Source organism: Chiloscyllium plagiosum, unplaced genomic scaffold, assembly GCF_037043375.1.
Source record: "Chiloscyllium plagiosum isolate Xiang-an unplaced genomic scaffold, Cpla_swu_hap1 HiC_scaffold_34, whole genome shotgun sequence".
In the NCBI taxonomy this organism is placed as follows: Eukaryota; Metazoa; Chordata; class Chondrichthyes; order Orectolobiformes; family Hemiscylliidae; genus Chiloscyllium; species Chiloscyllium plagiosum.
In genome coordinates, this window is record NW_028270172.1 from 43,007,970 (window position 1) to 43,080,058 (window position 72,089).

General features: G+C 41.0%; 1 protein-coding gene across 1 annotated transcript; it reads left to right on the forward strand.

Annotated features, from left to right (window-relative positions):
• The first annotated feature begins 27,059 nt into the window (after positions 1-27,059).
• Positions 27,060-56,732, forward strand: LOC148141155 (uncharacterized). Its single transcript, XM_087978463.1, has 6 exons — positions 27,060-27,435; positions 30,455-30,626; positions 39,144-39,322; positions 41,415-41,511; positions 41,621-41,780; positions 56,287-56,732. Exons 1-5 carry the CDS (start codon positions 27,060-27,062, stop codon positions 41,775-41,777), a joined length of 981 nt encoding a protein of 326 aa, XP_087834589.1. The 3' UTR covers positions 41,778-41,780; positions 56,287-56,732.
• Positions 56,733-72,089: the final 15,357 nt, after the last annotated feature.

The window sequence follows — 72,089 nt, forward strand, 5'->3', positions numbered from 1 at the left end:
TTCCACAGATTAACCATTTTCACTTGGAAGAAATTCTTCCCATCTCAGTTCTAAAGGGTCATCCCTTCACCATGAGGCTGTGTCCCCAGGTCCTAGTCTGTCCTACTAGAGCAAACATCTTCACCACATCCATTCTATCCAGGCTTATTGGTAATCTATAAATTTCAATGAGATCACCAAACCCATGCTTGTAAACTCCCTCAGGTACAGACCCAGATGTTCAACCGCTCCTCATATGACAAACCTTTCATCTCTGGGATCGTTCATGTAAATTGTCTGTGGACCCCTCCAACGTCAGCATATCTTTCCTTTGATACAAGATCCAAAACTGCTCACACAATATTCCAAATGCAGTCTGACCACAGCCTAAGCGTCAGCACTACATTTCTGCTCTGGTATTCTAGACTTCATGAAATGAATCTAGGAGAAAGTGAGGACTGCAGATGCTGGAGATCAGAGCTGAAAATGTGTTGCTGGAAAAGTGCAGTAGGTCAGGCAGCATCCAAGGAGCAGGAGAATCGACGTTTCGGGCATGAGTCCTTCTTTAGGAAGGGCATGAAGAAGGGCTCATGCCCAAAACGTCGATTCGCCTGCTCCTTGGATGCTGCCTGACCTGCTGCGCTTTTCAAGCAACACATTTTCAGTTCTTGAAATGAATGCCAGCATTACATTTGCTTTCCTAACTACCAAATGGAACCTGCATGTTAACCTAAAGAGAATCTTGTACTCAGAGTCCCCAGTCTCTTTGTGCTTTTGATTTCCAAAGACTTTCCCCATCTAGAAAATGGTCAACACCTCTAATCTTCCTACTAAACTGTATTATCTCATTCTCGCAAGTTGTTCTCCATGTATCCCTTCTTTACACATTCTCCTGGCCTGTCCAAGACCTTGTGCAGTTTCCCTGCTTCCTCAACACTACCTGTCCCTCTCATCTACCTTTGTGCAAATTTATCTTCTTCTGCAAATTTATCAACAATACCCTCAGTTCCTTCATCCGGATTGCTATTGTGAATAATTGTGGTCCCAACACTGACCCCTGTAAAACTAGTCACCAGCTGCCATCTTGAAATTGACTCCTTTATCTCCTCTTTGCACCTTCTCCCAGTTGATCAGTCCTCTGTCCATGCCAGTATCTTGGCCTCAGTGTCATTGACTCATGTCTTATTTAGCAGCTTCCTATGTGGAACCTAGCCTTCCTGTAAACCGAATAGACCGCATCCGCTGGATCTTCTGTGTCTAACTTGCTAGTTACCTCCTCAAAAGAATTCTAACAGATATGTCAGGTGTGACCTGTACTTAGTGAAGCTGTGCTGACTCTGCCCTAAATCTAAAATGAAAACAATGGAAGTGTCCAGGATCACCAGAGTGTGAGAAAAACATCTCACTGCAAATTTTTGCTATAAATTCTGTGTTACGATCGAGCCCTCCACAATCACCTAATGAAGGAGCGTCGCTCCGAAAGCTAGTGTGCTTTCAATTAAACCTGTTGGACTCTCACCTGGTGTTGTGTGATTTTTAACTATGTTTTGGATCAGTCATCATTCAGTAAACCAGGAATGACGTGAAAAGACTTTAAGCAGAAAGTGGGGGAGGAGAGGATGGAACAAATGGGGAGGCTTGTGATAGGTCAAAGACAGGATTGATTTTATTTTTCCTGAAAACTATGGAGCAAAGAGAAAAACAGCAGCAATGGGAAAAGAAAATTATATGAAAAAGGTCGGGAGGAGGTGTAAATAGGAGAATAAATCATCATCCTCTATTCTTGCCTGGACATAAAGTGGTTATAATCTCAAACTGGAAGATGAGGTGCTTTTCCTCAAGCTTGTGTGAGCATTCGTTGTCAAGCAGATAATATTAGTTCTGAAATAAAAAATAAACCTTTAACTGATTGTAGAGTCACCATGCTATATAGCACAGGAACTTGAACCTATCCACCAGACAGTTCACGAGAAACTGACAGGTAGCATAAGAAAGTGTCCAGAGATCCTGCTCACCAATTGGTTTTCCATTCTTGATCATGGTGAGGGCAATGGATCCTTGGAGGAATGCAGCATAACAGCGCCTGGGTTCTGGGTTCAATTCTAGCCTTGGGCAACTGTCTGTGTGGGTTTTCTCTAGGTGCTCCAGTTTCCTCCCACAGTCCAAAGATGTGCAGGTCAGGTGAATCGGCCATGCTAAATTGCCCATAGTATTTGGTGCATTAGTCAGACGGAAATGGGTCTGGGTGGGTTACTCTTCAGAGGGTCGGTGTGGACTTGTTGGGCCGAAGGGCCTGTTTCCACACTGTAGGAAATCTAATCTAATCTAAAAGCTAAGCTGAAAAGGAGTGGAGGAAGAACACTACTATTATTCCAGGATTCTTTAGTTCCCGAAATAGATACTTGTTTCTGTGGCTATCAGTGTGATTCCAGAATGGTTTGATGCCTTCCTGATGATAGAGTTCGGGATGTCATGGAACAGCCGCAAGATATTCTTCTAAGGGAGGGTGAACAGCCAGAGGCCATTGTATGAACATACATTGGTTCTAAATGACTAGGTGGGAAGGGTGAGGTGATCTTGCAATTGAATTTAGAAAATGAGACAGTAGGACCTGTAGAATTAGTACTCTCCAGATTACTCCCAGTATCACCTATAAGTGAGTTCAGAACGAGGAAGATAAGGCAGGTGAATGTATGGCTGGAAAGGTAGTGCAAGATGGAGGGCTTTAGATTCCTGGGACACAGGACCTAGCTCTGGGAAAGATGGCACTTTTGAAGCTGGACAGGTCGAACAGAGCCGGGACTGAGTTATTTACACACACACACACACACACACAGCGAGAGAGAGAGAGAATGTTTTGCTGTACATTTGGAAGATTTAAGTCCACTCAGCAGGAACATGGAAACCAGACGAGAATAATAGGAGAGGCAGATAACATTAAAAAGAGAGATCAGTAAATTAATAGGTGGAGTCAGAGTAATGGAGAAAATAATGAAGTCTAAAAATTGTGGATAGATTTCGGTATATGTGAATGCATGAACTCCCCAGTTCATAAAACTGGGGAGTTACAGACACATATTTCTTTCTGAGATTATAATGTTGAGGTAGTAACAAAGACTTGGCCAAACGGAAGGCAGCTTGGATTTTTAAATTATTTCTGTTCCTAAGGTGTTCGGAAACGTTACGAAAGGAAGAGAAACAGAAAAGGTGATGATTGTGGTACATGAATATTAGAGTACTGGAGAAAGAGGATGTCTGAAAGGGTTCAAGGACAGGACTAGAGCTAAGGAATTAAAAAAAGGTGTAACTATATTGCTCATTGTAATATATAGACTGATAGCTGGTGGGAAAGATATAGTGAAAAAATGTACAAGGAAATTACAGTGAGGTGCAAATAGCATAGTTATAATGGGAACTTTAAATACTTGGATATCACCTCAACAGTGGTGGCTTAAACAGACTGTGAAGGACAAGCATTCCTTGGTTGTGTTCAGGCCAGTTGCCGACAGGAGTATTTATTCAGCCCAATAAGAGGTCACTGCTAGTCTGATTTCTTGGCAATTAGGTCAGATAAGTAGATCATGTGACAATTGGGGAGTATTTAGGGACCCATGATTGTTGTAGTATGAGGTTTAGGATGAAGGAAAATTTGTTTTGGTTAATGACAAGTAGGGACGTTGGATGAAAATGGAGTTAATGTTGAATAGACTGAAACTAAGAGTTGGAAGGAAAATAGTGGTTCAACAATGGGTGACCTTCAAAGAGGAAATGGTTGGGCACAGTCAGGGTACATACCCTCAAAAAAGGGAAGGAGTGACAATAATCCAGTTCTCCCTGGATGATAGTGGGATAGAAATTCAGTTAAAGAAACAAAGTGCCAAATGGTAAGTGTCAGGTAGTAAATACAGTTGAGAACCAAGCTGAATATGGAAGGTGTAGAAAGGAGGCAAGACAGCGAATGAGAAGCAAGGAGGGATTATAAAAAAATGACTGGCTGTGAATGTAAAGAGGAATCCCAATATCTTTTATAAGCACATCTATAGTAAAAGAAGTGTTTTAAAAAAAATACGGCTAATTAGGCACTAAGAGAGAAGATTTATACTTCGAGGCAGAAGGTATGGTTAAAGGTGTTGAAATTAATACTGTGCATCTGTCTTTATCTGTGAGGCTGATGTTTAACAAGCCTTAGTAACAGTGGAGGAAACTCAGTCACAAGCAAGTTAAAATTGATAAGGAGGCAGTATCAGACAAGTTGTCTGTACTTCAGTTATTAAGACAAGGGGACCAGGTGAGATGCAAAGGATACTAAAGGAAGAGAGAGTGTGTGGTAATTACAAAGGCATTGGCAATCATCTTTCAATTTTCTCTAGATTGGGGACTTGGGGCTGGAGGACTGTAGAATCGCCACTATTGATCCCTTGTTCAAATAGGCTATAAAGATCAACTCAGCAGTTAGAATTCCAAAAGTTAACAACCCTCTCAGTAAAAATAAAAATTCTCTTCTCAGTGGCATTTCCCTTAATTTTAAACTTGTGTCCGCTGGTTCTAGATATCAAACCAGAGGAAACATTTTACCTGCAATTACCCTGTCTATCCCTTGAAGCATTTTGTAAGTTGCAATGAGATCATGTCTCATTCTTTCAAACTCGAGAGAATACAGCCAGGTTTGCCCAATGTCTCTCCATTGAGTACTCCCACCATCCTAGGAACAAGTCAGGTGAACCTTAGTTGCACTCCCTCTATTGCAATATGTTTCCAGAGGTGAGATCAAAACTGCATCATTGTACTCCAGGTGTAGTGTGGCTAAGCTTCTGTACAACTGAAGTAAAACTTCACTCTTCCTGTACTCAAATCCTTTTGCAATAAAATGCTAATATGCCATTTGCCTTCCTCATAGCTCAATGAACCTGCATGTTAGGCTTCAGTAACAAATTGACAACAACACCGAGACCTCTTTGTACACCTAAACTTTCCAACTGCTTACCATTTAAAATAAACATTCTGTTCACCTGTTTGCCCTACCAAAATGGACAACCTAACATTTTTTTACATTATCTTCCATTTGCCACTGCCCATTCACTAACCTTGTCCAAATCCTCTGCTTTACATCTTCCTTGCAATTCCCAATCTACTAAAATATTGGACTTTGCACCTCGAGGTATATCTCAAACTGCACACAAACAACCTTCCTAATCTTTCACTGAGCTTTTGCTGTAAAAATGCCAACAATTAATCACCATAGATCCCATCTCCCCACCATCTAAATTACAATACTTCAAAATACAATGCAAAAATGCGGGCTTTAAAAAGTGCTTAATTAAGCTTTTAAGAATATTTAGAATAGCAATTTGATTACTTCACTAATATAGAGAGTGATGGCACACCAAATAAAATCAAGGATAAAGGATGAATTTATTTCCCAAAAGTATACTTTAAGCCATAAAAAGCTTGTCAAGAAGGACATTACATAACAGCTCAAATTTGACAAATAATCCACAAATTCTAGTACATTCCAACAGCACTGCTGATAATGTGTTCAAAGATTATATGTTAATAGCACACTAACATAATAAACTCAAATCACATCCAGTATAAATCATTGGTGAAATTGTTAAAGGTACAGTATTTCAGAACAGGCAACCCTGAGACTAAGACCATATTAGATTTTGGATTTGATGGCTTTTAAGAGAGGAAAGAAAGGGTGGCTCAGTGGTTAGCACTGCTGCCTTACAGCACCAGGGTCCTCGGTTTGATTCCAGCCTCAGGTGACTGTCTGTGTGGAGTTTACACATTCTCCTGGTGTGGGTTTTCTCTGGGTGCTCTGGTTTCCTCCTACAGTCACAACGATGTGCAGTTCATGTGAATTGGCCATGCTAAGTTGCCCATAGTGTTAGGTACATTAGTCAGAGGTCTGGATGGGTTACTCTTTAGAGGGTTGGTGTGGGCTAAAGGGCTTGTTTCCACACTGTAGGAAATCTAATCAACTGGAGATGTACAACAGAAAGTTGTAAAGGTTTATTGTATGAAAATTTGAGAATATGCAAGTAACATTTGAAAAATATTTAGGGAAGGCAACTGCCATCCTTACCTGGTCTGGCCTGCATGTGACTCCAGACCCACAGCAATGTGGTTGACTCTTAACTGCCCTCTGGGCAATTAGGGATGAGCAATAAATGCTGCCTGGCTAGCAATGCTAAAATCCTGTGCAAATTCCACACAGTCACCCAAGGCTGGAATCAAACGTGGATTCCTGGTGTTGAAAGGTAGCAGCACTAACCACTGAGCCACCATGCTGCCCCTGTTGTGATGATACTATGGCTTTAAGAGCTGTATTTTGTTCAGCTTTTTTATTAAATGAAGAAAGGTTGAGACAGAGGTGATAATCAGTCTGCTTGAAAGCTCATAAAGGAAACAGTTTCTGAGGCTTTGGGTGTTTTTTTTTCAAAGTTGGAACAGGAGAAGCAGCCTGATTGGATGGGGTGAACCCCCTTAGAGCCCAGAGTTTGAGTTTTAGTTTTTCAGTAGCAATTGCTGGGTCGTGAAACTGGGTTTGGGAGCTGCAGTACATCTCTCCCCACTACTCACTCTCACACAGTGTTTTCTCGATGTTTTTTTTCCCTCCTGGACTGGACATTTGCCCATGAGACAATCTATTTTACTAAATTTGACTTTACAAGGGTGTGTTTATAGAATTATACTATATTGGCACAGCTGCTCTTTAGTAGTTAAATACTTGATCTTAAAAGTTAAAGTTCTAAATTGAAGTAAGGGCAATTTTGACGATATTAGGCAAGAACTTCCAAAGGTTTATTAGGAGAGCGTATTCAGAGGTAAAGGTATGGTTGAAAAATGGGAGGCCTTCAAAATGAGAGAATGAGAGTCTGGAGAAAGGATGTTCCTGTTAGTGTGAAGGCAAGGCTGGTAGGTGTAGGGAATGTTGGATGACTAGAGAAATACAGTTATTATGTTTCACCAGTAAAAGATTTTTGTTTATTTAGTTTCTTTAACATTAAAACAAACAAGAAGAGTTTTTTTTTCAAATGGACCTTTGTTGAAAAACAAGCCTTTCAAAGAGCTGTAGTGAATGGCTGAAGGTTTCTTTATTCTAATTTTAGAAGCTTTAAAAAACCATATACATTTTAAGCAGTTTTTTAACATTGTAAAAGGATTTTTTGAGTGGCTGAACAGTATTTTTTAGACAGAGTCGCGTCTTCATTTTGGGCAGTCCTACGCATGATTGGCTCTGGAGAAGATTTTTTTTTAATCAGAGAAATTTGTTGAAGATGAGTTGTTTAGATTCATAGGGTCATAGAGATGCACAGCATGGAAACAGACCCTTTGGTCCAACCTGTCCGCGCTAACCACATATCCCAACCCAATCTAGTCCCACCTACCAGCACCTGGCCTATATCCCTCCAAACCCTTTAAATGTTGCAATTGTACCAGCGTCCACCACGTTCTCTGGCAGCTCATTCCATACATGTACCACCCTCTGAGTGAAAATGTTGCCCCAAGGGTCTCTTTTATTTCTTTCCCCTCTCACCTTAAGTTAATTAGCATGGTTGATTTTATTTAAAAATTATATTTTTGATTTTTTAAAAAATGTTTTTGCATTTTAACATTACTTTCTGTATGTAATGGAAGGTAGTTTAAACATAGAATTATTATTGAAAGTTGCTTCTTTTACGGCTTAATGTTAATGAGGACATATAAGAGGCACACTGTGAGATGGCTAGTAGATTTAGAAAAGTGATAATATGACAGTTCAATAGAAAGTTGACTGTCAGGAAAGGTAAGACATTAGTTCAAAAATCTCTGTGGCTATTCCTCTATCAAATAAATATTCAGCTCTGGGCATTGTTCTAACAAAATTAGAAGGTGTAGTCAGTTATTGAATATCAGGAATGATTTCTATGTAGGCTGCTGTCAGAGAAATTTGTCCAATAAAGTAGAGACCACACAAACCAGATCGGGTGAAATTGATATGCTGTTTCTTACAAGCGATATGGCTGGAAGATAAATTGACTAAGCTGACACTGAACTGACAGTCTGTACAGGTAGATCAGAATTTCTCTTCCTTGAGCTGAGAAAGAAGCCAGTTTTTATAATAATCCTGTACAATTAGGCTAATTAGAAATGGGGAAATCACAACGTATCTGGAAATGGAGTAATCTAGTTACAGTGATGCTAATCTGAAAACGGTTATCAGAGGAATGTCTTGATTCTCTACACAAAGCAATATCCTGACAGTATCGATGGGTTTGGAGCTTCCATTCCTCTTCACAGGTAGTTGCTAATGTCTCCTCTGAAGTGGTGAGGTGCTTCCATTGTCTTGTTTTGGGAGCAATGCCCTTGGTGGTGCTTCTCTGTCTGACCTGTTCCTTGTGTGGCTTTGGTATTGCTGAGTTGTGAAACTGCCCTTGGGGCTTTGGCTTAGCTGTGGAGACAAAGGAATACACTTCAAGCACCCGCTAATAATGACAGAGCACCACAGTAGTAGATTTCCTTGTTTCATTAAGGGAGATTTAATCCTGCTTTTTTTGGGTGGGGTGAGGGGGTTATGGAGGAATTCTAAGCAGCAGTGAAAATACACAGATTGATGGGAAAGGTTCTCAATTTGAAAAGACCAAGTCAATTAGAAAAGAAAACACGAGAAAGTCAGAGAATGTAGTTACTGCAAAGAACTAAATTGCAATCATTTCAATGCAAGAGGTCTTACAGGTTAGAATGCTGTGGGAAGTAATGGAGGGAATTGAAAGCCCCTTGTAGAAATATTTGCATCATCTATAACTACGGGTGAGGTGCCTGATGACTGGAGGATGGCTAATGTTGTGCCTTTGTGTGAGAGGAGTTGTAAAGAAAAACCTGTGAACCTGAATTCGGTTTGGGTAAATTGTAGGAGGTGATTCTAAAAGATAGGATGTCTTAACATTTAGAGAAGCAAAAATTGATCTGACAACCATACGGCATCAACACTGACTTCACCAGTTTCAAAGTCTGCCTCCCCCACCTCATCCCAGATCCAACCTTCCACCTCATCACCACCCTCTTGACCTGTCTTAGCTGTACATCTTCTTTTCCACCTAACTGCTCCACCCTCCCCATTGATCTATTCCAATTATCTCTCACCTGCATCCACCTAGTGCCTTCCCGCCTATCTTCCCCCCAGCCCCACCTGCCTATTTATCCCTCAGTGCCCTTTGCCCTCCCGGTAACTGACGAAGGGCTTGTGCCCGAAACATCTCCTGCTCCTCAGATGCTGCCTGACCTGCTGTGCTTTTCCAGCGCCACACTTTTCAGCTCCAACACTTAGGAATAGTCAACATGGTTATGTGCAAGGAATATCATGACTCACAAACTCAAGTGAGTTTTTTTGAGGAAATTACCAAAAAGATGGATGAGGTAAGAGCAATATACATTGTTTACTTGGATCGTAGTACAGCCTTTGACAAGGTTTCGCATGGTAGACTAATTAGTAAATTTAAGTCAGATGAGATTCAGGGTGAGCTTGTCAATTGGATATATAATTTACTTAATGGTAGGTGACAGAGTGACGGTGGAGGGTTACTTTTTGAACTGGAGGTGTGTCACCTGCGATTTCCACAGGGATTGGTTCTGGGTCCTCTTTTGTTTGTCATTAATACAAAGGATTTGGATGAGAAAATAGAAGGCATGGTTAGTAAGTTTGTGGATGACTCCAAAATTGGTGGAATAATAGCGGGAAAAACAGTTTAAGATTACAAAGGGATCTTGGTCAAATGAGTCAATGGGCTTAAAAATGGCAGGTGGAGTTCAATCTGGATAAATGTGAGGTACAACAAAATTTTGGTACAACAAATAGAGCAGGACTTTATATTAATAGTAGGACCTTGGGTAGTTTGTAGAACAGAGGGATGTAGGCGTTCATGTACACAATTCTTTGAGTTTGCATCACCTTTAGAAAGGGAAATAAAAAGGTGTTTAGCATGTTTGTCTTCATTGCTCGGTCCTTTGAATATAGGAGATGGGAAGTCACATTGAGCTTGTACAGGACGTTGGTGAGGCCTTATCTGGAGCACTATGTGCAGTTCAGGTTGTCTTGTTATAGAAGGGCATTATTAAACTGGAGAGGGTTCAGAAAAGATTTACAAAGATGTTGCCAGGAGGGAGGGTTTGAGTTGTAAAGAAAGGCTGGATAGGCTGAGACTTGTTTCACTAGACCGTGTAAGATTGAGAGTGACCTTATAGAGGTTTATAAAATCATGAGGGGTAAATACTAGGTGGCCCTTCCATAGGATGGGAGGCTTCAAGACTCGAAGACATATTCTTAAGTTGAGTGGTATTTTAAAAGGGCATGAGGGACAATTTCTATTTTACAGAGGGTGGTTTGTGCATGGAATGAACTTCCTGAGGAAGTGGTGGATGTGGGCATGGTTAGAGTATTTAAATGACACTTAGATAAGCGCATGAACAGGAAAGGTTTTGAGGGATATGGGCAAGAAGCATGCAGGTGAGGAGTAGTTTAGTTTGGGATAATGTTCTGCATGGACTGGTTGGACCGAAATGTCAGCTTCCATGATGTATGACTGTATGTGTTATAGTGTGATAAATGTTAGACTCATTGTTCAGTAGAAAACCAAACTGAATACAAATAACAGAGGAACTGAAATATGAAACACACAGGACAAAGTGTGGATCAGAACTAATGTTCTGATGTCTTAGAGGAAACACAAGAGCGCTCTTAGTAATTTGCGGGTCGGAAGAATTTATTCAAAGGGATTTTTCACCAATTAAGGACCAAAAAGATGGTGGAGGATATGGCTGAGCTTCGAAATGAGAGGGAGGTTCGTATTTGGAATGAACTTCCTGAGTAAGTGGTGAATATGGGCACCTTACAACATTTGAAAGTCACTTAGATAAATACATGAAGAGGCAAGGTTTGGAGTGATATGGAATAGCAGCAGGCAGGTGGGACTAGTTTCATTTGGGATTATGTTCAGCATGGACTGGTTGGACCGAAGGATCTATTTCTGTGCTGTATGACACTACAAATTGAGGTTCTGGTCAAGGAAAAGGGGGCAGATAACAGATATAGACAGTTATAACGGCAGAAGTATAAAGGCAGAAGGAATATAGTCAAGAGGGAAATCAGGACAGCAGAAAGGGGACATGGGATAGACTTGGCACACAGCGTTAAGAAGAATTCAAAGAGATTCCATAAATGTAGTAAGGGCAAAAGAGTAAAGAAGGAGAGTGCAGGGCCTCTTAAAGATCAAAAAGGCAATCTATGTGTGGAACTGCAGGAAATGGCTGAGATACTAAACATGCATTTCATAACAGTATTTACTGTGGAGAAGAATATGGAAGCTAAAGAACTTGGAGAAATAAATATTTTGAAAAGTATCCATATTACAGATAATGGATGTTTTACAACACATAAAATGAATAAATCCCCAGACCTTTGAGGGAAACTAGGGAAGTGATTGCTGGGCCCCTTGCTGAGATATTTTCATCATGAATAGCCATGGGTGAGGTGCTGTAAAACTGGAGGTTAGCTATTGTGGTGCCATTATTCAAGAAAGGTCAGAAGGAAAAGCCAGGAACCGTAGACCACTTAGCCTGATGTTAGTAATGGGTCAGATTACGTAGGGTATTCTGAAGGACAGGATTTACATGTATTTAGAAAGGCAAGGACTGATTAGGAATAGTCAACATGGTTTTGTGCGTGTGGAATGGCATCTCATTAACTTGATTGAGTTTCCTGAAGAAGTGAGAAAGAAGATTGGTGAAGGCAGAGTGGTGGACGTTGTCAATATGGACTTCAACAAGGCACTCAACAAGGTTTGACATGGTAGACAGGTTGGCAAGGTTAGATTACATGGAATCTAGAGAGGGCTAGCTATTTGCATACAAAATTGGCTTGAAGGTAGGAGATAGACGTTGATGGTGGAGAATTTGTTTTGGACCAGAGGCAAGTGACTAGTGGTGAGCCACAAGGATTGATGCTTTTTGTCATTTATATAATGATTTGAATACACTGGAACCTTGATCAGACGGGGCCAAGGAGTGGCAGATGGAGTTTAAATTAATAAATGTGAAATGTTGCATTTTGGTAAGGCAAATCTGGGCAGGGTCCTGGGGAGTGTTCTTGAACAAAGAAAGCTTGAGGTGCAGGTAAGCAGGCTAGTGGAGAAAGCATTTGGTATGCTCGCCTTTATTGGTCAGTGTATTTAGTATAGGAGTTGGGATGACAAGTTGCGGCTATACAGGTATTGGTGAGGCCACTTTTTGAATACTGTGTCTCTGCCATAGGAATGATGTTGTGAAACTTGAAAGGGTTCAGAAAAGATTTACAAAGATGTTGCCAGGGTTGGAGGGCTTGAGCTATAGGGAGAGGCTGAACAGGCTGTGCTATTTTAGTTGGAGTATCAGAGGCTGAGGGGTGACCTGACAGAGGTTTATAAAATCATGAGTGGTATGGATAGGTCGAATAGCCAAGATCTTTTTTCCCCAGAGTAGGGGAGTCCAAAGTAGAGGATATAGGTTTAAAGTCAGAGGCGAAAGATTTAAAAAGGATCAAAGGGGCAACTTTTTCTTGCAGTGAGTGGTGTGTATATGGAAGCGGTGGATGCTGTTACAATTACAGCATTTTGGATGGGTACATGAATTGGGACTAGATTAATTTGGGATATCTGGTCAGCTGGATGAGTTGGACTGAAGGGTCTGTTACTATGCTCTACAACTCTATGACTCTATAAATAATCCACTATTCTGTTACATTTTCCATTGGAGTTATTATTCCAATTTATTCTTTCTTTTGTTGTACTTTTACTATTAAGTATGCATAAATTGCATTTTGCTTCAAATCTGGTAGTCTGACTAATCAAACAGAATTTGGAAAACAATGCCCAGCATTTGCCTATAAAAGAAAAAAAAAGTTAGGGCTTAAGCTATCTTCTTAATATATTTTGAGAAAGTTTGGTCTGGTCCATAACAAATTGGAGGTTCTGTTGCGATCAAAATCTCCAATTCCAGCTTGGGTTTAGGATTGTTGAACTTAAAGGCAGTGAGTGTTTTTTTTATTTTAGGTATTGCATTTGGTTGGTTTAAACTGGGTGTGCCTTGTGTAATAATGCCTCCTTCCGTCACTAAGAATTTCCTGGAGGTGGATGAAATCACTTCGGGAATTTTACAAAAATTAAGTAAGGCATAGCATTTTGAATTGCCAAACAACTGGAGTTAGGATTGCTTGTGTCTGTAAGGAAAGGGGAGATAATTGTGGCAATCTTGCACTATTTATATATATATATATTTCTTTGGAAATGGCTAAAATTCTATTGCAGAAGAAGCAGCTTGAATTAGAGGCAATGGCAAGGGCCAAAGAAAAGGCAAAAACACCTTTGGTAGAACATAAAGAAAGAAAAGAGGAAATGATAAGTTTGAATTCCAATTAAAAGCAGAAGCAAGGGAGAAAAAGAGGTTTTGAACTTCTGAGGTTGGAACTGAAAACTCAAAAGTGATTTAAAATGACAGAAACTGAGGTGAAAAATAGGAGCAGTGAGGAGGCCAATCATAGCCAAAGGCCTAGTGGGGATCTGTTTAAATATATCCAAGCGTTGCATAATCATTCAATGAGAAGGATGGAGAAGGCTTTTTCATTTAATTAGAGAAAATGGCCGAAGACATGAAATGGCTGGTGGTCATGTCAGTATTGTTGATCTAAACAAAGTTGGTAGGAGGTAGAGAAATGTTCGGTTCCAGGCATACACTTTATCCCTGGTAATATTACAGCCAGATCACAGATGGGAATGATCCCGACTGTGGTTGAAAAATCAATGGAAAATCTGGCAATTGAGATGTTACAAGGAATATACCCTGGGATTTTTCTTGACTGTGTGGTAACAAGGTCACAAAGCCTTAGTTTGAAACAGGAGGAGAAATCAAAGAATAAAAATAAAGAAATTGAAGATCAATTATCAGAGATTAAGAAAAAAGCAAGAACAGATGGCAGACAAAGTGGATATTTTTAGTTCTGAGGAATTAGCTGATTTACAAAAGAAAGATGAAAAACTAAAGCAGTTGTATCAAAAATTATAAACATAAGAAAAATCTGAGTGTATCCCAGAATGTTACTAACTTCAAAATGACACCTTGATCGCAGACGAGAAATGGGCAGAAGCTCATCACGCTGTCCTACTGGTGGGTTTTGGAAGGAGGTGGAGCACATGAATTACCAGGAGAAGGTCATTTAGGAGCAAGGAAAACTCAGGCCAAAACACAAAAACATTTTTATCAGCCTGGATTGCATAAGAATGTGGTGGAATTTTGTTGGACATGTCATATGTGTCAGGTAATTGGAAACGCCCTCAAGCAGTGATAAAACCAGTACCCCTAATATCCATTCTTACATTTGAGGAACCTTTTACAAGGGTCTCAATTGATTTGGTAGGGCCCCTTCCTAAACCAAAATAATGGGAATAAATATTTGTTGACCACAATGGGTGTGTCGACTAGATTTCCAAAGACTATTTCATTATGCCTATCATAGTTAAAAGAACTGTGGATGCATTACTCAATCTTTATTTAACTAGGTATGGGCTAACCATAGAGATACAATCAGACCTAAGGTCAAATTTTACATGAAAATTATACCAGGAAGTTACGGATAGCTTGAAAATAAAACAACTGAAGTCCACTACATACCATCCATAATTGCAGGGAACATTCAAATGGTAGCATCAAACTTTAAAAACCATGTTGAGGGCTTATAGTTAAGGTTATCCACAGGATTGGGATACAGAAATTCTGTATGTACTTTTTGTAATTATGGATGCACCTAATGAATCAACTAAATTTAGTCCATTTGAATTAGTCTTTTGGGCATGAGGTGAAAGGACCACTGAAATTAATTAAGGGGAAAATTGATGAGTTAGAGTTCAGAAACCACTCATTTGGATTATGTGTCAAATTTTAGAGAGAGTTTACATCAAATGGGTGAGTTGGCTAGGCAGGTGATGAAACAGGAAACAGATAAGAAATTAAAAAGTTGTAATTTTACTAACAGAGATAACACTTCCAGTGTTAGTTTAACCTTTAAAAGCAAAGTTTAGTGAGCTTATCAAATTGAAAGGAAATTGAGTGAGGTGGACTATTTGATAAGAAGGCCAGAGAGAAAGAAATCTCAGAGTGTGACATGTGACTATGCTCAAAAAATATTTTGATAGGGAAGAAAAGCAAAAAATGAATACGTTACTAAATACAATACAGAGTAAAGAATCAAGCTCAGGTGATTCTGAATTTAACATTCCTCAAATTAAATTGGACAATGTTGAAGTTCTCCAAAATTGAGATAAATTACTGAGTCACTTTTCAAAGTAAAAACAAAATGGCCTGAAAGAATGATTATAATCAGAGGTGGGAATAAGCTGGGAAGTATGAACTTGATTACACATGACGTAGATATGCTGATCCAGTTAAGTAACATCTTTAAAGGTTTAACCTTCTAAAGTTGGCACAGGTTCACAAAGAGATTGAACACATGCCCAAAGGCAATATAATGAAAGTGAGTTGCAGCAAATGAAGCTCATTCATACTTATAGTGCCAAAACCAGGTGATCCCCAACAATTATGTGTGGACGATCACAAAGTCCAGTTACAAAATTTGATTCATACCAAATTCCACATTTGGAAGACTGTATTGAGAAGATGGGAAAAACAACTTACATTTCAATATTAGACCAACTAAGAAAAATCAAAGGAAAGTTTGGCTTTTGTGACACAAAATGGTCTGTACCAGTTTAAAGTCATGCCATTTGATGTGAAAAAATGCACCAGCCACATTTCAAAGACTAACTCATAAAGTGATTTCAAGATTACCCAATCCTGTGGAGTACATTTGACAATCTGGTGATTTTTAGTCACACATTGGAATAGCGTACCATCGAAGAGGAAAGCACTATGAGTCCTCGGACTGAGTGGTTTTTAATTGGATGTTTGGACCAAATTGCAGTAGTGTGGTTGCTTCACTGACTGACTTGAAGAAGTGCAGAAAACTTTGATGGATGGAGGACTGTCAAAAGGCATTGACAATCTGAAAGCAGTGTTAACCACTGCCCTAGTATTAGCCACAACTAATTACGTAAATCCATTCACGGTGGCTATCGATGCGAGTGATGTGGGTGTCAGTGCTGTATTCTTGCAAGAAGACAACAAGAAGATAGAAAGACTTATTGGGTATTTTTCCAGAAAATTGAAAATCATGAACTCAAAAACATTCCATGATTCGGAAAGAGACCTTGAGCTTGGTGTTAGCATTGGAACATTTTAACATTTATATTGCCAGTGATATGACTGACACAATTGTATATACTGATTGTAACACATTAAAAGTTTTTGGAAAATTTAAGGATAAAATTTCCAGACTATTCGAGTGGAACTTATTATTGCAGCAGTTCAATTTGAAAATTATACGCATGGCAGGATGAGAGAATGTAATTACTGACACATTGTCACGACTTTGATGAAAGAAGATGGAGGCGTTTGGTGGTGGGAAAAAAACACATGGACTATAATTGTGGAAAGTGATTACAGTCAACATGACATATGTATTGTACTGTCTAATAATGTAAGACTAAAGGTTTTTAAAAATGAAGCCATCTTTGCAAATTGATGGTTCATCTTTTAAGTGGGGGTAAAGAAGTCATAGTGTCCTAAAGCACAGAGACAGTTCCTTTGGCCCAACCTAGTCCATGCTGGGTAAAATGTCCATCCACGCTAACCCCATTTCCCTGCACTTGGCCCATGTTTTTCTAAACATTTCCTATCCATGTATTTGTCTAAACACCTTTTAAATATTGTTCATGTACCCACCTTAACCACATCTGCTGGCATTTGATTGCCATCCTCTGTGCATAAAAGTTGTCCCTCAGATTCCCATTTATTCTTTCCCCTCTGACCTTAAACCAATGTCCGCTCATCGATTCCCCAACTCTGGGAAAAAGACTGAGTGCATTCACCCAATCCATGCCTCTCATGATCTTATAGACTTCTAAAAGATCCCTCCTCAGTTTCCTACACTGCAAAGAAAAATTCCTAGTTTGTACAACCTCTTCCTTTCACTCAGTCCCATCAGTCCCAATATCCTTGTAAATTTCCTCTGCATTCTTTCCAGTTTAATAGCATCCTTCTGATAGTAAGGTGACCAAAATTGAATACGGTACTCCAAGTACGGCTTCACCAAAGTCCTGTGTGACTGCAACATAACCTCTCAACTTCTATACCCAGTTCCTGAGCTGATGAAGGTCATTGTGGCCAAAAACCTCCTTCACTGCTCTGTGTACCTGTGACTCCACTTTCAGAGAACCATACACCTGTACTCCACGATCCCTCTGTTGCACTACACTCCTTAAGGCCCGATCATTTACCATGAAACTCCTACCTTGATTTTACTTTCCAAAATGCAACACCTCACAGTTATCTATATTGAACTCTATTTGTCATTTCTCAGCCGACTTCCCCAGATGATCAAATTCCTGTTGCAATTTCTGATAACTTTCCTCACTGTCCATGATACCGCCTATTTTGGTATCATCTGCAAACTCACTAATCATGCCTTGTAATTTCTCATCCAAATCATTGACGTAGATAACCAGCAGCAATGGGCCCAGCATCAAACCCTGAGGCACTCCTCTAGTCACAGGCCTGCACTCCACCAAGCATCCTTCTGTTCTCTGGAAGCATTATTCAAGCTGTAGATGCATTTGTTTAGTATTTTTATTTTCCTTCTGAACCTATTGCCTCTTCAGGCAGTGTCAGTCATATCTTTCTCTGCAAGTCCTCTAACTGCCACATCCATCTATTTATTGGTCCCTCTGGAAAATGTATGTCACCTGAATTAATTTACAAATGCCACTTCCATGAACCTTGAATATATATGACCAAAAGAACACAATTTCAATAGATTCCCTTCCAGCTGTGGGTGAATCCACTAACATCCATCTCATCCAGTCATCCTTGAAAACCCTAACAATTCATTCCCCTCCAACCTGAAAGAACATTTTCAGTACAAATACCCTAACATGACAAAGTTGGTGGCCATAATAATGCCTCAGAATAAAGGGCAAACTCTGTCCGAATATCAAATTTTCTGTATTCTCAAACTTGTTGGCAGCCATCAAACTCTCATAATTGTGAGGAATTCTGATTTTAGTTCTGTTTCTTGACTGTTCTGTGGCCTTTATTTCTTATCTAATTGATTTAAGTTGCAGCTTATACTAGCATTTCCAGACCTGCTGAAGTTCCTCCATATCTCAATCTTATAGTATTGAAGTTTATTTCTCAAGTTTGTGATCATTTTCTAATGCAAGGTCATTTCCAGATTTACTTTCGTCATCTTCACTCAGCTTTCTTATTCCCACTGTTTCATCCCATTTTACTAATCCATTGGCCTCATTTCTTGTCCATCATTCTGAACACTCAACGAATATTTCAATTTGTTCATAGGTTCTTCTGCAAGTCCTCTGCCATATCCATCTCTTTATTGGATCCCTCTGGAATATCTATGTCACCTGAATTAATTTACAGTTGCAGAATCTTTTACATGTCATTTCTTGTCTGTTTACAAATCTAATAGATGCTTAAAGGATCAGGATTTTCTTTTCTCAAGGTTTATTTTGGTCCCACATCAATGGTAGTGAGTTTGAATTCATGGTTTTCAGAGATTGTTAGAGGTTTGTAGTTTTAAAGTAACTGTTATTACTATCACATATCTCCTAAGAATGGCGCATGATGCAGAGATTCTTGAAAACTGCACAGACTAGGCAGGTGGCTTTGGAGGAAACATGGGCATAGAGGTGGCATGAGATGGAAAAGAAAATATGAGGTGGTAAGGAACCCTCAAGTCAGTTGAGAACTATTTAGACGAACAATTGAAATAGCATAGTATAGAAGATTATGGGCCAAGTTCTGGAAAATGTGATTAGAATGGATGGATTGTTCATGACGTGGACCTGATGGGCCAAGGGGCTCCTTCTGTAAAAAAAAACAGTGTGACACTATTACATGGGGACAGAGGTGGCATGGGGGAATAGCAGGGGACATGGGTTTCCTGGGGAAATGTGGCAGGGCTAGACGTGGCATTGAGGCATAGAGGGGTTGCACGGAAATTGGACCGAGGGGTGAAGGGGCATGAAGTGAGGCTAAGGTAGCCTTTAAACAATATTAGGAGCTGCAATATTATATAGACAAACAAAACCCGGTCTCTAACTGGCCCACCTACCAAGCAACATTCTTCGTCCACTCCATCATAATCCACAAAATACACTACAAACAAATACACCCCTGAGCAAAAAGACACAAAAGTGAGTTGGTTGAGTTTTCCCAAATTCGGGCAAAAGTTTGCTCCAGTGCGTCAATGTAATTACAATGTCTCTGATTCTTTAAGGCAAGTTCCCTTAAAGTAAAATTAGGAACTTCGAAATAGTACATCAACATGCCCCAAGCATCACATTCCAAACATTACACAACTTCGAGATGAAAACTCTTGTAAAAAGGGGAAATTCCATTTATTAATTGCTAGGTATACTTTGCCCAGAGCCAAAATTAGATTACATTACAGTGTGGAAACAGGCCCTTCGTCCCAACAAGTCCACACCGACCCGCCGAAGCACAACCCACCCATTCCCCTACATTTACCCCTTTACCTAACACTACGGGCAATTTAGCATGGCCAATTCACCTGACCTGCAGGTCTTTGGACTGTGGGAGGAAACCGGAGCACCCGGAGGAAACCCACGCAGACACGGGGAGAATGTGCAAACTCCACACAGCCAGTCGCCTGAGGCGGGAATTGAACCCCGGTGTCCGGCGCTGTGAGGCAGCAGTGCTAACCACTGTGCCACTGTGCCGCCCATAATTGTTATGCACTTCACAATTTTTAAAGATCCCAGGGGAAAAAAAATCATAATGTTCTCTGAATAACTAAATAACTTGACGTAATTGCCTCAGAGGTACAGAATTCCACTTCAGCAGAATAAACTGCACCATCGTACAAAATAATGCAACAATATTTTTGAGACATAGTAGAAGAGGTGGAAAAGTATTCCAAAAGAATTAGGGATTTTTAAGGCCCAAAAAAGGTGAGTATTTGGAATAGTGAAGGAACTGGTTTTATTTGAGCAAGGGATCTACACATTATTTGTTACACTACATTCACTCAGCAAATATTCAGCCAGTAACACTCTCAAGACCAACCTGCCGATGTTCAGTCTCTTTTCCATTAAGGCCTTGTTAGTATCTGAATTCTGTTTAAGAAGGTACTTGGAGAAAGAAATTCCTCCTGTCCAAATGTTTTATCTCAAGCATCATTCTAGACAATGGCAGCCCACATGGACTAAATAATGAGACTGAGCTCAGCAGAGGGAGGATTATGTTCTTTTTCTAGCTTTGCTGAGCAGGACAGAGATGGACTTCAAAGTTTCATATAAAAATGCAAGCTACTTACCTCACAAAGCAGACAAATTACTAGGATTCCTGCCAATGAGTTTTAGCATCTTTTCCCCAGGATAGCAGAGTCCAAACCTAGATGGGATAGGTTTAAGGTGCGAGAGGGGAAAGATTTAAAAGGGTCCGAAGGAGCAACTTTTTCATGCAGAGGGTGGTGCACGTCTGGAATGAGCTGCCTGAGGAAGTGACGAAGACTGGTACAATTACAAGATTTAAAAGGCATCGGAATGGGTATAAGAATAGGAAAGATTAAGAGGGATACAGCCAAATGCTCTCAAATGAGACTAATTTAGGCTATATGGTTGGCATCGACAATTTCGAACGAAGGATTGGTTTCATGCTGCATAGCTCTAGGACTCTAAGTAGTGCTGAAAGACCCTAATGAATTAAACATGAACCCTTTCAGACGCTTTACAATATCTCCCTTCAAGCTTCTCCTCACCCAATATCATAAAAATATTATACATACAAAATGTATAATCACATTTCCCCCCCCATGCCTCATATTTGAAAACAGTCTTGTAGTATCTCTATTTCTCAGAAACAGTTCTGTTTCAATTTGGAAGATTGGTAGGTCTCAGTGTTGAAGTTTGTTGACTTTGATTCTGTTTATGACAGAACAAAGTCCAAGCCCTTTAAACTAAATGTCTTTTCTCTCTTTGAACTTTCTTCGCCAAAAGTAGTTCCTGCTGAAAACAAGCGTTGGTCTGTTGGAGACCATTAATCACATGCATTTGCTTCAGAGGTCAGATATCCTTTTGAAGGTGGTACTAATGTGTTTTAAAAAAAAATAGGATCTTAATTCTTTAGAACGGGGATTTTTCTTTTGTTCTTAATAGTATCCTTGATCTCTGAGTTAGGAAATTTCTTCCTGAAAAGCTGTCCTGAATTGTTGGATATTGTTTGTCCCATTAGGTGGAGTTGTATGTACTACATCCTCAAATTGTGTGAGAACATTTTAATTGTCAGCGTGCCAGTGTTGAAGTGTGTAGATTCTTTACTTCGACTTGTTCGTAGAACACACACACGCTTTTGACATCTGTTCAGAAAGCATGTTTCTTACTGAAAACTTAACTCTAGGCAATTCTAGAAGTCTATACAAATTCAGCATTGCCCAGTTTAAAGACAAATACAGAATTAGAAATGTGTAGATTTTTTGCAATCTTACATATATTCCATGAAATCCCATTATGCATTCCAATTTAGAATATCTTGCTTTCCTAAGTTCAGAATCTGGTTTAGCTTCATATTGCTTTCGTGTCATTTTTCTTATAAATTAATAGAAGTTTCAAGCCATCCACCCATGTCTAATTGAAAATATATTACACCTGATCGTGCTTGTAGCAGTAAACAACAATACCAGGACCAGACTTTGTTGTCTTCTTCATAAAGAAACAACCCCTTCCACATATACATTTGATTTTCCCATCGATCATAAGGTTCAGCTTCAACAGGAAGTCACATATTAATTCTTTGCATTTCGATTCAGCCATTCTTCTCCAAAGCAACTCTAAAAACAAGTTTCTGTATGAAAAGAAAACTTTTCATTTGCAAGTCATTCCCTACTACCAAGAGCAATGTTAGTCCAAGCCAGCTGATGAACCAAAAACCAAGAGACTGTTCCACCTGTCGCCCTTTAATATTTAACCAGTCAATTAACCCTCAAACACTTGCTTAACTACTTGCTCTATTAACATTTGTCTAAGGGCTGAAGTGTCCCTATCTCTGAGCTCGGAGATCAAGTTCACTATAAAATACCTATTAATATTAATATTTAGCAGAAGACCAACAAAAATGTTCAAAATATGCATGCAGGGTCAAAATGATGGGAAAGAGATTGGACATAGGAGTTGATTGGTTAATAGGGCACGGTGAGCCTGAAGCATAGTGACCATGGGTGAAGTACAGATAGTATTTTAGGTGACCAAACAACTGTTTTGATTTTGTTGCAGGTAGAGGGGGATGAGTGAATTGTTAATAACCAATGACTTGGCATGAATGGAAGAAACTACTGAGTGGTGAAGCTCAGATGCTGTGGTTGCTCCACATTCTGGAACATGAGGATTGGAGTTCAGTCAGAAATGTGTTTTTGCTTGTGGGTCTGTGCTGTAGGAGATGACAAAGTCTGATTGTGTAAGTACCACTGAATAACAAATGCATACAGTAGGTAGTGTTACTGTTGATTCACAATTAACTAATTAACCACAGTGGTGGCTGTGGACGAATAAAGGAAGGATCCTGCACAGTACATCGTCCTGGCTTTCATGACCACTGCAGAAATGGGTATATGAATAGGTAGGATTTACAGGGATGTGGGCCAATTGCTGGCAAATAGGACTAGATCAGATTGGGATCTCTGGGCAGCTCAGGCAAATTGGACTGATGGGTCTATTTCTATTCTGTCTGACTCTATAAACACTCAATAAATATTTTTCTCACCTCACTTGTTTCATTTGCACCTCACTTTAAATCTATGTCCTCTTTTTATTTTGCAACACTATCTAGTTGGGCGCGCAGATAGACGTTTCTGTGGCCAACAACATGATAACAGAATAATGTGTTGCCTGCCTGGTGCCAGGATCAAAGATGTCTTGGAGAGGGTATAAAATATTCTCAAAAGGGAGCATGACCAGCAGAAGGTCATTGTACACAGTGGAATCAACATGGGAAGTGACTAGGTTCTTAAGGGAGAATTTGTGAAACTAGGCAGGAGCTTAAAAAGATCCTCAAAGATAATAACATCTGGATTTCTCGCAGTGACTTGCTAGTGAGAGTAGGACAAGGAGAATAGACCAGATGAAGGTGTAGCTGAGGAACTGGTGCAAAGGGCAGGCTTTCACATGTTTAGATCATTGAAATCTCTTCTGGAATAGAAGTGACCTGTTTCAGAAGGACAGTTTGCATCTGGATTGGAAGAGGACCAATATCCTGGTGAGAGATTTAGCACTACTCCGGAGGCTTTAACCATTAAGAGGCTGGGACCAAAAGAGATAGTCAGAAAAAAGGTGAGCCTGAGACTGGTTCAGTTGAGAGGACGAGCAAATCAAGTAGTCAAGGTAGCAAGAGCAAGGCAGAAAATGAGGTAAAACTGATAAGCTAAAATGCAAGAGGCCTGACAGGTAAGGCAGATGAACTCAGGGCATAGTAGGGAACATGGGACTGGGATATCATAGCAATTACAGAAATGTGGCTCAGGGAACGGCAGTCTGGCAGCTTAATGTTCCAGGAAGGATAGAAAGACGGCAAGAGAAGAAGGGAGTGGTTTTGATTTGAGATAACATTACAGCTGTACTAGAGGGAGCATATTCCCGAGAGTATATCCAATAAAATTATTTGGGTAGAACTGAGAAATAAGAAAGGGATGATCGCTTACTAGGATGTACTGAAGGCCCCCAGTAGTCAGCGGGAAATTGAGAAACACATTATCTGTGAGAATAATATGGTTGTAATGGTAGGGAATTTTAACTTTCCAAACATAGACTGGGTCAGCCATAGTGTTAAGGACTTGGATGGCAAGGAATTTGTTAAATGTGTACAAGAGAATTTTATTATTCATTATGCAGATGTTGGTTAGGCCACATTTGGAAAACTGTGTTCAGTTCTGGTCTCCCTACTATGAAAGAGATACTATTAAGCTTGAAAAGGTGCAGTAAAGATTTACAAGCATATTGCTGGGGTTGGAGAGTTCCAGTTAAGGATGGATAGTGTACCAGAGAGATGAACCATCCATAAAGGTCCAGTTCAGCTTCATTGTTTGCAACTACAAATTTAAGCACAATCTTTACTTCACGCTTCCTAAGCATCCCTCTGAGTGCCAATTAAATAGACGACCTTGACAGAAACTATGAAAGCAAATAAATGCTTTGATTTTCCACCATTTATTTCCCCTTTCAAAGACCATAAACTTGGCAGCTGATTGCAGCAAGGCAGAAATTAGTTGCAACAATTCAGCAGTTTCTCCTTCACACCAGAATATGTCCTCTCCCTGTGGCGAATATAGTTGGGATGCAATTAAAACCTAGATCACTGTCAGCTCACAATGTGGCCTTCTTAATTTCACACATTACTGACTTTATTTGAGATTTGATGGTTTCATTATTGCTGTTGCCAGATAGATTGTAAATCCATTAACAGCAAAGAACAACCAACAAAGCGACAAAACAACATAAATCAAACTGTTGCAGTAACAGGAAGTGACTTGCACCATGGATCAGGTGTGCTATTTATAGATAGAGTCATAGTCATAGAGATGTACAGCATGGAAACAGACCCTTCGGTCCAACCCGTCCATGCCGACCAGATATCCCAAACCAATCTAGTCCCACCTGCCAGCACCCAGCCCTCCAAACTCTTCCTATTCATATACCCATCCAAATGCCTCTTAAATGTTGCAATTGTACCAGCCTCCACCACTTCCTCTGGCAGCTCATTCCATACACATACCACCCTCTGTATGAAAACGTTGCCCCTTAGGTCTCTTTTATATCTTTCGCCTCTCACCCTAAACCTATGTTCTCTAGTTCTGGACTCCCCGACCCCAGGGAAAAGACTTTGCCTGTTTACCCTATCCATGCCCCTCATAATTCTGTAAACCTCGATATGGTCACCCCTCAGCATCCGACGCTCCAGGGAAACCAGCCTCAGCCTGTTTAGCCTCTCCCCATAGCTCAAATCGTCCAACCCTGGCAACATTCTTGTAAATCTTTTCTGAACCCTTTCAAGTTTCACAACATCTTTCCAATAGGAAGGAGACCAGAATTGCACACAATATTTCAACAGTGGCCGAACCAATGTCCTGTACAGCTGTAACACAACCTCCCAACTCCTGTACTCAGTACTCTGACCAATAAAGGAAAGCATACCAAATGCCTTCTTCACTCGACCTTCAACTTTTCACCATGGCCACTTAAAACATTACATGGAGGTGAAATTGGAAATTTTAATCCTTCTCATGACAGGGAAGAAAGTATGGGAGGAGGAAAAAGAAGGTTAAAGTAAACAATGGTGTAACCCAACCCTCAGCATACACACTATTTTGCATCATTGTGCAGTGCAGCAAACCTGTAAAATGGAATACTCCACTATAATAACTAAATTATGCTTCCTCAATGAGACGGAAAACCTGACTTCATGGCTGCAAGTGCGCTTTCCTAATTCTTGATAAATCCAATAGCAAAGCAGAGATAGTAGCAGCCTGCTCGAGCGGAAAAATGCACCCTGGCGAGTCAGAGGATCAGGACTGTTGTCCATGTTTCCTCGAGTAGGTTTCTTTGGTTATCAAACAAACCCTCCCTCAAACCTATAACTCCGAAACCTGTCCACCCAACTGCAAATCTGAAGACGTATTGTCTGTCCTGTTCTCTTCCAATTACCAGAATGAGCCACTCTCTTTGACCTTTCCGCATAATGGCTGGTCAACCAATTAATCTTGCTAGCTGACAGACACCAAGACGATCTTACAATAATACAATGGAATACCATGTTATCCTATCATGCATCTCCAACAAGCATGACTCAGAGGGGTAAGCACTTAGTTTTCGATAATATTTCCTTTCATTTTTCTAGATTTTCACTTTAAAAATCCAAATTTGTGCAGAACATCAATCCTCCAGCATTGCCCTGGAACTCAAAATGATTCTCCTAAAAGAATTGAAACAATCCTGGAGAAAAATCATGGAGATTTTAAAAAAATTGGTTTTCATTTTTCTTTGAATTTTCAACCTGTGGTTCTGTTCAAAAGTTACTTCTTTACTCCTTTGCCCTGTATAGAGTTAAGAGAGCGAAAAATGTAAGTACACTAAATAGAAGTAGAAATAAACTGAATGAACAAAGCAGTGAAATTAAAATGGTAGTAAAACTAATTTACTCTGCAGGATTAGTCAGTTAAATGCAGATGCTTGTTTAGCCGTGTATTGTGGGAAATACTCTTTCCATCAAAAAGAAGGATTTTCCCTTAGTTGACTCACTCCATGTGTCATGAATTCAGCAAATTGGTCACCAAATCACACGTTGGATGGGATCAACTGCCTTTTGGAAAGTTTTATGAATCAAATCTATTTCTGGGCCCCCAAACCCAGTCCAAGTCAGAGGTACCTGACAGTTGCAATCTTCCAGGAAGTAGCTAATGAATAGGCTACCTTCAAATTCACTATATAGTTAAGGACGATGGGTGGGCTCCCAAGACAGGAAAGCCTTTAGGGAGGCTTGCAGCAGGGGAAAATAGAAGTACCACCAGCTGAGGTGGAGTTGTTGAGGTAGATGGGAGAGTGTGAGGTTGGCTCAAGATGCAGGCGCTCTCAGAATATGTCTAATATTTTTTAAAATGGAAGACCTCTGTGACAATAGTGCTCCCTCTGGCAAGAATGCTTGAGGGTAGAATTGTGCCAACCAGAGTTGCAAATTTCCAATTCTGCCCTTTGACTTGTCTCCAAACCTGTGTGTGTGTGACCAGGAGGTTTCCACATGTTGGTGGCTCAATCCATCTTAACTCTCTCCCTGGTGTTGCCTACATGATGCATCAGAAGTGAAGGATTATGAGAAGAAAATGTAGCAACAAATTTACAGAATAATGCTTTTTCATTTCTGCTCTTCCACAGACAATGAACAATCAGCCTCACGTTTTAGCTTATGCGCTTCATGAAACTGAAGGTATTCCAGAAAGGTTTGTAGAACTCATCAAGAAACATTTCAACATCATCTACTATGAAGAAGTCCTGAAAAATGAAAAAGAACTTGCTGAGAAAATCCAGTTTATTTTTGGTTGGAAACACTATCCCATAATAGATGAAAAGCTTCTGAAATCTCTACCTCATTTGAAGGCCATTATAAATTATGGAGTTGGTGTGGACCATCTCGACTTACCTCTGATCAACAGTTTTGGGGTGAAGGTGGCCAACACTCCTCATGTGGTGGACAATGCTACTGCTGAAATGGGCATGGCTTTGATGTTGGCATCTGCCAGGAATATATTGGAAGGTAAAATGTAAACTATTTTGGCAAACAGACAGATGATGACTTGGAATCTATAACTTTGAACTTTAAAACCAAGGAAGGAGTAGAGCATGTGGCAATAAACATTCAAATTAACATATAATAATCAGAGAAAACAGAGGTTCAAATCTTAAAATTATGCACAACAGAAACACGCTCTCAGATAGACTAACTGCATTTACTGGCTGTTAGTACAACTAGCTCAGTGTGCTGGAGTTGGTGAGTTGAGGGTATTTTTATCTCTTTCTTAAAATCTAGACTTGCTTATATCTAACAGTTAGCTAAAAGTTAATGCATAAATTTATGAACCAGGGCCTAAGCAGAGGTATGCAAATTATCACTGTAGGATAGCTAGGTTAGTAAATTAAGGAAGCTAGTTTGAACTTTCTTTCTGTAACTGGAGTTCAGTTTCAGAGTTATTACACATAGCACCTCAGTGCAACTTGAACGAAATGCTGGGAGTTTAGGGAATTGATGGAGTTAGATGAAGGAGGTGCTTCTTTGGCTTTTTTTCACATTTTCACCCTGTAGGAATTACTTACTTTCACTCATCCCTTGTGTATCCGATTTATAGGCAAAGGAAAAAGCTAGAAGGATCAAAACGAGAGGGCACAAATTTAATTTTAAGGCAAAAGACAGAAAATTACAGACCGATTAGCCTAGCCTTGGTCATGGAGTCCATTGTGAAGGATGAGATTTCTGAAAACTAGGGAAAGCATGGTAAAATAGGGCAAAGTCAGCATGGTTTCATCAAGGGGAAGTCATGCCTGACAAATCTGTTTGAATACTTTGAGGAAGGAACAAGCATGTTAGACCAAGAAGAGCAAATGGATATATCTATTTGGACTTCAAGAAGGCCTTTGACAAGGTGCCGCACAGCAGGCTGAGTAAGACAAGGGCTCATGGTGTTAGAGGCAAGGTGCTAACAGAAATAGAAACCTGGCTGTCTGGCAGGAAGCAGAGAGTGGGGATAAAAGCATCTTTCTCAGGATGGCAGCCGGTGACAAGTGGTGTTCCACAAGGCTCAGTGTTGGGACTACAACTTTCATTTTATGCATTAATGATCTAGATGAAGGAACTGAGGGCATTCTGGTTAAGTTTGCAGACAATACAAAGATAGGTAGAGGGACAGGCTGCATGGAGGAGGCGTGGAGGCTGCAGAAGATTTGGACAAGTTAAGAGAGTGGACAAAGAAGTGGCATATAGAGTACAGGAGAAAGTGAGGTCTGCAGACGCTGGAGATCAAAGCTGAAACTTTATTGCTGGAACAGCACAGCAGGTCAGGCAGCATCTAGGGAACAGAAGATTCGACGTTTCGGGCACATGCCTGAAGAAGGGCATGTGCCCGAAACGTCGAATCTTCTGTTCCCTAGATGCTGCCTGACCTGCTGTGCTGTTCCAGCAATAAAGTTTCAGCATATAGAGTACAACCTGGGAAAATGTGAGGTCATGCGTGTTGGTAGGAAGAATAGAGGCATGGACTATTTTCTAAATGGGGAGAAAATTCAGAAGTCTGAAGTGCAAAGAGAATTGGGATTCGAGTCTAGGATTCTCTCAAGTAAACTTGCAGGTTGAGTCAGTAGATAGGAAGGCAAATGCAATGATGGCACTTCTTTTGAGAGGACTTGACTAGAAAGACAGGGATGTACTTCTGAGGCTCACTAAGGCTCTGGTCAGGCTACATTTGGAGTATTGTGTGCAGTTTTGGGCTCCATATCTCAGGAAGATGTACTGGCCCTGGAGCATGTTCAGGGGAGGTTGAGGAGAATGGTTCCAGGAAAGAAAACCTAAACATATGAGGAATGTTTGAGGACTCTGGCTCTATATGCAATGGAGTTTGGAAGGATGAGGGGGTATCGAACTGAAACTTATAAAATACTGAATGGCTGGACAAAGTGGATATTGGGAAGATGTTTCTATTGGTAGGAGAGATTTGGACCCGAGGGCACAGCCTTTTACAATGGAGATAAGGAGAAACTTCTTTAGCCAGAGAGTGTGAATCTACGGAATTCACTGCCACAGAAGGCTGTGAAGGTCAGATCATTGAGTATATTTAAGACAGAGATAGATAGGTTTTTGATTGTCAAGGGGGTCAAGGGTTATGGGGAGAAAGCCGGAGAATGGGGTTGAGAAACCTATCAGTTATGATTGAGTAGCAGAGCAAACGTGATGGGCTGAATGACCTAATTTCTGCTCCTATGTCTTATGGACAGGAAAAAGAATGTACCTTGTAAAAATATATAAACCATGAAAAGATTGGGTTGCTTCATGTGATTAAAATTTTTAACTTCTGAGTGTTCTAGTCTTCATAAAAATAATATCTGAAAACTGAATTAAACAGAATTGATCTGAATTTAGATATGCAGTTCACTCAGGGACTCCACGTCTTACCATATAGGGATACTACATTTAACAGTATGAATTGTTTCTCTTGTGGATGTGGTATTTTACATAAACAGTAGGCATTTATGATGTATGGGTTATAAAAGGAAAGTCTTTACATAAGCCCCCCACCAAAATTACTGAAAATTGATTGTCAATTTAGCACATGAGCCTCCTATAGGTTATCAATTGGTAATATCAGATTTGTGCACACTTCTTCCCTGGTTTTCATATGAAACCAACTATTTTGTTGGTGCTACAGTGCTGAAGATGTGCACGAGGCTTCTAAGTTTAATTGTTGCAGGTATAAAAGTTAATTAACCCAAATAGCACTGTAGTGACATCTCAAGATAATCTGCTAATCTGCAAGCAGTACTGCAACAGATTGTTGACCTATTTATTGCCAGACAATGAGGATATTGGACAACATTGGCCTTCAATTTTCACCTTCTTCCAGCTTCTGAAAAACATTCTGTTTGAACGTCATCGCCCTGAAATGATAACTCTGTTTCTCTCTCCACAGATGCTGCCCGACCTGCTGAATATTTCCAGCAGTTTTATATTTTTATTTCTGAAAGCATTTATTAGTCTGCTCTTGACTAGTTTGATTTTAAAATTTTAGGTCAGAAGATTACAACTTGTCCAGACACTAAAATGTACCCTTTGAGTTGGTACGGAGTCGAAGTGACTGGAGCCACTCTTGGGATCATTGGAATGGGACGGATCGGATACAAAGTCGCTCAAAGAGCCAAAGGATTTGAGATGAAAATTCTGTATCACAACAGGAACAGGAGGTAGGATTTATTGGAGGTTCCAAATAAAGATCATTTTGTAACAGTGCATAGATATTATCTGTTAATAGTATATTGAAGTGCACATTATTAAAAAAACACATCACACCAGGTTATAGTTCTTAAACAAATTTAGATTAAGTCTTTCATCTTTTAGATTGGGATATGGTGGTTTAGGTTCTTTAGTATGTAAATCCCAGAATTACATTCTCAAGGTGACGTCAGCTTATTTAATAATAGGTGTCATCTCAGCTCAGACAGTTACGGGGAGAGTGTGGATAGATGCCCATCAGCCATGATTCAATGGTGGAGTGGACTCGATGGGCTGAATGGCCTTACTTCCACTTCTATTTCTTATGGTCTTATGGTGTGATTTTTAACTGAAGTTGTTTAATATATCATTACAACTCCATGACACTGTAACCTTTTTGCTATAATTTCTGCGTTATATGATCATGTTCCACAACACCTGATAAAGAGGCAGCGCCTTGAAAGCTAGTGCTTCCAAATAAACTTGTTGGACTATAACCTGGTGTTGTGTGAGTTTTGACTTTGTCCACCCCAGTCCACACCGACTCTTCTAAATCATGAGGTCCACATTGACATACTAGCACATTAGTCCCCAAACACAGTATTTCACCTGCTTCTTGGATAGCCAGGTCAGGGTTGAATGAGAAATTAAAATCACAAAAAATTGATATTCCGTATTACAACTGCCTTGCTGCCATATTCACAGTGATAATTCAAATCCTGGTGGAAATTGCGCCCCCCCCCCCCCTCCAAAAGAATACATAGAGGCTGACTAAAAATTCAAAAGGTGCAGCCCGATTATGTCCCCAAACCCCTCAGGAATCCAAAGGTCTACCCAGGTTATTGAGACAGCAGCCAAAATAGAATTGTAAATAGCAGCAAAGATGCAGAGTTTGTGGTGGGGTTTGAAGAAACTGAGTTTAATCTTCTTAACGTTTATGTGCCAAATGTAGCACACATATCTCTGAGTCAGAACATTTTGGATTCAGGTCCCACTCCAGCAAAATGGAGGTTGCTATATCAATGTAGAACTGAGAGAGGACTGCATTTCAGAGATGCTGTGTTTTCTATGGGATATTTAAAATCCTATGGTGCTATTCCTAAAAAGAGTTAATAACTTCTTCACAGTGTCCTAGTTAATGTTCACCCTTCAAGCAACATACAAAAACAATTAATTGCTTGTTACCACACTTGTTTGTGAAGCTTGCTATGTACAAGTTGGCAGCCATGGTTCCTATGTTACAATCGTGACCACATTTCAAAGACCGCTTGATTGTCTGTTGAGTACTTGGGTTGTCCTGAAGTTGCAGTGGCAATAATGTAAGGACAAGCTCTTTCTTTCTAACTGGTGAAGATCATGGATTGTCCAAGACTGGATGTTGGATAAGCAGTCCGACAATACGGAAGCAGTGAATGGGTCAAGATGGGGTGATAGAGTTTTAAAGTTGTGTACCATTGTTCACATGGAAGCTGGCTCAATGCCGTCAGATGTTGTTAGTAAAGGAAGTGTATACATGAGGAGAGGGAGCAGCAAGAAGAGAAGCAGGAAGCACACCCAAAACATAGAATGTTGTCCTCTGCCTCAGATCTAATTGTTCACCGTGGCAAGTTTCCTTAAATTGCTCTTTTTATGGAGTCATAGAGTCCCATAGTATGGAGAAAGGCCCTTCAGCCCAAACTGGTCCATGCCAACTAAAATGTCCATCCACGCTAATCCCATTTCCCTGCACTTGGCCCATATTCTTTTGAACCTTTCCTATCCATGTATTTGTCCAAATGTCTTTTAAATGTCATTAATGTACTTCCATCAACCACTTCCACCTGCAGCTCATTCCATTTGTGTACCACCCTCTGTGTATAAAAGTTGTCCTTCAGGTTCCCGTTTATTCTTTCCCCTTTTACCTTAAACTGATGTCCTCTCGTCCTCGATTCCCCAACCCTGGTAAAAAGACAGAATACATTCACCCTATCCACACTTTCATGATCTTACACACTTCTCTCAGATCCCCTCTCAGTCCCCTAAGCTCTGAAGAAAAATGTCCTAGCTTGTCCAACCTCTCGCTATAACTCAGTCTCTTGTGTTCTGGCAACATCCTTGCAAATTTCTCTGTACCTCTTTCCAGTTTAATAACATCCTTCCTATAACAAGGTGACCAAAACTGAACACAATACTCCAAGTGCGCCTCATCAAAGTCCTGTACAACTGCAACATAACTTCCCAACTTCTATAATGATTTTAAAAATATCTGAGTCACTTGTTTGGTTTCCCCCTCTGAATTACAGATAATGATTATTTTATTTATTATTTTTAATAATCAATTGTATTTGCCCTGAATCACAAAATCAGAATTAATTGGCAGGATTGCTTGGTTTTATTCCTTTACACATTGTCAGTGACTTGTCTCATTGCCTGACAGTAACTATCAAATAAAGCAGTATCATGTATTGATTGATAATTGTCTGAATGTACTAGGTGATCATGGCCTGTATCTTTCCTTAAGAAAAGTATAAAAATGTCTTTATTTTAACCATGTGTGCAGCTCTTCTGAGGAACACGGAAGTGTATAACCTCTGTGTTTCCGGATGCTGTGTACCTGGCCGTATTAAGAAAGAAAGAATGAAGCCTTAAAGAACCAGACTGATTGTGAGTGATTATTGACCGATCACGGAACAGAGAGGTACCACCCCACCCACCACCCCCCTACTCCAGGGGGTCCAGATATTCAGTAACACCGGGAGTAATCCAGATAATACTACCCTAGAAGACCTAACTTTTATATTACAGCCTAACTTTCTAAATTGTTCCTTCAGAATCTCATCCTTTTCCCTTTCTATGTTGTTAGTTCCAATGTGTGCAATGACCTCCTGCTGGTTCCTCTCCCCTTTGAGAACATTCTGCACCATCTCTGAGACATTCTTGATCCTGGTACCAGGGAGGCAACACACCATTCTGATTTTTTGCTGCTGGCCACAGAAACATCTATCTGTGCCTCTGATTGGAGAGTCCCCTATCACAATCGATTGCTTGGGACTTGACATACCCCTCGTTACATTACAGCCATTCCAGATCCAGAAACTTGGCTGTTCATGCTACATTCCCCTGAGAGTCCACTACATTTTCCAAAACAGCATACTTGTTTGAGATGGGGATAGCCACAGGAGACTCCTGCATTACCTATCTATCCCTCCTACCTTTCCTGGAGTTGGCTCATCATCCTGGCTCTAACTGTGGCTTTTCTCCCTTCCTATAACTGTCATTGATCACACTCCTTAGCTCCTGAAAATTCCTTATTGCCTCTAACTGCTGCTCCAACCGACCCATACGATCGGATAGGATTTGCAACCAAAGACTCTTCCCGTGGACGTAATCATCAGTAACATGGCAACTCTCCCTCAACTCCCACACCTGACAGGAAGAGCACCTCACTCTACTAAAGGCCATCTTTGCTCCTTCACAATCTACTAGCCCAAAAAAATAGCACTGTCTTATTGTTCTTAAATAAAAACACTGGGAGAAACTGAGGGCTGCAGATGCTAGAGATTAGCATCAAGATTAGAGTGGAAAAAGTACAGGCAGCATCCAAGGAGCAGGAAAATCAGGAATGATGAAGGGCTCCTGCCCGAAACATCAATTTTGCTGCTCCTCAGATGCTGCATGACCTGCTGTGCTTTTCCAGTACCACTCTAATAAAAACACTGCTCCAGGCTAACTTAATACTTATAGCTTATATTTTTAAAATTTAATCAGGAGACAGATCGGAATTAAAAATATAATCAAGAAATAACCCACTGTACTCACTGTTGTTGATTTACAGTAAGGCTACACTTAAAAACTAAGCACCTATCCGTTCCTGTGCTGTGAACACTCCCACAGAGGTTCCTCCAGGTTCAGCTGTGAATTTCGCTGTTTGTTAATTTTTCATGGACACACTCTGATGTCCAGAGATACTTGAAATCAACAGCAAAGGTCGTAACTGTGCAGATTCACTGCTGTGTCAGACAGCAGTATAAGTTTCTTTCTTTAACCATGTGGTCAATGCTTTTCTCTGTCTTCCTCCTTTTTAAAGTGCTGTTGTTTTGATCTGTTGTTCCCCCCTAATTTCCAAATCAACATAACAGTATATAGAACAGTAATTGCTGCTCCTGGAATTCAAGGAAATCACCTCCAACATCTAAAACATTTCAAATAAGGAGCAGCTCTTACATCCACAATGTTTTCCTATCTTCCATCTTGGATTACGCAGAATCAATGACATAGGAAGAGTAAAGGACTTGATTCTGAGGAGACAATATAGGAAATTAGGCAGGAATTTGAAAAGTAGTTCCTCAAAGGTAGTAAAATCTGGATTGACTCTCTACCATGAGCGAGTGAGAGTTGGAATATGAGGATAGAACAGATGAATGCGTGGCTGAGGAGCTGGTGTGGGGGAGAAGGATGCACATTTTTGGATCATTGTAATCTCTTCTGGGTAAAAAAGTGACCTGTATAAGAAGGACGATAGCACCTGAATTGGAAGGGGACTAATACATTGTTGGGGAGATTTGCGAGGAATGCTCGGGAGGATTTACACCAGTAAGGGATGGACCCAGGGAGATAATGAGAAAAGAGATCAGTCTGAGACTGCTGCAACTGGAAAATAGAGTATCTCAGTTCAGGCAGGCAGGAATAAAGCAGAGAACAGGTTGGACTGATGAATTAAAATACATTTATTTCAATGCAAGATGCCCAACAGGTAAGGCAGATGAACTCAGGGCATATTTGGGAACATAGGACGAGGATATCATAGCAATTACAGAAACATGGCTCGGGGATGGACAGGACTGGCAGCTTAATGTTCCAGGGTATAGATGCGATAGGAAGGATAGAAAGAAGGGCATGAAAGGAAGGCGAGTGGTGCTTTTGATTACGAATATCATAACAGCTGTACTTCGGGAGGATATTCCGGGGAGTCCATCCAGGAAACTTATTTGGGTGGAACTCAGAAATAAGAAAGAGATGATCACCTTACTGGGATTGTACTACAGACTCCTCAGTAGTCAGTAGGAAATTGAGAAGCAAATTTGTAAAGAGATCTCAGTTATCGGTAAGAATTATAGGGTGGTAATGTTAGGGAATTTGAACATTCCAAACAGACTGACACTGCCATAGTGTTAAGAGCTTGGATGGACAGGAATTTGTTACACATGTACAAGAAAATTTTCTGATTCAGTATGTGAATGTACCTATGAGAAAAGGAGCAAAACTTGACCTACTCTTGGGAAATAAGGCAGTGCAGGTGACTGAGGTGTCAGTGGGGGAGCACTTTGGGGCTAGCGATCATAATTCTCTTGCTTTCAAAATAGTGATAGAAAAATGATGGACCAGATCTAAATTTCAAGTTCTAAACTGGAGGTAGAACAATTTTGATGGAATTAGGCAAAAACTTTCAAATGTAGATTGGGGGTGGGTATCTGCAGGTAAAGGGACCACTGGAAAGTTGAAAGCCATCAAAAATGATTTAATGAGAGTTCACAGAGAGTATGTTCCTGTGAGGGTGAAGGGTACGCTTATTAGGTACAGGGAATGCTGGATGACAAGAGAAATTGACGTATTCTTCAAGATAAAGGAGGCATATGGCAGATATAGACAGCAGAAATTGAATGATTCCCTCGAAGAATATAAAGGCCATAGAAGTGTACTTAAAGAAGGGAAATCAGGATGGCAAAAAGGGGCTTTAGCAAATAGGGTTAAGGAGAATCCAAAAGGACTTTATAAATAAATGAAGGACAAAAGGGTAACTAGGGAGAGAACAGGACCCCTTAAAGATCAGCAAGACTGCCTACATATGGAACCGCAGGAGATGGGGGTAATATACTAAACGAGTATTTTACGTCAGTGAATCCTGTGGAGAATGATATGGAAGCTAGAGAACATGAGGAAATAAATGGCTTCATTTTGAAAAATGTCCCTATTACAGAAGATGATGTGCTGAATGTCTTAAAATGACTGAAGCTGGATAAATCAAGTGTACCCTAACATTTTGGAAGGGAGAGGGATGATTGTTGGGCCCTTTGCTCAGATATTTGAATCATCAATAGCCACAGGTGAGGTGCTGGAAGACGGGGGAAGCCAGGGAACTACAGACCAGTGAGTCTGACATCAGTGGTCGGCAAGCTTTTGGATGCGATCCTCAGGGACAGGATTTCCATGTATTTGGAAAGGAAAGGACTGATTTGGGATAGTCAACATGACTTTGACCATGGGAAATCGTGTCTCATGAACTTAATTGATTTTTTTTGAAGAAGTAACAAAGAGGATTGATGAAGAGAGAGCAATGGACGTGATCTATACCGACTTCAGTAAGGCGTTAAAAAAAGTTTTCTCATGGTATACTGGTTAGCAAGGTTGGAAATTAGGGAGAACTAGCCAATTGGATACAGAACTGGCTCAAAAGGTAGAAGACAGAGGGTGGTGGTGGAGGGTTGCTTTTCAGAGTGGAGACCTATGACCAGAAGTTGCCACAAGGATTGGTGGTGGGTTCAGTGCTTTTTGTCATTTATGTAAATGATTTGGATATGAAAATAGAAGGTATAGTTAGTAAATTCGCAGATGACACCAAAATTGTTGATATAGTGGATAGCCAAGAAGGTTACCTCAGAGGACAACAGGAGCTTGATCAGATGGGTCGATGGGCTGAGGAGTGGCAGATAGAGTTTAATTTAGATAAATGTGAGGTGCTGCATTTTGGAAAGGCAAATCAGGGCAGGATTTATACACCTAATGGCAAGGTCCTGAGGAGTATTGCTGAACAAAGAGACCTTGGAGTGCAGGTTGATATTTTCTGAAAACTAGAGCCACAGATAGATAGGATAGTGAAGAATGCATTTGGTATGCTTACCTTTATTGGTCAGTGCATTGAGTATAGGAGTTGGGAGGTCATGTTGCTGCCAGACCATAGTGGCTGCTCTCTTCATTAGTGATTTAACCTGAGGGTCACCAGACCTCAGGCCAGGGAAGAGGTTGAGAAGGAGAGTCCATCATGGTAACCTCAAACCAGTAATGGGAATTGAACCCACACTGTTGGCATCACACTTTCAAGTCACACTTAGTTTTGCACCTTCTCCACTAGTACTTCCACATACTGAATCAGAAAATTTTCTTGTACACACTGAATAAATTCCTCTCCTTCTAAACCCTTAATGCTACGGCAACCCAATCTACATTTGGAAAGTTAAAATCCCCAACCATAACCACCCTATTAGTTTTACACATAACTGAAATCTCCTTTCAAATGTGTTTCTCAATTTCCCACTGACTATTATGGGGTCTACAATACAATCCCAATAAGGTGATCATTCCTTTCTTATTTCTCAGTTCCACTCAAATAACTTCCCTGGGTGTATTCCCAGGAAAATGCTCCCTAAATACAGCAGTAATGCTATCCCTTATCAAAAACGCCACTCCACTTCCTCTCTTGCCCCACCTCCCCCTTTCTATCCTTCCTATAGCATCTGTTTCCAGGAACATTAAGCTGCCAGTCCTGTCCATTCCTGAGCCACATCTCTATAATTGCCATGATATCCCAGTCCCATGTTCCTAACCATGCTCTGAGTTCATCTGCCTTCCCTTCTAGGCTTTTTACATTGAAATAAATGCAGTTTAATTTATCAGTCCTACCTTCATCTCTGCTTTGGTCCTGCCTGCCCTGACTGTTTGACTCACTCATTTTCCCAACTGTACCAGTCTCAGATTGATCTCTTTCCTCACTATTTCCCTGGGTCCAACCCCCCCAACCCATTGTCCCAACTTACCAGTTTAAAATATTCCCAAGTAGCTTGAGTAAATTTCCCTGCCAATATATTAGCCCCCTTCTAATTCAGGTGCAATCTGTCCTTCTTGTACAGGTAACTTCTACCCCAGAAGAGATTCCAACGATCCACAAACGTGAACCCTTCTCCCCTGCACCAGCTCCTCAATCACACATTCATCAGATCTATCCTCCTATTCCTATCCTCAGTAGCTCATACCACTGGGAGTAATCCAGATATTACTACTCTCAAAGACCTCCTTTTTAAATTCATGCCTAACTTTTTTTTTATCCCTTCAGAATCTCATGCTTTTCCCTTTCTATGTTGTTAGTTCCAATGTGTACAATGACCGGCAGGTCCCTCTCCCTTTTGAGATCATTCTGCACCCTCTCAGAGATGTCTTTGAACTTGGCACCAGAGAGGCAACACACCAAACTGATTTCTTGCTGTCGGCTGCAGAAACGTCTGTCTGTGCCTCTGACTGCAGAGTCCCCTATCGCAATCAATCGCTTGGAACCCAATGTCCCCTGATTACATTAGTGCCAATCTCGATACCAGAAACTTGGCATTTCATGCTACACTCTCCTGAGAGTCCATCATCCCCTACATTTTCCAAAACAGCATACTAAACTAAACTAAACTGGATACCAGGTACTAAAAATTCTCTATCTTTATCATAACACTTGCTTCATTTATTTTTAGGACTGAGGAAGAAGAGAGACTGGTTGGGGCTTGTTACTGTGCAAAAATTGATGATCTCCTCCTGAAGTCAGATTTTGTGATGATAGTAGTAAGCTTGACTTCTCAAACTTCCAAAATGATTGGGGAAAGAGAGCTCAGTCTAATGAAACCCAACGCTACTCTCATTAATATCTCCCGTGGTAAGAAAATATATATGTGATTGCTTGTTTTACAAATATAGATGTCGTTTGCAAAAATGTTTTCACCATCTGTTTGCTATGACTAAGTTCCTTATTTAAGAAGTTTCTGATTTTGTAATTCTATTAAATTTTTTATAAAAGTGACACATTTCTAACACAGAAAATTATCAAAACTAATTTTTTGGACGGGTTTTACAAGATTCCATAGTTTATACTCTTCTTCACAGGAGCACTTGTGAATTCCACTGATTGATGGTTTCAGCATTGCATCTCCGGGGAGCAGTCTAAATATTTATGTAGTTATGTCAACAATATATGTTTCCTTTCAAAGGGGCAACATCTTCCAATTAGTAAGGATCAAACAGACTGGGCAAGACACTTCTTGTATATAAGAACATATAACAGAGCTTTCCATGCGGTAGTTAAACTCATTCACCACCTCACAAAGTGGACTACCCAAAGTCAACTTGAAGGTCAAGATTAGAGTAGTATTGCTGGTATATAAACTGTATGAAATTTTCATCGATAGTGCATGAAATATTGAGAAAAGGACTATAAATCAATATAAGAAAGCTTGGTTGTGGTGATGTGTGAGCAGGATCTGCTTCAGGATGACCTGAAGCTAAGTGGAGAATTGGAAGCCATTGAAAGAGTTTTAGAATGCTGGAGAAAAATAAATCCTGCATAAGTTTCAGGAGAAGGTGCATTGACGTAGCGGCAGAGACAAGTGATGATACTTGGTCATATCATCCAGCAGGAGTTCATAATCAAACAAGGGGCTTCATGGATTGAGGTTTGTGCACAGAGCTGACAGCATCACTTATAATCAGATAGAACAATGTGTGCACATTGCTTTATATGCTGCTGACACCTTTGGCCCTTCTGGATGAAGATCCCAAATGTTTAAATGTTTAGGGTGGCAGCATGGTGGCTCAGTGGTTAGCACTGCACCAGGGTCCCAGGTTTGATTCCAGCCTCGGGCATCTGTCTGTTCGGAATTTGCACATTCTCCCTGTGTCTGAGTGGGTTTCCCCCGGGTGCTCTGGTCTCCTCCCACATTGCAAAGATGTGCAGGTTAGGTGAATTGACAATGCTAAATTGCCCTTAGTGTTCGGTGCATTAGTCAGAGTGGCATGGGTCTGGGTGGGTTACTCTTCGGAGGGTTGGTGTGGACTGGTTGGGCCGAAGGGCCTATTTCCACACTGTAGGGAATCTAATCTAATCTAAATACCTTTGTGCACGAAGTTTAACAGTCAAAGAATTATCCACCAGTGGCTGTGCCAGAGCGGTGCCACCTTCAGAGACAATTCTGGAGAATGACCAGTGAGTATACATCATGCAGGCTTTTGCACTCGACCTTTCACATGCCTGTAACCTTTGTTGGTTTCCTCTAAAAGTCCTGTGATGTGTATGCTGCAGTTTCTTCCCTCACAGACCAAGTCACTTAGCCTGCACTTGCAATTTCCAGATGGAAGGCAATAGTAAGCACTCTTCCTCCTCGTCATTATTGCAACATTCTCCCAGCCTCAACATGACTCCTCAAATATCCAAAGCCACTTACCAGTGGTCTATCCCATTAACCGAGAAAGAATTACACTTGCAGAAATCTAAACCTAACTCATCTACATTTACCCACAGCAGCCACTCAGGCCCAGGCACATGAGGTGAACATGCCTGGTTTTGTCATTCATGTCCCCATCTCTTCAAGCCACTACTGACTTGTTCTAACCATTGAAACAGTGTTGCTGTTGAACCAGAATGCCTTGTCCATGGAGAAACATTATGAACAGTAATCAAGAAAACAGGAGATAGTGGTTACCTCAACCAATCATTTTTGAGTTAATGAATTCTTTATAAAGTTAACATTACAGTTATATGTTAGATGCAATATTTTTCCCTAACTGACATTAATTTCAAGTAAAATGAATGATATGGCCTCCACAACTGCAATCAAACATTTTTGGGATAAATTTCCCCAAAATAAATTTTGCTAAAACTATATAACTTTTACTTTGCATGCATATTTCAAATCTATGTTCCACATACAGTAGACTATGAGACCAAGCTAACATAGTTTGCTTGATATCTCAAGGTGGAGTGATTGAGCAGGATGCTTTAGTGAAAGCGCTTCAGAATGGGGTTATTCGTGCAGCAGCACTAGATGTCTCTGAACCAGAGCCCCTTCCGAGGTATGTTGTCACATTCATTTATTCAAATTATCAATTCAAAAATAGCAATCAATGACCTTGGCACAGAAACCCATTTGACATCACAACCATCTTGTGCTTTTCCTAAAAGGAATCATCCTTTACTACACATACCAAATATCATTCTGACTCCCCACATTGGAGGTGCTACTGAAAAGACCACTCGTGAAATCCTGGAGAAAATGATTGAAAATGCTGTGGCTGCTGTTTGTGGATTTCCGATGCCTGACGAAGTGCTGCTGTCATGATGGGTATAAGCAGTAGAGATTTTGTGATCCTTTGATACTAATACATTGTAGGAATGACCACCTCAACATCAATTCATTAAAAACAAAAATGTCAACATTTTAGTGAAGAAATAAGGTTTTATATCCTGTTGTCAGCCAAAATAATACTGGGATTTTCCTTTTCCCTCCTTTCATATTAATTTATAAAATTCAGGCCAGCTCTCACACTGAAGCACAAGAATCTTCATGCAGACATGACAAGATGAATAATGAATTGACTTAACAAGTAAAACATTGTGATTCTACTTCTGCCCACCAACACTATATTCATCAGACCCAGCTCAGGAACAGGAGCTGATCAATACTGAGGCCCACCTCTGTTCATTGAAATAACAGCCCAGTCTGGTGATGTGTACAGCTCCTTGACATTCACTCTCTTATTACCCCACACCCTCAAGACATCCCTCATCTCTGTATAATCCCGAGCCGTCATCCAATATCCATGGTAAAAATAACTCACAAGCTATATACTAACATTTGCAAATCCTTGGGAAGGTGATAAATTTGACTAAATAAATAAACATTACTTGAATTTCACTTGAAAACGATGATCTCAGACCAAGTCAAAATCTGTCACAATAAGAAAGTTCATATTCTGTTTGACCACTATGTGAATTAACCTTCCAGAGCGGAATCAAATAGTTGTTTTGAAAGTCAGCCAACTATTCATAACAAGATTCCATTGAAGAACTGGGTCAACAAACTCTCCTTGGCTTAATTCAGTAAAGCATTTGAAGATAATCAGATGCCCAGCCTTCTGCCAAAGCTTGAAAACCAAGAACTAAACTTCAAGGAAACCATCAAAGCTATGGGTACATTTCACACTGTTAGATCCAAACTTCAACATTCTATATATGAAGCAGGAGCAAGAGTAGGCCCCTTGAAAGCTGCTTCACCATCCACTATATCATGGGGGATCTGATCGTGGCCTCAATTCCACATTCCCACCAACCGGATAACATTAGATTCCCTTGGTCAGTCAAGGGAGTAGAACTGTTTTTACAAGCCAGATTAGCATTTTATCCATGGAACATGTACTCCAATACATCTCAAAACTTTCTATTTTCACAATCATTTCCATTCCTTTATCAGCTTGCCAGATATCAGAGGTTGACAGGTAGCAAACACAGTATTTAGCAGTCACTCACATTTCTGAAATAAGTTTAAAATCACACAACACCAGGCTATAGTCCAACAGATTTATTTGGAAGCACTAGTTTTCGGAGCGCTGCTCCTTACCAGGGGGTTGTCACAACCACCTGCTGAAGGAGCAGTGCTCCGAAAGCTAGTGCTTCCAATTAAACCTGTTGGACTATAGCCTGGTGTTGTGTGATTTTTAACTTTGTACACCCCAGTCCAACACTGACATCTCCAAACCATTTCTGAAATAAGCTGCATCAGCACTCACTGTACTAGAAACAGATATAATTCTTTTGTTAGTTTTAAAATAGTTATGGAAAAGACAGACCTGATGTAAAAGTTGACGTCCTAAATTGGAGTAAGGCCAATTTTGATAGTATTAGGCAAGAACTTTCACAAGTTGATTGGGAGAGGCTATTCACAGTAAAGGGATATGGCAGATGGAGTGTAATTTAGACAAATGTGAGGTGTTGCCTTTTGGTATGGCAAACCAGGGCAGAACGTATACAGTTAATGATACGGTTCTGGAGAGTGTGGCCGATAAAAAGAGACCGAAGGGTGCAGATGCACAGTTAGTGGAGTGGGAGGTAGACAGGGTGGTGATGTGATGATATTGTGGCTTTAATAAGTACATATTGTCCTGTGTTTTTTTGAAGAGAGGTTTAAAGACAGATACAACAAGCTGGCTATTTGAATTCAGTAAAGTAAAGAGCTTATGCGGCTTTGGGTATTTTTTTAAAATTGGAGCAATGGAGGCAGCCGAAATGAGTGGGGTCAGGCTTCCACAGAGCCAGCACTGTTTTTACTATTAATGCTTCAGTGGCAGTTGTTAGGTTCTTGAAGCTGGGTGGAAGCTGCAATACATTTCTCCCTGCTACTCTCTCTCTCACACACACACAGAGTCTTCTTGTGTTTTTTCTTTCCTCCTAGACTAGACAATTGCCTGTAAGACAATCTATTTTGCTGAACTTGCCTTTATTGGGGGTGTGTTTATGGGATGTTACTATATTGGAACAGTTACTGTTTATTCATTAAGTAATCTATTGTTCTGTTCAGTTTTCTATTAGAGTTAAATTATTACAATTTGTCTTCTAATGTATTTTAACTATCGTGTATGAGACAAGTGCATTTTGCTTCAACACTGGTAATTTGACCAATCAAATTGCGCCCAGAACACAATGCCTTTAAAATAAGAAAAGGGTACAGTCTAGTCTACTTTCTTAATATATAAATTCAAAATATATTGTGGTCCATAACAAATTGGTGACTCTTGTTGGGATCAAAATCTCTATTTCTAGAATGGATTTAAGATTATGGGACTCAAAGGCAGTGAGTAGTAAGTGTTGACTTTTTTTCATTTCAAGCATTGTATTTCGTTGGTTTAAACAGGGTGTGCCTTGTGTAATAATGGCTCTTTCAGTCACTAAGGGTTTCCTCAGGGTGGAAGAAGTCACTTCAAACGTTTTACAGAAAGTGAGCAAGGTAAAGCTTCCAGAATTGGCAAAAAAGCGGGAGTTGGAGTTGCCTGTACCTGTGAGGAAAGTGGAGATAGTTGTGGCAATTACACAGGATTTACAATTGTCAGGAATACAATCGGAATCTTTGGAAATGGCTAAAATTTGATTGCAAGTGAAGCAGCTGGAATTAAAGGCAATGGAAAGGGAAAAAGAAAGGAAAGAATAGCCAGATCAGAACAAAAAGGAAGAGAAAAGGAAATGAAACTTTGAATTACGATTAAAATCAGAAGCTAAAGGAGAGAAAGACCCCAACAGAAGAAAGGGGGAATGGGCATAGAGAGAGAGAGAGAGAGAGAAGAAAAGGAGTGTAGTGATTGGAACCAGCAGGAATGCAAATGCAGGCCACCTGCTTCCTCTAAGCAAGAGAGACAGTTTACTTCAGGGGATGATGTTAGGTGCCAGAACCACAGAAATGGCCCTGCACAATTTACTGTGACTGATAATGTTTATAATGTATAATCGACCAGTTTATGACAACCAACTGGTTTCTACTGGAAAAGCACTGCTCCTAAGACTGGAACTAAAGCCTCAGCTGCTGTAATGATTGGAAAGGCCAACTTGTATTAAGCTAGGACATCTACGACACGACATGTTCTTGATCCTGTGAAAAGCATTCACTTGATGCAGCCACATTCTTGCGCTTTCTTGCAGAATGTGTCAGGGTTCTGTGGTAGTTGCAAAGTGAGACAAAAGCAATCACCAACTGGTTTACCATCTTCTAAGATCTTGGGAGTCATGAACTGAGTTTGAAGTAGCAAAATCCTGAAAGGACTTTAGTCTTTTTAATGTCTACCATCATTGTTGATTATGTTGCAATAAGCAAATACATTCTTTTGAAAATACACAATTTGGGTGAGCCCTTCCACAGGTAATTGCTTTAGGACTCTGATCGTGTCACCCTGTTTCCCAAGCATCAATATGTTAACAAGTGGCATATGACTATTTGAAGACATTATACGATATTGGACATATTCCTTTGGAAAATGATGAGGACCAAAGTGATCCCAATGTTAATCTGGTGAAGCAAAACTTTCCAAATGAATGTGGCAAGCAATTAGATTAGATTACTTACAGTGTGGAAACAGGCCCTTCGGCCCAACAAGTCCACACTGACCCGCTGAAGCGCAACCCACCCAAACCCATTCCCTTACATTTACCCCTTCACCTAACACTACGGGCAATTTAGCATGGCCAATTCACCTAACATGCACATTTTTGGACTGTGGGACAAAACCGGCGCACCCGGAGGAAACCCACACAGACACGGGGAGAATGCGCAAACTCCACACAGTCAGTTGCCTGAGGTGGGAATTGAACCCGGGTTTCTGGTGCAGTGAGGCAGCAGTGCGAACCACTGTGCCACCGTGCCACAATCTTGATTGGTTACCAATAGCACCTGGCAAAATGCATTGAGGTTCATGAGAAACACACTTTTGGATAATTTTGTTGAACTCTCATTAACTCGGGTAGACATTCGGTGGATTCCTCTTGACATCTCTCTGTTGAGCAGTGAAAGATCTACACAAATTTGCTAGGTTTGGGTACAGCACTATGCTTGAACATTTCTCAGCTGGTTTCATAACTGGAGGAAAAAACACCTTATTTTGGTCATCTCTACATATTGTTTCACTCAAGAATGCTGTGTATTACATCAAGAGACAATGTGTACTTCAGTAAACTCTCTAACCTTACCATTCTGAAAATAGACACATCTCAAAAAGGCCTTGGTATGGGTCTGCTGCAGGACAACTAATGTGTCACATTCAGATCCAAAACCCATCACAATGGCACAGGAAAATAACTCCAATACTGAAAGTGGAATGCTGGCATGGGTATTTGGCATCGAGAGGTTCCACTATATTTGTTTGATAAATACTTTGCAGTCCAAACTGTTTAGAAGCCTGTGGAAACAATTTGTAGGGAACAAATTACAGGTAAAGATAAAGTTGCCACAGTCCTACTGGACCAAAGGGCTGCTCTCTGATGAGAGAGAGAGATGACTGGTAATGGTATAACCTGAGGGTCACCACACCTCAGGCAAGGGGAGAGGTTGAGAAGGACAATCCTTCATCATAACCTCAGCTGGTGCAGCTGAACCCACACTGTTAGTATTATTGTAAATTGTAAACCAGCTGCCCAACCAACTAAGTTATTCACCACCGCTGCCCCCCCCCGCTTCTTACAAGTACAATACCACAGTTCCAAATGTCTTCTCATCTAAATCCACAAGGGTTAGAACCTAGAAGTTCAGTAGAAACAGGGATCCTGGTTAATAATGGCTTGGAAATCCAGCTGTACCCTTAGATCGGCAGGTAGATGTAGACTAAAACACAGGATCAGGAACAGGAATGGCCACTCAGCCCCTCAAGCCTGCTGCAACATGTAAGAAGATCACGGTTGATCTGATTATATGATTCAGTCCACATTCTCACCAGCCTTTTAACCTTTCACCACTTACTTAATTTGAATCTGTCCACCTCTGCTCAGAAATATTCAGACTCCACTTTCACCGTTTTTTTTCAGGGAGACAGTTGCAAAGAATCATGACTCTCATAGAATCAGAATCTCAGCAGTGGGGAAGCAGGCCATTCAGTCCATCAAGTCCACATTGCCCCTCTGAACATCATCCCTTCCAGACCCAATCCCCTACCCTATCACTGCAATCCAACATTTTCCATGGCTAATCCAGCTTGCACATAACAGAAACTTTTAGAAGCCTTAACAGTGAGAAAGAAACTTCATTAATGTAGTGCAAAGTGCTATGTTTGTGAAATACTTGGTTCCACATAACATAGACAGCTGCACATCCAAAAGAAATGTTAATGTTCTTTATTCTTTCTTTTCTTACTGCGACAGCTGGGTGCTACCTTGACAGCTGCAGCTAAGCTTGAGGAAGCCTGCTGACCACTTTGACAGAATGCCTCAGGTGATTTTGGTGGGAGAATTCTGGTCGTTTAGGAGCTAGAGCAGTGAGGCCTGCTGTGGGATGCCTGCACAAGTGTAATCTTCTTGGCCTACCCTCCTTGAGGTTATTAGGTCACAGGCAGATGAAAGTGGAGAGGCATTTCACTGCCGAAGTATCCTAGGATAACAATTCTTGGATGTCTGGCTGTCAGACCTCCTCCCTGTCGGGGCACAATGGCACCACCTTCACACTTTGAAGGGATGTAGCACTTGCAGGGAGGCCTCACCTTGCCATTGAATGAATTCATCCATGCACCTGTAGCTTGAATAATAGATTGAAGTTCCCTTTGTTTGCTTGGACCTAACTTCCTAGGGCAGCGGCCGTCACTATGGAGGCTGCCATGCCAGAACTATAGGTCAGACAGACCTTGGCCAGACTCCGAGGCATCTTGTTCCAGTCTACACGTAATCTCTGACACCTCTGCCTAACATTCCTCTGCTTCTCATGCGTTCGATTGGTTCGTTCATGTCCACATCCAGAGACTCATCATCATCGTGTGCTCAGCAGGGATCTGTTCTCCAAATATCCTCTGGGTTTTTGAGAGCTTGGTCATGATTTCATCCACTAGCTATAAGGCCCATGTCTGTGCCAAGCTCACCAGCAGTTGTCCCTGAGCCTATTCAGGATAGATTACACACCCAAGTGAACGTATCTGCACTTGTGGAAGATGGGAGGAACATTTTGACAGTACATTCTCAGAGCTTCACAGATATTCCTTCTCAGGGGTGTATCTGATGGCGATACTACATTTGAGTATACCTTGTTAGAGATAAGAGCCACTTCTTATTGGTCTACCTATTGGTTTTCCAGAGACGCTTTGAACAAAGCTGGGCGGCACAGAGGCACAGTAGTTAATACTGCTGTCTCACAGCGCCAGGAACCCGGGTTCACCTTGGGTCACGGTGTGGAGTTTGCACATTCTCCAGAATCTGTGTGAATTTCAACCAATCTGGTTTCCTTCCACAGTCAAAAATTGATTGGCCATGGTAAATATGAAGTTACAGAGATAGGGTAAGGGGCTATGTATGGGTGGGATGCTCTTCAGAGGGTTGGTGTGGACTCAACAAATGACCTCTTTCCACACTGTAAGAATTCTGTGATTCTGAACAAAACAGATTTGTGGATCCCTACCTAAAATATGGTAGTAGCAGAGTTATAGGGACCCAAATCCTGTTAGCTCATACAACATGATATGCAGTGATAAGGATTCATCATACAGCTGTGGAGGGAACAAAAGATGAACTTAGTTTTTAAAATTTCTGTAATTAAAATGGTGCCAAACTGAATTATACACATCTCACTGTATTTTCATAAATACAAGTGACAATAAATTGCTATTTGATTCTGTTCTATTTGAGAAAGCCTCCGGAAGGGTCCAAAGGTTTACCAAGGATAAGCACATCGATCATGAGGAGAGGCTGGAAAAAACAGACTGATCCTTGATCCAAGAGAAGGTTCAGAGATGGCCTATTCAAGGTTTTCAAAATGAGGAGATTTGACAGAACCAGTCCTCCTGGTGAGGGGATCAAAAACCAGAAGTTACAGATTTAAAAATCATTGGCAAAAGATCGAGATGGAAAATGTAGGATTTTTTTAAAATTTAGATTCAATAACCTCTGGAATGCTCAACATGAAAAGATAGCAGAAGTTGATTCCATAAATAATTTAAAAATGTACTCCAGGATTAGGTCTTTTCAAGGTTCAAAGTTTGTGAGAAGATTTGTAGCTCGGGTGCTCATTGTTGTGGTTCTGTTCACCGAGCTGGGAATTTGTGTTGCAGACGTTTCGTCCCCTGTCTAGGTGACATCCTCAGTGATTGGGAGCCTCCTGTGAAGCGCTTCTGTGATCTTTCCTCCGGCATTTGTAGTGGTTTGAATCTGCCGCTTCCGGTTGTCAGTTCCAGCTCTCCGTTGCGGTCGCCGGTATATTGGGTCCACGTCGATGTGCTTATTGATTGAATCTGTGAATGAGTGCCAGACCTCTAGGAATTCCCTGGCTGTTCTCTGTTCGAATTCGACTGGGACAACACTCCTATTATAGGACAAGCCAAACAGAGAACAGCCAGGGAATTCCTAGAGGCATGGCACTCATCCACAGATTCAACCAATAAGCACATCGACCTGGACCCAATATACCGACCACTGCAGTGGACAGCTGGAACTGACAACCGGAAGCGGCAGATTCAAACCACTACAAATGCCGGAGGAAAGATCACAGAAGCGCTTCACAGGAGGCTCCCAAGCACTGAGGATGTCACCTAGACAGGGGACGAAACGTCTGCAACACAAATTCCCAGCTCGGCGAACACAACCTCTTTTCAAGGTTATACACATAAATAGGGGATTTGGAAGTCAGTACAAAAAGCAAACAGAGGCACAGCACGCAAAATTGACACCTTTCACACTGTAGGTTTTAGAATTCTACAAGCAAACCTGCATATGTAGAGTAATTCCACTAATTTGGGGTTCCACTACATGTCTTGCTCAGGTTCTGGATCAAACACTATTTTTGCAAATAATTTCCATGTCCCCAAGTCAGAATGTACCATAATATAGGAGAAAGTGAGGACTGCAGATGCTGGAGTACCAGAGTTGAAAAATGTGGTGCTGGAAAAACACAGCAGGCCAGGCAGCATCCGAGAAACAGGAGAATCGACGTTTCGGGCAGAAGCCCTTCTTCAGGAATGAGGCTGGTGTGCCAAGTGGGCTGAGATAAAAGGTAGGGGGGAGGGAATTTGGGGGAGGGGCGCTTGGAATACGATAGGTGGAAGGAGGTGAGGGTGATAGGCCGGAGACGAGGTGGGGGGCGGAGAGGTCGGGAAGAAGATTGCAGGTCAAGAGGGCGGTGCTGAATCCGAAAGTTGGGACTGAGATAAGGTGGGGGGGAGGCGAAATGAGGAAGCTGGAGAAAGCTATATTCATCCCTTGTGGTTGGAGGGTTCCTAGGCGGAAGATGAGGTGCTCTTCCTCCAGGCGTCGTGTGGCCAGGGTCTGGCGATGGAGGCGGCCAAGGACCTGCATGTCATTGGCGGAGTGGGAGGGGGAGCTAAAGTGTTCAGCCACGGGGCAGTCGGGTTGGTTGGTGCGGGTGTCCCAGAGATGTTCCCTGAAACGTTCCGCAAGTAGGCGGCCTGTCTCCCCAATGTAGAGGAGTACAATGTACCATAACATGCCTAGTATCTAAATAGATCTAAGTTATAGCCAGGGTTTCTGATAAGAAATAGCCTGGCCACCGTATTCTAGATTTAAAAAGTATCACAATCCATCACTATGTTCTCTCTCAGATACACACGTGTGCAGCCATGCAGTCAGAAAACTGAAACAGACAGACAGCTCACAATTTCTTCAGGAGAAATTTCCAGCATAAGTCATGATCTTTAAAATGGAATAATAACAGAAAATGTGAATAAGCTTAGCAAGTTTGGAGGCATCTGTGGAACGAGAATAAGAGTAAACATTTTGAATCCAATGACTCTTCTTCTCGTTCTCTTGTTCTGGAGTTTCTCCAGCATTTCTTATTTCAGATTTCCATCATTCTCAATATATTGCTTTTCTTTTAAAATGAAAACTGTTTACAGTCAAAAATATATGGCTGAATTTTATGGCTCTCTGCTGGACATGTTTTCATTTGAAGTGTCAGGTGGCTAGTCCACTGCCTTCCCATCCATCCATGACAAACCCCCATAGGCTGGTGGGTGCTGAAACCGACAACCTACCCACCAATCATGTTTTCAAAAGTAACGAATGGAAATTGAAATTCTTAACAAGCCAAATGATCGCAATATTACATTGCCGTGCTATAATATTGTAGCTATCGCAGACAGGTAGGAGTTTAAAAGCACTTTTTTAATTCAGCTGATTGAAAGGTGGGAAGGAAGTGGGAGGTAGTAGTGTCAACATTCCAAGAAGGATGGAAGGCCAAAGTGTTTCACAACAGCAGAAGCTTTATATTACAATGTGACCACTCTGCAGGCAAGGCTCATATTAAGGTGCTTTCCTCCAAAATGTCGATGTCAGATGCTTAAAGGGATAGTCCAACAAACTTAGATAAACACACAATAAATAATGAAATGCAATGAAAACATGTACAGTATTTGCAATCATATATACAATGGTTCACAGAAATTGAAAGAATCATTGATCATTTCTCAGCCCTTTGAATTTGGCTTCTGCCCACCAAACATTTTTGGATTGCAGTAACATGATGCATATAGGCATAGAACATTACATGATTGGACTCTTAAAATGATAGTCCAATATACCTACATAAACGTATATGAAAGATGGTACATGCACCCTGTATGTGTCAGGAGCACATTCCGACGTAACTGCTGTTTGCCACTTCTCATCTGACCACCAAATCCTATGCCTCATCCTGCTCCTTAGGCTCCTTGCAAGCTCCCTGCCAAAAATGCCAGGGTCCTAGCGAGATCCAACTGACAATCTCTGTGGGTTTGCTTATAGCCTCAAAAGGTTTCCATTGCCACATTCTGGCATTGTTGGAACTGGATGGCTCTTGAAGTTAGAACATCCTTGTGCTAAGGGTTGGAAATATCTATCGTCATATCGCTAAGGTTGTCAATTTTGGCTGTGGGCTGGCCTCTATAAAATGTCCATTTGGGACTGACTTTACTTCTGAATTTGGGAAACAATATGTACCATAGCTGCCCCTCTCACTCCATAAATTTCAACACAGTGTTCAGAGGAGCTTTGAGCCTGCGAAAATAAAGAAAACTTAGAGGGAACATTAGCCACCATCTGACTCTCCTCAATAATGAACATTTACCCTCCAAAAGATGCATGCTCCCAGATAACTGAAAATAAATGATTTAACAACAGAGCAAACAAGTAAACAAAATTCACAAAATATAAGAGAAAATGCTGGAAATGCTCAGCAGGTCTGGCAGCACCTGTAAGGAGAGAAAAGAGCTGATGTTTCGAGTCTAACTGACCTTTGATGCTGCCAGACCTGCTGAGATTTTCCAGCATTTTCTCTTTTGGTTTCAGATGCCAGCATCTGCAGTAATTTGCTTTTATTCACAAAGTATAGTTCATTTAAAATAATTGTACATTTGTTATGCTCCTTGAAATATTAAAACAAAGCCTCACTTCCATTTTTCTGCTTTCTGAAGTCTTTGGAACCAATATTGAGTTCAGCCATTCTGATCCCTACTGGATGCCTTGAATAAAAACTCCTTCATCGATCAGTTTAAGTTGTGATCACAGTCTGGAGCAAAGCCGAAACACAACGTTAAAGTCATGACAACCCTGGCTAGAGTGAACAGTGGCACTAACAATATTTGACACAAATGCGAGGTGCTGCATTTTGGGACAGCAAATCTTAGCAGATTTATACACTTAATGGTAAGGTCCTAGGGAGTGTTGCTGAACAAAGAGACCTTGGAGTGCAGGTTCATAGCTCCTTGAAAGTGGAGTCGCAAGTATATAGGATAGTGAAGAAGACGTTTGGTATGATTTCCTTTATTGGTCAGAGTATTGAGTACAGGAGTTGGGAGGTCATGTTGCAGCTTTACAGGACATTGGTTAGGCCACTGTTGGAATATTGCATGCAATTCTGGCCTCCTTCCTATCAGAAATATGTTGTGAAACTTGAAAGGGTTCAGAAAAGATTTACAAGGATGTTGCCAGGGTTGGAGGATTTGAGCTCCAGGGAGAGGTTGAACAGGCTGGGACTGTTTTCCCTGGAGTGTCGGAGGCTGAGGGGTGACCTTATAGAGGTTTACAAAAGGGGCAACTTTTTCACGCAGAGGGTGGTACGTGTATGGAATGAACTGCCAGAGGATGTGGTGGAGGCTGGTACAATTGCAACATTTAAGAGGCATTTGGATGGGTATATGAATAGGAAGGGTTTGGAGGGAAATGGGCCAGGTGCTGGCAGGTGGGACTAGATTGGGTTGGTATATCTGGTCGGCATGGACGGGTTGGACCGAAGGGTCTGTTTTCATGCTGTACTTCTCTGTGACTCTATGACTCTAAATTCATTCTTAACCATGCAGAGATCATCATTACTACTTGCAGTGCTTTAAAATGATTTCTCCACACTTCAGCTCTGGGTTCCATCTCTTTCAACAGCTTGTTTTCTTAGCTATGTCTACACCCAATCTTTTTATTCTCTTGTTGAATGTAAGAGTTGCCACTTGGCCAGCATTTACTGACCATCCGTAGTTACCCATGAGAAGTTGGTGGGAAGCTGCCTTCTTGAACAACCATAGTCCACATGCTATAGATTGACTCACAATACCATTAAGCAGAGAATTTCGGGACTTTGGTGGGACAGTGAAGGAATGGCAATATATTTCCAAGTCAGGAAGTGAATGTCTTGGAGGGGACCTTGCAAGTGGTACTGTTCCTGTATATCTGCTGCCCTTGCCCTTCTCGATGGAAGTGGTTTTGGCTTTGGAATCTACTGTCTAAGAATCTTTAGAGAATTTCTACAAGATATCTTGGTGATAGTACATTGCTGTTACTGGGAATCAGTGGACGAGGGAGTGGATGCTTGTGGATATGGTGCCAATCAAGTAGGATGCTTTGTCCTGGATGATGTCAAACTTACTGAGTGTTGTTGGAGCTACACTCATCCAGGCAAGTGATGAGAATTGCATCATGTTCCTGACCTGTGCCTTGTAGATGGTGGGCAAGCTCTGGGGAGTCAGGAGGTGAGTTATTTGCTGCTGTATTCCTAACCTCTGACCTGTTAACATGGCCAATGGAGTTTTATGGTGAGTCCAGTTGAGTTTCTGGTCAACAGCAATCCCCAGGATATTGATAGTGAGGGATTCAGTGATGGTAACACCATCAAATGTCAAAGAGTGGTGGTTAGATTGTCTCTTACTGGAGATGGTAATTGCCTAGCAATGTTTCAAAAATTTATTTTCTGAACCAATTAAGCACAGTGAAGACTGCCTGTATTCAAACTCACAGAATCTAGTAATGAACAATGGAAAACTAAAATTGGGATGAATTGTTTGGTGATTCAGATAGTGATCAGAATGATTTTGAAGGATTTCAACATGAAGTGTTGGAGCTAATTTTGTCATAGGATACGAAAACTTTTTTTTCGATTACCTCCAGTGTGGAAACAGGCCCTTCGGCCCAACAAGTCCACACTAACCTACCGAAGTGCAACCCACCCAAACCCATTCCCCTACACTCAACACTACGGGCAATTTAGCATGGCCAATTCACCTAACATGCACATTTTTGGACTGTGGGAGGAAACCGGAGCAAACCCACACAGACACGGAGAGAATGTGCAAACTCCACACAGTCAGTCGCCTGAGGCGGGAATTGAACCCGGGTCTCTGGCGCTGTGAGGCAGCAGTGTTAACCACAGTGCCACTTCTGTCATAAATTCCTTCCAAATCCTCAGAGATCGTGGAGACTCATCAGAAGCTACCGTGCAAAGACACCTTATGGGAATTAACAATTGCACAACTAGCATATTTGGCACATTAAAGGTGAAGGCTGTATCTGCATCCCAGTCCTCACAGTTCTTCACCAGTGGAAATGTTTGTCACAACTGGTACATCTGAAAATATGCTTGCAGCTGTGCCAACACAGAACACAAAGGAAGCAAAAAAAAATCACTTACGCATCGTATATGATGTCAGAAACTGAATGCAAATATTTTACTGAAGTGCAGGAAGTATTAGTTTACACGTACACCTGTCGACGCTGGCACATGTACCACATTGGTAGAAGATTCACTCTCTGCACCGATTATCAAGTGCTGACTACAATGTTAAGCCATTTCAAGATCTAGTCATTGACAGATCGATGGAATCAAGATCATCAGTATTAACTTCAAGATTGAATATCTTGCAGGCCCTTGCAATCAGGTTGACTATCTTTTTCATTAGTCAATCACACAGAACTCCAACCTCAAATTTGCTCATCACAACAGAGACAACAGAAACTTTGATGTCTCGATACAAATATTATTTCTGTACTTGGTCAAACTAGACAAACTGAATTCTACGAAATAACTTTATATACAAATATCTGTTCCTTCGATGGTTTAGTTTAAAATAAGGCATTTGAGTTTTCCAAAGGGAAAAAAATGTAGTATTCAATTGTTAAGTGGTTGATTATCATGTTGTGGTCTGTTTACTCTTGATCCTCTTTATGCTTAATTGGGGGGCGGCGGGAGGTGGGGGGGGGGGTCTCAGAAAACAGTAATGTAAGTATTTTAAAGGACAGTAAATGAAACTTATGTTCATAGAAACTCGTGTTGTCTCTGCATGGGTCCATAAAATATACAACATGAGTAGCTTTGTTGTATAATATCAAAATTTGATTCATCCCTGAGCTTGGCATCTTCAGTACCCCATTAACTTTGGCATTATTGTTGCATAAGCAATTGCTCTTGGTACATTTGATATTCAATGTTAGAAATTAACTTTTTGACAATTTTAGGATCAAATTCATTCTCCATTTCCATGACGCTATGACACAACTGCTTGCAAGGATGGTCACATACTTCTGCCCTTAGTGAAATTGTTTATCTTCAGATGTTTGCAGTTGTTGCAAATATTTCAGATGCTGTCCTGGATAAGTTCATTTTTGCACATTTCCAAGGGCTGAACTACATTCATAAGGCCAGGTATAACTGCTAAGTTGGTTTTGGTTGATTGTATAACACAGACTACACTGTTGACAAGGTGGGATATGAACAAATCCCAGAGAAGCAAAGTTCTTTCTTCAATAGTCCCCCATTCTCAAATTTCACACTTATTTGATCTATTTCTTCAATTAAAACTTTCTTGTGCAAGTGGATCACAGTGCCTTTCTGAAATTTTTTTTGTTCCTATTCTTAAATTATTTAAAAGGGCGCCGATTTGTGGTGTGGGATCGTCTTCAAATAATGATCGAAATCAGTGAGTGGAGAAAATAGCCTCTTTATTCAGCAACCACAAGAAGCATAATTTCAAGGTGGCAACAGAGTCCCAAAATACAGATCTTACACTAGCCTCTTTATGCCCAGTTCTTACATATATTAAAATTCCCATTACTGTGATGTTACATTGTTTTATCTATAATACACAATGGTTTGACAGGCGTCTGCCCTGGGAGACAGGAGATTGATTAAAACATGTGCTAAATACTAGCTGCTACTCCTGATAGGATTAAGTGTGACTGTCCTGTCTGCTTGTATAATTAAGAGGTATTAATCCTTTTGTCTTAACTGTTAGTCAACATTAGTAAAACATTTACCAGGCTGACATGCTTTAAATAAGTTAGAAATTGTACCTGTATTTAAGAAAAGAATAAAGGATATTAAACTGATTACCACAGCCGATGTGAGATTTGTTTACTATTTGCTGGTGTGAGTTTCATTCATTCATGCAATTTCACATCAGTGCTGTTATGACAGTTGGTTTCTTAATGAGATAACAGCCCAGTTGAAGGGTATTTAACAGGTACATACTAATTGGGAGAAATGTTTGGTGTTCTGTAATCTTATCAGGTCCGAGAGACGGTTGGTAAGGCTAATTAATATTATAATGTTTTGTGGAGACTTGATGGTGGGTTTGATATTGTTCTGAATATGCTACACTTATTCAGAGGTAAATAGGCCTAAACACTGCTTATAGCAATGACTGATAAGGTGTGAAAATGCAGTAATGGGTTTGAAAGGGTTATTTTGATTAGAAAGGGTTGTTTTAATTTGGTCTATCTTATGATCGTAAAATTATACTACATAACCATGGTTTTATGAACGAACAAATGAAATTTTATTATAGTAGGGAGTTATGAATGAATGAAACGGGTACACTGTGTTCGCTTGAGAGTGGGTAAGAAAGGAGTTACGAATGAATAAACAAGGCACTTGTGAGTGGGTTAGTAATGAGACCTATAATACAATATCTCACAGTGACGACAAATGAAAATTTTTCACCCTGTATTATTGCATTCTGACTGTAAAATACATGTGACAATAAAATCAAAAAATTCTCCTCAGGAAAAGCTTTGCACTGAAATATCACCATCAGCTTTGATTTTATGCCAGACTGGGACTGATGTGAATCATACATTCTCATCAACAGTTACCTTGACAAGGATTTTTTTTAACCAGTCTTGGGAACCGCCTTTTTTATTGAAGTCTATTGGTAGTTCAATATTCCAATGCAGGCCGGTCAACATTCATTCCTCCTTTGAGGCTCGATGAGAAAGCAATACAATTTGCTGATTTTACTATCAGTTTCAATTAAATTTTGTTTTATGGAACAGTAATGAATTGTGGCCTCTCGTGAACATTGTAACACCTGATGCAAACCAGAAAGACATCTGAAATGGTGGGACATACTGGCAAAAGTGCCAGTTATTGGCAGATCCCAATATTTGGACAGTGCAGCTAGCTAATTTTCGAGGTCTCTTATTCCCAGAGCAACTGTCTAGATTCCCACATCAGGAGATGATTTTTTTTTTAAAATGCTGTTCTTATGACATTTTTAGTCAAAACACAATACAATAGTGATACATAAATGTCCTCACAGACAGTAAATTATGAAGTATAACTACGGCTTTCCCAGGAAAGAACAGGTTTGGAACAGTCATAGAGTCACAGAAGGCTACAGCACAGAACAAAGGCCATTCTGTCTATTGAATCTGTGCCAGTCAAAGACAAGCATCTGGCTATTCTAATCCCAAAATCCAGCACTTGGCCCGTAGCCTTGAATGTCTTGGCACTGCAACAACACATCTGAATATTTCTTGAAATTATGAGGGCTTCTGCCTCTTCCACCCTTAGAAGTACTGAGTTCCAGATTCCCAATACGCCCTGGGTGAAAAGATTTTTCCTCACAGTCCTTTTAAACCTCCTGCCCCTTGCCTTAACGCTATGTCCCTGGAATTGATTCCTCCACCAAGGGGAAAAGTTCCTTTCTGTCTATACTAACTATGCCTCCCATTATTTTGCACAACTCAATAGTGGCTCCCCTCAGTCTCCTCTGTTCTCAGGTAAACAATTTCTCTTCATAATTAAAACTGTCCAGTCTAAGTAACATTCTGGTAAATTGCTTGTGCATCCTCTCTCGTGCCATCATATCCTTCTGATAACATGGATTCCCCTCTGCACAAAGTATTGTAGTCTCTGCCAAAGCAATGCCTTATCCAATTGCAAAGTTAAAAATCACACAACACCAGGTTATAGTCCAACAGGTTTAATTGGAAGCACACGAGTTGGACTATAACCTGGTGTTGTGTGATTTTTAACTTTGTACACCCCAGTCCAACACCGGCATCTCCGAATCATGACTATTATCCAATTGCAGTACACCCTACCTACTCTTAAACGCTATGCCTCACCTAATGAAGGCAATATCTTTACTTGTCCGACATTAAAAGACCACAGACCTGCATGTCAAGGTGTATCCAAGGTCCTACCATTCATCATATATTCTCTTGCTTTATTTGTCCTGCCGAAGTGAATCACCTCAGACTTATCCTGATTAAATTCCATTTGCCATTGATCAGACCATCTGAGCAACCAATCTGTACATTCCTGCAATGTAAGTTGATCCTCTTCACGATTTAACACTCCAACAAATTTCACATAATCCTGCAATCAAATTTAAATCACTTATATTTACCACAAATAGCAAAGGTCCCAACACTGATAAATTTTATTATGCCAAAAATGTAAGAAATGTTTAGAAGTGCGGCATATGGGATAGTTAGAAGTGGGTTAAATGTACATAGTAAGTTACATGACCCCACAGCTCCCTCTTCTCCTCTTGCAATCCCCTAATGCAGACAGTTTGGAGAGAGATAAATGGAGTCAAAATTGGAGGAAATTAATTTACTGGGGCAGGAAGGTTGTGTCCACCAGAGCAGAGCTAGTTATTGATCTTGGGAAGCAGGAAGAAGCTGTTCAGGGAAAATTCCAGAACCCCATAAAGATCATAAGAAATAGGAACAGGAGGAGCCCATTTGGTTCCTCAAACTTGCTTATGAAGAAATGAGGGAAGCATCTGCTTTCAAAATGGTGGCTTGATGGTCAGCGGTGAAGTCATAATCCTCATAAGAAGAGTTGGAGAACTGGTGTTCAGTGTGGATTCCTGGCCAACAAAGTGGGTATGGAGGCTGTGATGACAACAAATCATAACCACAAAGCTTTAGCCTTTAATTGCAGTAGCACACGCGCTCCAGACATTCTTTTGTTTTGTTTCTGTTCTTGTCCTACCACATTTCCCTTCTACCCCATGGAAGTAACTCTTTTTATCATTCAATCTCTCCTGTCCTCCACCTTATCAGAAATCTTCATTTTGTCCTTACCTCTTGCTCAAAGTCTATTAGATCTTTAACTTTCCCCAGTTCTCATAAAAAAAATTGATCTGAAATGTTAAATAATGTGTCACCATGATATGGTTTCTTGGGTCAAGCACTATTTTAATATGAGACTGGCATACATGTTAGCTCACGTAAAGTATATGATAAATATCACGTGCTTGTTGAGACAAATGTCTTAAGCTTTAATTAACACAAAGCATTTCCATTGTTATAACATCACAGAGGTATACATAGCCTAGATTTGGTGCTGAATGTTGCTGTACATTACACAGACATAATTGACTGACCAAACACACAACACTGACTTTATTTTACCCAGAGTGTGACTGAAGAAAAGGTGGTGACTTTTATGTCACTATGTCACATATCATGGTCCTTGCAATTTTTTGAAATTACATTTCCTGTCTGGTCTGAAATTATGCGATAACTCTTTACAGATGCTGGTGTTTCCCATTGTTAGAAATGAAAAGAAGTGTTGTTTTTGCAGATATATAAAAACATGAAGAAAAGGGGTCCAGCAGAAAAACTATTAACTCTGCAGGTACTTAGGGAAGTGTATCTTTACTTTTAATTATGGTCAATTAAATACTAATTCTGGAGTCAAGTTAACTCTTTTAAAATAGGTTTTCAGCAAAAAACCTGAGATAACAAAAATGCCTGAGCTGTACAAAAATGATACAAAATTGATGAAGTGTATGGAGAATGGAATGTACCAGCAGTATTGATTCAAAATGTTAAACTATATCTTGATGTACTATCGACAAAATAATGAAAATGTCAGCACTAACAGGGAGGAAGGTTGCCAACATGGGGAAGGGGAAGTAACAAGGGTGGAGCAAAGATGGGCAGTTATATAGCCTAGTAAGAGAGATTGGGTAATTAGGAGTCTGGAGAGGCGACCTCACTCAGCTCAATGAGACCACTAGGACTCATAACAGCACACAAACCAACAGCCACTCTCAGACAACAACTCACCAGAACAAAGGACCCAATACCCAGCATTAGCAAAACCAATGTAGTGTACAAAGTCCCATGCAAGGACTGCACAAAACACTACATTGGACAAACAGGAAGACAGCTAACGATCTGCATCCATGAACACCAACTAGCCACGAAACGACACGACCAGCTATCCTTAGTAGCCACACATGCAGATGACAAGCAACATGAATTCGACTGGGACAACACTACTATTATAGGACATGTCAAACAGAGAACAGCCAGGGAATTCCTAGAGGCATGGCACTCATCCACAGATTCAATCAATAAGCACATCGACCTGGACCCAATATACCGACCACTGCAACGGACAGCTGGAACTGACAACCGGAAGTGGCAGATTCAAACCACTATAAATGCCGGAGGAAAGATCACAGAAGCGCTTCACAGGAGGCTCCCAAGCACTGAGGATGTCACCTAGTCAGGGGACGAAACATCTGCAACACAAATTCCCAGCTCGGCGAACAGAACCACAACAACGAGCACCCGAGCTACAAATCTTCTCACAGACTTTGGTATAATTGTAAACTAACCCAAGTCTAATTTGCTCAATTGCTTTGTGCAGTTGCAGCCCGTACTTGCAAGTCCGTAATAAATTGTCTTGTTTCCAGATTTGTTGGTCTTGTCTAAAATTTTATTGAGTTTGTTTCTTACACCGTCGTTTCTGATTTCATTGCAAATTTTCAGCACCAACATGTTTCTGCACTTTGCTGGGAAACCCAACGGCTAAGAAGGCTCGTGCGCACCGCCAACCGCGTGCCCATGAGGTGCTACTCGCACGTGCACCAATGTGACCATGTACCTGATCCAGACTGCGCATGAGTGGCAATGGCAGGGTGCCTTGGTGAAGAGCAGTTCAGCGATAGTTTTTGTGTTTTTGATATAACGAGAGTTCTGGTTAGAAGTAAATGTCCTTTTTTCTTCTCGCTTCCCTAGAGTCAACGATGGAGGAGCATCTATGGATGTAGGCTGAACCTTTTCCTGAGTTTTCCCAGTTAGCCTCATGGCAGCAGTTGGAGTTTTGAGCGCACTGCGCAGGTATGCGGTCCCTGGTGGTTGGTACAAATGGCAGGGTCTGTCTCTGACCGGAGGTCAGTGCAAGCAAGTGCACAGCACTGGCTGTCTGTATGCAAAGAAGAGCTTACGAAAGAAATTCCTCTCTAAATCAAAGTGAGTATTTGTACATAATCAATTTATAGTTACTAGGAAGTAAGACGTATCAAAAATACCAAGTGGTCAGATTTGTGGGTTTAAATTTTTGAAGGCGGTAGAGGGAAATTATATCATTTGCTTAAAAGTTCCTGTTACCACCGAGATAAGATCTCAACGTCGTCCATATCAAGTGGGTGCTGCAATTATATTGTCTGTCCTCCTTTAATTAGAATTTATATTTATGCGTCAAAGTTATATTTTAAAAACCAATGCGGAGCTGAGTAGCAAACCTTTGCTTCGGTGGGTGGGGGGAATCAGTGACTCTAACTGCAGAGTTTTGAATTCTTGTGATTAGTGAACAAAAAAACGTGAGGATGAGTCGACAAAGGTTCACTGGACTGGAAACGTTAACTCTGTTTTTCTTTACACACGTGCTGTCCCATGAGCTGAGTTTCTCCTGGTTAAGAACGACGTGAATCGGCAGTATATTTCTTTTGTAGTGCTGCAGAATTGCACGAAACCAATGAAGTAAAATGGTAATATCAGGTGTGACTATGTGGTATAATATGTTGAGGTCACTCTGCGCATATCCACTCAGTTGTTAACTGTTATTACGATACTCCAGCTGTCCCTTGAGGCTTTCTGTGCCTGATTCGGAAGTATCAAAGTCCTAGAGGACCATAGGGTTGTTCTCTCATTGGAGAGAGATAAGACTGTGAGACATAAGAGCATAAGTCAGGCCATTCAGCCCATTGAGTCTGCTCTACCATTCAATCATGGCTGATAAGTTTCTCAACCCTATTCTCCTGCTTTTTCCCTGTAACCCTTGGTGCTCTTGACGGTCAAGAGTCTATCTAACTCAGCCTCAAATGCACTCAATGACGTGGCCTCCACAGCTTTCTGTGTCAATGAATTCCATAGATTCACCACTCCCTCAGGGTGAAACATCTTCAGCAAATGTTCAAAGTTTGTGCGAAGATTTGTAGCTCGGGTGCTCGTTGTTGTGGTTCTGTTCGCCGAGCTGGAAGTTTTTGTTGCAAACGGTTCGTCCCCTGGCTAGGCGACATCATCAGTGCTTGGGAGCCTCCTGCGAAGCGCTTCTTTGATGTTTCCTCCGGTGTTTATAGTGGTCTGTCCCTGCCGCTTCCGGTTGTCAGTTTCAGCTGTCCGCTGTAGTGGTTGGTATATTGGGTCCAGGTCGATGTGTTTGTTGATGGAGTTTGTGGATGAATGCCATGCCTCTAGGAATTCCCTGGCTGTTCTCTGTCTGGCTTGCCCCATGATAGTAGTGTTGTCCCAGTCGAATTCATGTTGCTTGTTGTCTGCGTGTGTGGATACTAAGGATAGCTGGTCGTGTCTTTTCGTGGCCAGTTGACGTTCGTGTATGCGGATTGCTAGCTGTCTTCCTGTTTGTCCTATATAGTGTTTAGTGCAGTCTTTGCATGGTATTTTGTACACTACATTCGTCTTGCTCATGTTGGGTATCGGGTCCTTCGTTCTGGTGAGTTGTTGTCTGAGCGTGGCTGTTGGTTTGTGTGCCGTTATGAGTCCTAGGGGTCTCAGTAGTTTGGCAGTCAGTTCCGAGATGCTCCTGATGTATGGTAGTGTGGCTAGTCCTTTTGGTTGTGGTATGTCCTCGTTCCGTGGTCTTTCTCTTAGGCTTCTGCTGATGAAGTTGCGCGGGTATCCGTTTTTGGCGAATACCTTGTATAGGTGTTCCTCTTCTTCTTTTTGCAATCCTGGTGTACTGCAGTGTGTTGTGGCCCTTTTGAATAGTGTCCTGATGCAGCTTCGTTTGTGTGTGTTGGGGTGGTTATTTTCGTAGTTTAGGACTTGGTCTGTGTGTGTGGCTTTCCTGTATACTCTTGTAGTGAATTCTTGTAGTACACCTTGCCTCTAACGCCATGGGCCCTTATCTTACTCAGAGTCCTGTGTGGCAGCTTGTCAAATGCCCCCTTTGAAGTTCAGGTAGATAACATCCATCAGCACTCCTTGGTCTAACATGCTTGTTACTTCCTCAAAGAATTCTAGCAGGTGTGGTGATGATTTTAATCTGAAGGTCACAATGCCTCAGGCATAAGGTGATTTGAGATGGTTGGAACCCTTGGTGACCTCAGCCGGTATGGGATATGAAGTCTTTCTGTTTTTGAATCCTAGAATCCCTACAGTGTGGAAACAGACCTTTCAGCCCAACAAGTCCACAACGATCATCTGAAGAGTGAACCACCCAGACCCATTCCCCTACCCTATATTTTCCCCTGAGTAATGCACATAATTGACACATCCATGAACACCTATGGGCAATTTAGAGTGGCCAGTTCACCTAACCTGCACGTCTTTGGAGTGTGGGAGGAAACCCATGCAGCCACAAGGAGAATGTGCAAATTCCACACAGGCAGTCGCTTGAGGCTGGGATCGAATCTGGGTTCCTGGCTGTGAGAGACAATAGTGCTTAAAAACTAGTGATGTACTAAGAACAAAATGCATTCCTCATCTTAAGTACTTCAAACTAGCCAAAATCAAGTTTATCCAGTTATCAATAGTTGTCAAGATTGTGACTATTCTCCATTAACCCATGGGATGGGATGGGGTTCAGTTAAAGTATTTGATGCTTGCAACCAACTTGGCTCGATCTTCGAGTGATGAGCTATATTGAGAAGAATTCTGATAGTTGCAGATAACTTGTATAAAAAAAATTCCAAAATCTTGATCAAGCAAAAGTTAGCCATCATGTGGAATGTACGTCGCAAGTATTTAGTGCAATATTTCACCATCATTGCACATAAAATTTAAACTCATTACACCCGTGCACTTTACAAAGTGTAGTAAAAATACACCAAAAATCAGATACAATACTACATACTACAGAAAAACTGGTCAAGTTTGTGTGCCTGTTTGTTCCATACTTTAAATATTTTTGAAGTATCTGAATATGCTACAGTTGAGGACTTATGAAAGTTACTTCAGAAAGGCACAAGGCAATATTCTGATGCAAATTAACAAAGAGTACTGAATCATCCTTGCACAAATACAATTCACACCAATCATTTTGTTTGCGAGAGAAACCCTTATATGCCCCTTCCCTCACCTTTGCAAGACGTCATATCAAATGGTCCAAGTTTGCGCTTATGAACAAGTTGAAGGCATCATCTATGGGAAGAGGGAGGGAGTGCAGTCCAGGTAGTCCTGCACCAGGAGTAGCCAGCCAGTCATTGGGCTGCAGTGAATCCTTCACCTATTGGGGGATATTTGTCAAAGACACAGCAATACAAAACCGAGAAAGGGTTAGAATAAAACAGCTCATCTAGTTACAAGGAAAATAAAAGTAAATGTAAAGTTCAGTCAACATGTCAAAGGAGATGGATGTGCATGCCTCTTTGGATTGGGACTGGGGAAAGGTTGGCTGAACACTAAGAGACCAACACCGCTTCTTCAGCCCCTCACTACCAGAGCTGAAAGAGGGAATTCTTCATTCCCACTCAAAACGTTATGTGTCAAATCCCTCACCTGACCAACCTTAGTTCGTTTTCCACCTTTCCGTTGTCTCGCTCTTAGACAGTCAAAACGCTTAATTTGTTTTCCTCTAATTTTTTATCAAGCCATGTAGCTGACTGAGCTAACCAGTAACTGCAACATTGAAAAGTGCAACACTTTAAGAGCTTCACTGCCATGGCTTCAGGCCAATTCACACCTGGAAAACCCTGTTTGTGTTTTGACAGTTGTGGCCAATTGCATCAAATCAGCTGAGACCATAAACAATATAAAAGGAAAAAGTCAATTTGTCATATCTTCCGAAATGATTCTTTCAAAAGGCTATAGGATCTGAAAGTACTGATCAGATTTTCCTTGGGCCATATGTTAATTATATACCAGGCTTTGTTGAAATCTATCAACTAGTTTGAGATTTGTTTACATCTAAATAGATGAGAAATATGACTTCTGTCCACCTGGAGTGGCAAAAGGTAATAAATGAAACATGCTGCAAATGCTAAACAGGTGGATTTCCGTGGGAAAAGAAACAATTAACGTCTTGCTGTAACTTTTCATTGGAGTTATTCCAATGAACGTACGTATAAATTAAGTAGTTTACTGAGTCTATAGTTTGTTCACATAACCATCATTTAAATTGTCCACTGCCTGTTTCCCTCATTAAAATATCTCAAAATAAACTAGATCAAGCTGTCAAATTCACTGAAACATAGTCTTTTCATTATTTAAATGATTTGAATTTATTATGCTGTGTGGTTTGTTTTAGAAATAATGTTAAAATGGATTTTGAGAATCTTCAGGAAATACTTCATTATTAAATAATCCTAAATTGATAATTTAGTTGCCATTTAGGTGCATTAAGAAATGCATTGTGGTATTTGTAAGCATTATGGTTTCAATAGTAAGGAAAATTCATTTTAATATTCCCATGGTCTCCCAAGACTCTGGTAGACTGCTCTGTAAGGTTAGATCACATGGGATCTGGGAGAGCTAGCCAATTGATTTGAAGGTAGGAAACACAGGGTGGTGGTAGAGGGTCTGTGACCAGTGGTGTGTCACAAGGATCAGTGCTTGGTCTATTTATATAAATGATTTTGGTGAGAATGTAGGCGTAGTTAGTAAGTTTGCAAACAACACCAAAAGAGGTGGTGTAGTGGACAGTGAAGAAGGTAATCTCAGAGTACAAAGGGATCTTGATCAGATGCTCCAGTGGGCTGTGGGTGGCAGATCAAGTTTAATTTAGATAAATGTGAGGTGTTGCATTTTGGTAAGACAAACCAGGGCAAGACTTATCATGAGTCCCTGGTGAGTGTTGCTGAATAAACAGATATTGGGGTGCAGGGGCATAGTTCCTTGAAAATGGAGTCGTGGGTAGGCAGGGTGATGAAGAAAGCATTTGGGACTCTTGCCTTTATTGGTCAGTTTATGGAGTACATGTGTTGGAACATCATGTTGCAGCTGACAGGACATTGGTGAGGCCAATTCTAGTATACTGTGTACAATTCTGGTCTTCCTGCTATAGGAAAGATACTGTTAAAATTGAAAGTTCAGAAAAGATTTGCAAGGATGTTGCTGGGACTGGAGGATTTGAGTTATAGGGATAGGCTGAACAGACTGGGGCTTTTTTCGTCAGAGGTTGAGTGGTGACCTTTATAGAAGTTGATAAAATCATGAGCGGCACAGGGTGAATAGACAATGTCTTTTCCCCAGGGTGGGGATTGCAAAACTAAAGGTTTAAGGTGAGAGGGGAAAGATATGAAAAGGACCTGAGGGGCAATATTTTCATGCAGTGTGATACGTGTATGGAACGAGCTGCTGGGGGTGATGGTGGAGATGAGTACAAACTATGAATTGCAACATTTTCTAAGGCATCTGGATGGGTACATAAATAGGAAAGGTTTACAAGGGATATGGTCCAAATTCTGGCAAATGGGATGAGGTCAGATTGGGATGTCTGGTCGATTCAGACAAGTTGGACTGAAGGGTCTGTGTTCATGCTGTATGACTCTGACTGCTGTCTCATGTGTGAGAGAGAGACACTGTTGGTTTGTTAAACATGAAACTTAACTCCCCTCAGGCAAGGGATGAAGTTGAGAAGTTTCAGGAATTAATTTTTCCAAAAGTTAGATGTTGGATAACGACAGTAGCACTTAAAATAAGTCTTAAAATCAATTCTAAAAACAGCTACTGCTAACCTACACTGAAAGTACAGGACCTGGATTAAGCTTGCTACCAACATGCATATTTATCCACAATTACAAAATTATTAGAATTTCCCAGAGGGGGTAACTTGCATGATGGTGGGATTCCAATTCACACTGGCATATAACCGTGTAGCACCCATGGTACAGTGGAAAAGTGAGGGACTAAGTCCACCTAATTGTTCTCAATCTATTATTTTCTGACCTTCAACCAGGAAGACATTTTGGTATGAAAGCCTGACACTGGGATTGCAACTCGTAAGGGAAGGTTTAGTAAATATCTGTTAATTTAGCAAACTGGAGAAATGACTTATTGATTTGATTTCCATTTTTTTCATGACTAAAGAGGTTTTGTCTTTTGAGTGATGGAAGAAATTTAAGAGTTCACGTGACTTTCTCTGTTAATGAAGAACCTAATCAGGACTGAACGTGGAGCTAGAAGTACTTTGTTTCATGTCATGGCAAAAACTATGAATAATATCCATCAACTATGAAGATCAGCATCAAAACTAGGTAATCACCAGCAACTATAAATAAATGTCAAACCAATTAATCATCCAATTTTTCTTTACTGTTTAATCCTTTAACAATCTAGGTTTCATCCTATCTGGATGAAATTATTTTGTTTTCTCTCATGAGAACTTCCAACCATCTTGTTTTATCTATTTCTCACCTATCATTAATGTGACATTTGCAGCATCCTCTTCTGGGTGGAAACTGATACAAGGTACTCACTTACAAACTCAGCCATAACCACCTCCATATGTTTGGTCCTTAATTGGTAAAAATTCCTTTTGACTAAGTTTTTCCTATTTGCAAATTTCCAGAAGAACTCCTTGGGTTTCTTCTAATGGTAGCAGCATATCTGTGCTCATGCACTCTGTCTTGTGTGTTTCCTTTTTCAGTTCCTCTATTTATATTCTGGTTGGTTTTCTACTAAATAATGTGTCCAACGTGCATCACACTCTGACTCCTTTTTTTCTTTTGTCTTAATCTCTGTCTTTGTCATTTAGGGAGCTGAATAATGATTTTAACATTTATCATTTTGAGTCATCAAGTCAAAAAGTATGGAAACAGATCCTTCAGTCCAAGCCAAATATAAATTAGTTGCACCGGCCTGCTCCTGCTCATTTCCATCCAAATCAGTTGTATTCCATATACTTATCGAACTATCTTTTTAAATGTTGTAACTGTGCCTACATCCACCACTTCTCAGGAAGTTCATTCCATGTGAGAAACACTTTTTTAAAAAAGAAATTACCCTTTGTCTTTTTTTTAAAAATGTTTCTCCTCTTGTGTTTAAAAACATGTCTCCTATTGTTGATATGCCTCATCCCAAGGAAAAGACACCTGCCATTAACTCTATCTATGCCGCTCATGATTTTATAAACCTCACAAGGTCACCTCGCAGCTTCCTAAGGTCCAGTGAAACAAGCCCCAGACTATCCAGCCTTTGTTTATAACTGAACTCTCCACTCTCAGCAACATTCTGGTAATTTTTCTCTGAATCCTCTCCAGCTTCATAATATCCTCCTTATACCAAGGTGACTAAAACTGCACATAGTAGTGCAGGAAGAGCATCACCAATATCCTGTACAACCTCAATGTGATGTCCCAACTCCTGTATTCAAAGGTCTGAGCAATGAAGGCAAATGTGCTAAATGCTTTCCTAACCACTCTGTCAACCTGTGACACGAATTACAAAGGACTTTGTACCAGAACCATGTTGTATCTGTTCTTGTACAATTAATGGTAGGGCCCTGGGTAGTGGTTCAAGTCCTGTCCTTGTTTTGTACTACCTAAGTACAGCCTATTAACTCAATTGATCAAGATCTCTCTTTATAATCTTAGATAACTTTCTTCACTGTCCACTATGTCACCAATTTTGGTGTCATCTGGAAACTTACTTCCCATGCCTCCTATATTCTCATCCAAATCATTGATTTAAATGACAAACAAAAGTGGACCTAGTACCAATCCCTGGGGAACACTGCTGGTCACAGGCCTCCATTCTGAAAAGCAACCCTCCACCACCACTACCACCACCCTCTGTCTCCTAGAATAAAGCCAATTTTGTATCCAGTTGGCAAGCTCAGTGTGAATGCACGTGATTCCGTTTTACTGATTAGTCTACCTTGCGGAACCTTGTCTAGGCTTTAGTATAGTCCATCTAAACAACATTGCTTTCTCTTTTGTGTCTTAATCTCTGTCTTTGTCATATAGGAAGCTGTATTCTCTTCTTTCTTTACCTGTGAAACTCTGTTCCAGTACACTAGGGGTCCCTTCCCACTTCATTGTAAATAGCTTGCTCCAGTTGAGTATTTTCAAATTTGCTATTTCCTGGTTCTTTTTCATGACATTGTGATCGTAGTTCGCCAACTCTTTTCTTACCCCCCAACCCCCCCACACAACACTTGTCCCACTACATTCCCACAGCTCGATCCAGTATTTATTCCTTTCTAATTGGGTTGGAAACAATTAACAAGGGAATTATTCCAGAAATTTGTGCCCTCTGTGCCTTATGCTTCGCGAGTCTCCAAGTTCTTGCACGTTTTACTATAATTTATCTTTGCGCTTTCTACACTTTGGTGCTTGAAGCATTCACCCAGCATCATAACAGGTTCTCTATTATTCTTTAATTCTAAACTATCTATGTTAGAATGCTGGATATACCTGAGACCCCTTCATTCCTTATAACCCTGTATAATAGCCAGGCATTCACAAAATGTTTGAGTGAGTGGCATGTTCATGAGACCCAGTCATTAATATAATTCAAGTTAAAAGTGAGGACTGCAGATGTTGGAGACCAGAGCTGAAAATGTGATGCTGGAAAAGTGCAGCAGGTCAGGCAGCATCCAAGGAGCAGGATAATCGACGTTTTGGGCATGAGCCCTTCTTCAGGAAGGAGGAAAGTGTGTCCTCAGCAGGCTAAGGTAAAAGGTAGGGAGGAGGGACTTGGGGGAGGGGCGTTGGAAATGCGATAGGTGGAAGGAGGTTAAGGTGAGTGTGATAGGTCGGAGTGGGGGTGGGGGCAGAGAGGTCAGGAAGAAGTTTGCAGGTTAGGAAGGTAGTGCTGAGCTCGAGGGTTGGAACTGAGAGAAGGTGGGGGGAGGGGAAATGAGGGAACTGGAGAAATGAGTTCATCCCTTGTGGTTGGAGGGTTCCTAGGCGGAAGATGAGGTGCTCTTCCTCCAGCCGTCGTGTTGCTATGGTCTGGCAATGGAGGAGTCCAAGGACCTGCATGTCCTTGGTGGAGTGGGAGGGGAAGTTGAAGTGTTGAGCCACGGGGTGGTTGGGTTGGTTGGTCGTGGTGTCCCAGAGGTGTTCTCTGAAACATTCAGCAAGTAGGCGGCCTGTCTCTCCAATACAGAGGAGGCCACATCGGGTGCAGCGGATGCAGGAAAAGATGTGTGTGGAGGTGCAGGTGAATTTGTGGCGGATATGGAAGGATCCCTTGGGGTCTTGGAGGGAAGTAAGGGGGGAGATGTGGGCGCAAGTTTTGCATTTCTTGCGGTTGCAGGGGAAGGTGCCGGGAGTGGAGGTTGGGTTGGTGGGGGGTGTGGACCTGACTAGGGAGTCACGGAGGGAGTGGTCTTTTCTGAACACTGATAGGGGAGGGGAGGGAAATATATCCCTGATGGTGGGGTCCGTTTGGAGGTGGCGGAAATGGCAACGGATAATACAATGTATATGGAGGTTGGTGGGGTGGTAGGGGAGGACCAGTGGGGTTCTGTCCTGGTGGCGATTGGAGAGGCGAGGCTCAAGGGTGGAGGAGATGCGGTGGAGAGCATTGTCGATCACGTCTGGGCGAAATTGCGGTCTTTGAAGAAGGAGGCCATCTGGGTTGTTCGGTATTGGAACTGGTCCTCCTGGGAGCAGATGTGGCGGAGACGATGGAATTGGGAATATGGGATGGCGTTTTTATAGGGGGAAGGGTGGGAGGAGGTGTAGTCTAGGTAGCTGTGGGAGTCGGTCAGTTTATAGTAAATGTCCGTTTTGAGTCGGTCGTCTGAGATAGAAATGGAGAGGTCTAGGAACGAGAGGGAGGAGTCTGAGACGGTGCAGGTAAATTTGAGGTTGGGGTGGAAGGTGTTGGTAAAGTGGATGAACTGTTCAACCTCCTTGTGGGAGCACGAGGCAGCGCCGATATAGTCATCAATGTAGCGGAGGAAAAGGTGGGGGGTGGTGCCAGTGTAGCTGCGGAAGATGGACTGTTCCACATATCCTACGAAGAGGCAGGCATAGCTGGGGCCCATGTGGGTGCCCATGGCTACTCCTTTGGTTTGGAGGAAGTGGGAGGATTGGAAAGAGAAGTTGTTCAGAGTGAGGACCAGTTCAGTCAGTCGAAGGAGGGTGTCAGTGGAAGGGTCCTGGTTGGTACGGCGGGAAAGGAAGAAGCGGAGGGCTTTGAGTCCTTTGTGATGGGGGATGGAGGTGTACAGGGACTGGATGTCCATGGTGAAGATAAGGCGTTGGGGACTGGGGAAGCGAAAATCATG

Excerpts from the sequence above, each read along its gene's own strand:
- LOC148141155 (XM_087978463.1), top strand. The coding sequence starts at position 27,060 with ATGAACAATCAGCCTCACGTTTTAGCTTATGCGCTTCATGAAACTGAA. Across the intron at positions 27,436-30,454 it reads TGCCAGGAATATATTGGAAG|GTCAGAAGATTACAACTTGT; the intron begins GTAAAATGTAAA and ends TTAAAATTTTAG. Across the intron at positions 30,627-39,143 it reads TATCACAACAGGAACAGGAG|GACTGAGGAAGAAGAGAGAC; the intron begins GTAGGATTTATT and ends ATTTATTTTTAG.